Below are 72,089 nucleotides of genomic sequence, written 5' to 3' on the forward strand. Positions count from 1 at the left end.
GATAAAGAATAGCCATCCGTGTCAGGTACAACAGCAGGTGCCATCTCCATTGAACTGGCTGCTGCCCTGATTACAATGAAGCTGCTTAGAGCACCTGGTGACCAGGACCGGTTTTTTCTTCTCTGTAGAAAAGAAACTCATTACTAAAAGTTTACTGAACAGAAACTAAGAAACTCACTAAAAATCATTAGCTGACAAGGTACTTGAGTGGAATCCAGTGATGACAGAGTAAGAGATCTAGTGATGGAAAGACTATGGCTTACAGGAGGCTACCAATATTGCACTTAGGGTGAAATTCCCATGTGCACCATTAGAAAAAGTCCTTACCACTTCTTTTAAATCAAATATTAAGGTCAGATAACCTGTAGCATATGGCAAATCTGCCATAAATACAGACTTGGTGAAAGTAGTCTATATTGAAGTGATTGAATTGGTGAAACTGTACAAAATGCAACGTCAGAAGTCATTTCTGAAAAACCAGACGTTGAGTCTATATAAGATGACAGGTTGCTTTTGAGGTCACTTGTCTGTATGGTTTCTGAATATATTTTTAAAGTAACATCTGGTTGGCTTTGTAAATTCGATTCAAAATCTAGAGAACTATAAGGTGCATGAAGTTTGAATGGCTTATCAGATTCTTTATATTCTTAACTGTCCAAAACACTGTCCTGATTCAGTACCTCAGTGAGGCCCAAATTGACACCATATTGTCCTATTTTCAATAGTTTAAAAATGTTTTCTGATACTGAAGAATCATCAGTAGTCAGTTCTGAAAAATCAGAATCCAACAGGTCTGAAGAGACAGTTTGTGAAGGGACAATTGATAAGTAGGTCTTATCCAAACATAAATTAACATCCAAATTACTTGATGGGGTAATGGAGCCTTCCAAGGATGAGTGCAAAATTGTTCTTTCTGCACTCTTTTTAGAAGGAAATAAAGATGACAGTTCTGTGAATGCCATTGATGGTGTTATTTCAGTAGCAGAAGAAAATGAATGCCCAGAAGTGATAGTTTGAGTTCCCATTAGTGCATACCAGCTGTCTAATATTGCTGAGTTCATCCAGAATGTCTCATAAAAGTGAGGCTGTTTGCTATGCAAAACTTGATCTGAGAATTCATGAGAGGATTTTATTTCAGCCATAGAACATGTTGCACATGTTTGGCTTAATTCACTTAAAGAATCAGCAGCCTGTGATTTGATGTTTGTGAGTCTCCAGTTGCTAGATGCTTCAGTAATAACTTGATATTCATTGGGAATGGAGGCTTGTGTACTGAATTGGTGCAGAGTTAATGAGTTTAAGATGGCTACCTGTTTGGATATAATTATCTTAGCAGGAGAAATGGGAGGCATTGAGGAGCTCAACACTCTCCAGTGCTCTCTTCTTGAAATTAAGGAAACAGCTGAATATTCTTCACTATCCTCTTGATCCCCTCTAGAGACAATTGGAGGTACACTTGTGGAGTCAATTGTGAGCAGAAATCCACAGGATAGTAATGAGTGCCTGCTTAACTCAATATCAGTCCTTGGAATGCCACTCATTGTGAACATTCCACTCATTACTGAACTCATTGTGGTGGAAGATAAGGCAATAGTCTCGTAGTTCTCATGTAATAAAGATTGTGTAGGAAAAATAAAATCTGTCATTAAAGAATAGCTGATAAAAGGAGTAATGTCTCCCTTATCAAGGGAAAGGAATGCTGGTGTGCCTGCTGAAGGTTGCATAAGCACAGTTGATAAGATGTTTTGCCCCAGATAATTGGTGCTAAGGCATGAACACCAAAATTCAGAAATTGATACAAGGAAGCATCTGTGGAAGAAGGTACACTGTGTTTTGCTGAATGTTTTCTAGTGGAAATCAGTTCTTTGATTAAATAGCTATCAAAGGATATGCCAGTATTTGATGCTGCCAAATCAGTGCTTAGGAGAACATCATGCTTGAAAATATCTGTCATTTTTAGACATTAAGAGAGGAAAAGACAGAAAAGAATTAGAAAAATGAATTAAAAATGAACAGTTTTAGCCTACGGCTGAATCTTCAGCAAATTGCACTGCCACCTCATACCCATTATATGCAGACAAATATAGCTCTGCAAATCATATTTCTAATAAAAGTGTGGTGACTTTACAAACTGCATACATGCAAAGACTCCTATTTTTCACACTCCACGGGTGGGCCAAAGGGAGAACAAATAGCATTGTGCATAAAAGACATATTCCAAACCAAATGACTCCTTCAAATTAACATAAAATTAACAAATTACAACACTTTGTCATTGATAGAACCAATGAATATTGAACCTATTTGATCATAAATGTTAGCAATATCATTTTATTGTCTAAACAGACAAAATGTTCTTTATATTAGTTAATATATTTCAACTTATTTCTTTAAAAGAACAAATTATATAGAAAAACATAGAGCTGATTACTTTTTTTGCTAAGAATATCCAATAGCCTCTAAAAATATTATTTTCTTGAATACCATGTTAAGGGCTATAGCTTTCACTCTTCTTATCCTGAGTGACATGTTAAGGGCTATAGCTTTCACTCTTTTTATCCAGAGTGACATTGAGTGTATGACGAGTATTTTGGAAATTAACATATGCTGTTCTAGTTCTGATAGTTACTGGATTTCATTTAGGTACTTTGACTATGCTGGAGAAATGAATTTCAAGAGCACATCTGGGTGGGTTAGGCTAGTAATTTATTCAGGTAGGGAGGGAAGAGAAATGGGAGAAAGTAACAGATCAGGGATCCCAGGCTGAGAGGAAGGCGGTGAAAACTGATAAAGAGGGGCTGATTTATAGGCTATGATTCTCCGGTATAGGTTTTATTTTTTAATTTTAATTTTTTGTTTGTATTTATTTTTTTAATATCACCTTAAAAAATATGAGGTCCCCATATACCCCCCCACCCCCCTCACCCCACTCCTCCCCCCATAACAACAATTTCCTCCATCATCATGAGACATTCATTGCATTTGGTGAATTCATCTCTGAGCACCGCTGTACCTCATGGTCAATGGCCCACATCATAGCCCACACTCTCCCACATTCCACCCAGTGGGCCATGGGAGGACATACAATGTCTGGTAACTGTCCCTGCAGCACCAGCCAGGACAACTCCAAGTCCCGAAAACGCCCCCACATCTCATCTTTTCCTCCCATTCCCTACCCCCAGCAGCCACCATGGCCACTTTCTCCACACCAATGCCACATGTTCTTCGATTACTAATCACAATAGTTCATGAATAGAATATCAGTAAGTCCACTCTAATCCATACTCTCTTCCTCCATCCTGTGGACCTTAGAAAGGTTGTGTCCACTCCACATCTATATCAAGAGGGGGCTTAGATTCCACATGGATGCTGGATGCAATTCTCCTGCTTTCAGTTGTAGGCCCTCTTGGCTCCCTGGTGTGGTGGTTGACCTTCTTCACCTCCATGTTAGCTGAGTAGGGTAAGTCCAATAAACTAGAGTGTAGGAGTTGCAAGTCTATTGAGGCTCAGGGCCTGGCTATCACATGGTCAGTCCAGAGATTCAGGTCCTGTGGGTATACACTAAACCCCAGCACCAAATACAGTTCTGGTAAAAGTAACAGGAGAGATTTGTGGACAAAGATCACATCTGAGTCCAGCTCCCTCACATAGAAACACAAACTCCAAAGTGGGGCCAACTGACATGGCACTGAACTCCATTTGCCATGAGCATAGAACCTGTGGATCTCTAGCCCTCAGAAGAACCAATACCTGGGGTTGTATCTACTTTATCTGTCTTTGGGACTCTGCTGAGGTGTGCATAAGGGCAACCCCTCTAATAACCTCCTGGCTCTTTTTGGAGACTCATAGCCATATAAACTCATTTGTCCTTTCCATTTCCCCCTTTTATTCAGGTCAAAAAGCCTTTTTAACTCCTGGTGTTATATATAAATTGAGATATTCTGCTGGTCTGAGTTGACCCTTTTATTCAAGGTCATTTTCTAGTTACATCATCAGCTGGTACTTGGTAGTAATACCTCGGCACCAGGGAAGCTCATCTCCGGGAGTCATGTCCCATGCTGGGGAGAAGGCAATGCATTTACATGCTGAGTTAATGCCCAGGTTTACTTGTGTAGTGATCCAAGTAGGGGAGAAGGCTGCTGGAGTCCAACATCCAGAGGCAAGAGAGCATGAGAGTGAACTCAGGTCCTGTGTCGCTTTTTAAACTGCTAATTATCCCTTTCCTTTCCTAATGGCAGGGGAGGAGTTCCAGCTGCTTACTGCTTTGATTGCTTATTTCACCCATCAATCTCCCAGGAGGGTCCAATGATAAAGTCCTTAGGAAATATCTGGGCTTCTCCTAGTTTCCAGAGGAAGTCTTCTGAGTGGCAAAATCTTGGGGGCAGTCTGCCAGCAGCTATCTTGCCAGGTTCCAGGTCTGTCTATTAATTCCCTATCTTACTAGCCTGCTTCATTATGACATCATTTGATTCTGTAAGTAAAATAATGTTAAATATGTAGCTTTTTGAAATACTTCAGAATAGGAAAACAAAAACATTTTATATCCAAGCAACTGTTTTTCAAATAAATTCATAAATATATAAGTGTATATATAATGATTCAGAGATCATTAAATAAAGATATAATGAAGGAAGTATTACCAGTCTCTTTCAAATAAGTTTTACTGGTAGTAAAACAAAATGAGCTGGGATTGAGGGCCAGTTATCTACCTAATTTTATATATCAGAATAAAACCAGTTGATGAACATGTTTTCTATTGATTCAGAAATAGTATTCATTAGTAAAGGACCTCAATCTTGTTAAAGCAAATCTTAAAACAGTATGCACAACCAGCAAGAATTCTCAATCTTACACTCCTGAGAAATAACGTATATTAAAAAAAATGGATTGAAATAACCCATAAAATTCAGTTTTCATTACACAACTTTTCCACCCTTGGACCTCACCATACCTTACTTTCATTTACTCACCTTGATCAACTGAATATGTATTCATTTTAGTCTATAATCTTGTGGCCATGCAGATGGAAGAATACTGACTAAAATCTCAGAAGTGAGCACTGCATACATTTCTGTGGAAACGTCATTTCTTTAAGGGATGGGAAGTAAACAGGTAACTGTGTTTGTTTAATCACTACAAAGAAGCCCAATGGACAAAGTCTGCATGAGACAATCACTGAAATGAAGCTCAGAGCTTCTTTGTCCTTCATTCTTAAGTCAGTTCTGAGGTTTGCATGAGTTTTCATAGTCACATTAGATAGCTCAAATAATAAAATTATTTTATTAAAAATGAAATCTCTTTATAGCAAATTTCTCAAATAGTTAAAAATATAATTCAGTCCTCTAAATTTTGTATAAGTTCAACTGAGGGCTTAAATTTATTCTTAATTCTTTTAGTTTTATGTCAAAATAATATTTTGCTTTGCTTTCAGATTATTTTTTCCAATGAAAAATTTGTACCTCATGGTAGTCATTATGGATCCAAAAGCTACATAATAAATTATAAATTTTTATGTCCTAAATGTCATATTTAGTTGGAAGCTAATATAAACTACAGTATGTAAAACTGATCATTTGAAAACATTTTAGCTTGTATTTGCTTATAGAAGCCATTTTCCTTATATGTTTTAGTTTGATATATACGTAGCCCATTTCTGCCATATTCTCATAAAATAATTTCCAAATTAAAAAATGTTTTTTAGCTCATGGAAAGAGCTAAAAGATGTATAAATAAATAAATAAGTGCAAAGCCACCAAAGAATTCTCTTTTAAATATAATGTTAAAAATTTGGTTACAATATTTTAAGCTCTTTGAACTTTGAGGTAATACAATTTAATATGATCTTAAAATCCTTTAGCATGTCTATTTCCTAACACTAAAAACATACTCAACAAATATTCCTGCTTTGCTGTTCTAATATTTATCTAAGATTTTGTCTAATTTTCAGAAAAATTAAGTCCTGATTTAAATATATTATTTTGTTTTATACTTACAAATCTGTACTCACTTTCAACTCATATGTGAAAGATTTTATGACTATTGCACAAGATAAGTATAGATTGGTCTTCATCGGAAATGGCAAGATATTGAGTAAATGCTGCATTCAATAGATATTTGGAAAGCAGAGCGTAAAATATATGCGGATGGGCTAGATGTATGAAGTGAGAAAAAATGTTGAATAAAAAGCTCCTAGATTTTTGTTCCTGTGAGGGGAGTGAGGAGTGGTGGCACTTATAAATTTGAGGAAAACTGATGGAGACCAATTAGAGTTCAGGGATACATCAAGATTTCTGGTTAAATATGTTAAATTTGAGATGTTTATCATCTCTCCAGATATGGACATAAAGTAAGAAGTTGGAAATATGAGTATCTTCTGTGGTCGAATTGTCTTTAAATCATTTCAACTAAATAAATTTGTTGTTTAAAGGAAATCAGTGTTAATCCATAGCACTTCTTTCCGATTTTCTCATTATAGAACTAGATCCAGAAAGAATAAGGCTTCATACCTAATAAGTAAGATTCCAGAGTTCACACTCACAACCACTTATATTTTTATTCCTTTAACCTCTTTCAGATTCACTGTAAACACTTCTGTCCTATAGCTGATTATTTTAGGTAATAAAATGAAAAAAAAAACTTCTTACCTAACAACCTGTTTAACAATGACTATCAATTACCTTTTCCCCCTCTTTCTTTTAAATGTTACATTAAAAAAATATGTGGTCCCCATATATCTCCCACCCCCCTCACCCCGCTCCTCCCACATCAATAACCTCTTTCATCACCATGAGATATTCATTGCAGTTGGTGAATATATTTTGGAGAACTGCTGCACCACATGGATAATGGTTTACATTGTAGTTTACACTTTACTGATTACCAACTATGTATTAATTGCTGGGCAAAAAATAATGCCTATTCTAAATATTTAATGTAGAAAAAACCCCACAATTTTTCAAAATCAGCTTCATATTTTTCTAATTCTATGATTTTATCTACTTTTCCCAGAAATTGTGGGTCATATTTACTCTGCAAAGTTTACTAGATTCAAATTACATAATCCAAGAAAATATATAATCCAATAATTAAACTAATTGAGAGTTGGCATTCTTCTGATTCTCAAAATAAGCGTTTTCAATGTATTTCATTGTTTGTATACAGAACTGTCAATATAATTTGTGGGATGAATGCAAAATTAAAATGTGTGCCTTGTTATAGATTGAATTATGTCCCTCAGAAAGACATGCTGAAGTCCTAACCCCTGGTCTTCTGTATGTGAACCCATCTGTAAATAGGATCTTTGGAGATGCTATTAATTAAGATGAGGTCAATTTAATACAGTTTTAAATCAGTATAACTAGAGACCTTGTAAGCAAGATAAATTGGAACACAACAAGAGGAGACAGATGGAGAGAGAGAGATGGTCATGCAATAGAGGCAGAGACTGAATTATGGATTGCCTGAAAGTACCACCGTAATGCTACAGACTTCAGAGAAAGCATGATCCTGCTGACGCTTTGAATTTGAACTTCTATCCTACAAAATTGCGAAAAAGTACATTCCTGTTGTTTAAGCCATCTAGTCTGTGGTACTTTTTTGTAGAAGACCTGAGAAACTAAAGAAGGTTTTTGGTGCCAAAAGGTGTGGTTCTTGAGAAACTGTTTTTAAGGATGAGTTTTCTGATTGGTTCTAGGAGTTTTGGAATTGTTTCTTTAATGTGATTAGATTTAAAGACTCTGATAATTATTTCCAGTGATAATAAAGCACTCAATGGCATGATAATCAGTGGCAATAAAGGTATGCAGAATATCCCCATTAGATATTCGTAAACAAATATCTATAAGAGCAAGATTCTGGGTGCACATGCATTTGACAGCTTAGAACATTTTTGTCAAGCTAACAATTATGATGCGGTGGACTGGTTGTTCCTAAATAAAGCAGATAAAGTGGGAAAGAAAAGGATTAGGCCAGTACTTTCAAATACCTAGCTCAAGAGCCACATAAATGACATGAAAGTTTCTATGTGGCCTTGAAAAAAATACATCTCTTATAGCCAGTGTTGAGATTTCTGAAAGCCAAAGAGTTGTATCATGTGAGTAACTGAATTACAATAAAAATTGAATTGTAAACCTTGCAAGGTGTCTGCTAATAAAATGAAGGCATTGATCGGTAGAAATGAGATCCTAAAAATTGTAATGGGGATTTATGGGCAGATCATGATGAATGTGGGGACATTGAATCCTTTAAAACTGGTAAGTCTTCTTTGTTGGATATATCTGCCATAGACTACCATGAGGAATCTCTGGCTGAAAGTTAACCCTGCTTTGCCAAAGGAACCTATAATGGAGTTTGCTGAGGTGATTGTCTTGCAAGACACTAAGTCTTTTCAGAATCCACCCCCAATACTCTTCTTTGCTTCTAGGCTTATATGTGAATTAAAGTTCTAACAGGTCTCAGAAGATGAGGTACAAAGCCTGACCCATAAAGAAATGCACTATACTCCAGAAGAACTATATGTTTTTTTCAATTTTTCAGACAGAAATCAGGTGAATATGTGTGGAAATTGATAGTAAATGTTTGGGATATTGGTAGAGGGAACATAAAATTGGATCAGGCTGTATTTATTTATGTGAAGCAAATAAGCAGAGATTCTGGATTCAGTGTTGAAGCTTGAGAAGAGATATGATGTGGGGGTATTTTCAGGACTTGGACTTGTTCTGGGTGGTACTGCAGGGACAGATGCTGGACAATGTATGTCCTGCCATGGCCCACTGGGTGGACTGGGGGAGAGTGTAAACTACAATGTAAACCACTATCCATGTGGTACAGCAGTGCTCCAAAATGTATTCACCAAATGCAATGAATGTGCCATGATGATGAAAGAGGTTGTTGATGTGGGAGGAGTGGAGTGAATGGGTTGGGGGGTATGTGGGTACCTCTTATATTTTTTGAATGTAGCATTTTAAAAAAATAAAGAGAGGGCAAAAAAAAAAAAAAAAGGAAAGGGCTCTAACAGTATATTTTGTTGACTAGCTGAAACATTTACCAAAAGGTGACCAAAACTAAATGAAGTTTAAAGGCTAGAATTGCCTTGGTAAAATGTAAAAAAAAAAAAAAAAAAAAGTTACTTCATTGTCTTTCTCATTAGCTCTAGCCACAACTTCCAGCCAGCCAGCTTCCCTTGTGTTATGTGGACTAAACACACCAAAATCATCTCTATCTTCACAATCCATACTTTCTAGCCCCCATGATCCCATGGACTAATTTCTTATAATAAATTCATTTTAAAATATCATGTATGTATTATGCTGGTTCTGTTTCTCTGAAGACCCCTGGACAGTAGGTCTTCAGATAATAGGATCTTTCTAAAAAGTTCTCTTTTTAGAAAATTATTCAAGTCCATGAAAACAGAGGATTAAACCATGTAGTGGAGCCTTTCTAAAACTGGTGTTTTTGTATAGACCTCTCCTGCCAAATACTATAATAAATGAATTTACTGCCTTGTGGCTTGACATTTTTTGAAAATTTACCCGTGTTGATATTTGTCATCTTGTTATGAATTTTTTTTTTCCATTTCTTTTTTTAGGAAGTACTGGGAATTGAACCCAGGACCTCATACATTTGAAGCAGGTGCTCAGCTACTAGGTTACACCCACTCCCCTGAAATATCTTTTTTTTGTTTTGTTTTGTTTTTAAAGATTTATTTTATTTATTTCTCTCCCTTCCCCCCCCCCCCATTATTCACTCTCTGTGTCCATTTGCTGTGTGTTCTTCTGTGTCTGCTTGCATTATCAGGCGACACTGGGAAACTGCGTCTCTTTTTTATTGTTGCATCTTCTTGATGTGTCAGTTCTCCATGTGTATGGCACCACTCTTGGGCAGACTGTGTTTTTTTCATGTGGGCCAGTTCTCCTTGCGGGGTGCACTCCTTGTGCATGGGGCACCCCTACACTCCTTGCGCATGGCAGCACTGCACGTGGGCCAGCTTACCACACAGATCTGAAGGCCTTGGATATTGAACCTTGGACCCTCTATATGGTAGGTGGATGCTCTATCAGTTGAGCCATTTCCACTTCCCTGAAATATATTTTTAATAATTAAAAGAAACAATTTGGATGACTGATATGCTAAATTAATGGCAGGATGCTCTTTGTAGAATTACACAAGAAAAATCAGGTAAGGGGACCAAGATAAGAGTAACTAAGCACATAAGTTTCTATATACACTTATTTACTTCATCAGTTAGAGCCGTAAGCCTCAGTGAGCTCTCTTCCCATGTTCTTAGACAAAATAATCATGCTTCATTAATAAGCTTTCACTAAACTGAATTTCTTTTTAAATAATATCTGCTTTTTGGCAAATTTCACATCATTTCTGATTATATTATATAGAAGTCTCAAGTTTCTAGTCCCTGTGACCAACCACCAATATTTTACATCTGGTTGGAAATCCCCTTTAATAATCTATTGGGTTAGATAGGGGGAAAAAAGAAATTACAATTTGAAATTTGATTTCTTCCTATTAGTGGTAGGCAGAATACTAAAATGGCTTTCAAGATTCCCTGTTCCCCTGATATACAAATACTGCAAAATTGAAAATACTGGAAATATGATTTATATTATCTTTGCAGTTAGGTTATGTTATATATCAGAATTGATTTTAAGAAAGGGAGATTATCAGCTTGGGTTTGATATAATTATATGAACCTATTAAAATTAGAGATTTTTCCCTGGCTGATCACAGAAAAGGAATTCAGAAACCTGAAGCTCAAGGATTTAAAGCCCATTGCTATTTTAAATAAGGTGGGAACCACATATGACAAAAAATGTGGGTGTCCTCCAGCTGCTGAGAGTAGCCCAGCTGACAACTAATAACTCAACATGGAGTTCAGGCCTTCAAACTGAAAGAACTGAATTCTTCCAACTACAAGAATGATTTGAAATTGGATTTTTCCCAAAAGACTCCATATGAGAACTTAGCCCAATTAACACATTTCAGCCTCTTGGTACACTTAGTAAAGAACCCATGCATGCCACAGACTCTCACCTACAGAGTTGTAAGTGAATAATTGGATGCCATTTTAAGTTGATATATCCATGGTTATTTTTAATGCAGTAATATAAAACTAATACATTATCTGTCAGTCTTCTGAATTCCAACAGACTGAATACTATGCAGGACTATAGACAGTCTTACTGAAGCAAGGCAGTCTATGATGAATCTTACCCCAAGAGATACTGGGGTCTGTAATTTTTTTTCAGACTGACCTGGGCTTGTTTATTCTACCCTCAAATTCATTCCTCAGTCTTCCCCTGCTCTGTATTGCATCACATTGGGTATGACCTGTCCCATGCAGATTATATCCCCTACTTCCTTTATAGCTAGCTTCTGCCAGTGAGAGGCATTAGTGACACAGTGGACAGTGGGAGGAAAGGAGAAGCCAAAATATATTTGCCCTCCTTTCTTTGCATGGGCAATGTCTCAGACAGTGTCTAGGTTCCTCTTTTGCAACTCCTACATTTTTAGGTGATTCGTAACAGGGACATTCCTCTTCCCTTTGCCTTCCTAACCACCCTATGGTGAATTATGGCTGTTGCTTATCTCTGGTGACTTCACTATCTCCTGGTTGTATGTAAGCCTTTCCTTCACCTCTGTAACCAATTTCATCTATTACAAATGCTAAAAATGTTTTACGTTTCCTGTTAAACAGCAACTGACTCAGCTGTTGCTGTCCTATAAAGAATATTTGACAGATTTCTGTGGCAGTTGTCCAATTTGTTTGGAAGATGAAAAGCAAAACAATTATCAACCTGAGGATGGGAATATAATCTTCTCAAGATTGATATGCATTCAAACATAATAATTAAAAAAGAAATAACCTACATTAATGCTCAAAGATGAAATGGTAAGGATATTTTCATATGAAGTATGGAGATAACTTTGTCCTCTACAACTGGGCTGGAGAAATATTTTCATTTCTAGTTGTTCTAGGATTTCCCAAACAAAATTCATATAAGGGATTCCTTGCAGTAATTACAAATTTCAATTGGAATAGGAATTTGTCAGCCAACTTGATTTATATGTCTTTATCAGCAGACTGATAGTACCCTTAAGGAGATGACTATATTTTTTCCACTCTTCATTGAATGGCCAGATCTAATATAATGTCTGGAATATAGCTGGCAAATCAATAAACATTTGTCAAATAAAAAATAAAAGATAGGTAGCAGGTGAAGTTCAGTGGTTTGAATACCTGCTTCCCATGTAAGAGGTCCCTAGTTCAATTCCCAGAACCTCCTAAAAAATGCAGATTCCTGGGCTGTATCCTACACTTACTACACCAATGTGCATTGAATTAAAAAATAAAAAATAAAAAACAAAAGATAATATTTGTAATGGTTAGACTCATGTGTCAACTTGGCTAGACAATGGTGCCCAGTCAAGCAAGCATTGGACTAATTGTTACTGTGAGGACATTTTGTGGACTCATAGCATTAATAAAAGGAAAAGTGATGATTTCAGCAGTCAGAAGGGAGAATTTCCATCTCCACTTCAGCCAACCAGCTTCTCCTGGGGAATTCATCAAAAAACTTCATTTTAAGTTCCAGCTTGCAGCTTGCCCTATGGAATTTGGACTTGTTTACCCCCATAGTTGTGTGAGACAATTTTATAAAATCCACAATATTTACAAATATCTCCTGTCCATTCTGTTTCCCTAGAGAACCCTGACTAATACACTGACCATAACATTATTTCTTTGAAAACCCATTTTTATTTAGCTATTTTCTCATAACTCTTTCCTTCTTATAGCCAAACATTTTGAAAAAGATATTTATGGAATCTTCCACACCTTCCATTCTTTCCTCAAACCATTGTAATTCATATTTTATGCCATCACTTCACTAAAATCATCCTTGTAAATTTCCAGAAATACTACCACAGTTGTCAGTCTTTGGTTATCCAAATTCTGAGTGATAGTCAACAGAATCAACCACTACCCCCTAAAACATTCTTCTCATTTGCTTTCTCTCTTGTCTCCTATCTCTCTCATTCTTCCTTATTAGTCTCCTTTCTTGTCTCTTACTTCTCTTTCTGACCTCCAATTTTAGAATTCCTTAGGGTTTGATTGGCAACCTCTTCTTTCTTTATACTTTAGTCCCCAAAATGTTGTCAGTTGTTCCAAAGGCCTTAAATAGATCTATATTTAGATAAGTCCTAAAGTAATATCTATAGTTATCCTCTCTGAAGTATATTCTTATATATCAACTCCGTATTCAGCATCACTAAATATCTCATGAATACCTTTAACAGATCATCTACAAGATTGAGCTGGTGATTCAGTCTCTCCATTCCAACATGGTTCTCTAGCCATCTATCCTATCTCAGGAAATGTACTACCATCACTCTTTTGTTCAAGTCATCTTTTAATTTCTTTCACTCTAAAATCTCACATGTTCACTCAATATCATGTCTTGCTAATTCTTATTCCATAGTCTATTTTAATTTGGGCCTTTTCTCCCAATTCTAGATCAAACCACATTTACCTTTCACATAATAGTTGCAATATTCTGTCTGGTTTCTTCACTCTTACTTCTGATCTCCTTCCAGATCCTTCTTTACACATGATCAGAAATGATATTTAAAACATCTAAATAAGATCATATTACTCCTCTATTGAGTAACTTTTAAAAAATATCCATTTCATTTGGATAAAATCCAAACTCTTTTTTATTCTTTAAGACTCCATATATAATCTGACTCTGCTTAATTCTCCAAACACATCTGCTTCCTTGCTCCAACCTTGTTTACTGTGCTCCACTCACATTGTTCATCCTTTACTATCCCAAACAGGAAAAGATCTTTTCCAGTTCATTGCATACATTGATACCTCTGATAGCATGCCCTAAACCTCACCCTTCCCTTGGGTTATTTCTTCTCATCCCACAGGTCTTAACTTACATGTCCTCTCCTTAGAGAGAACCTCCTTCTTAACATTAGTTTTTTCTTTTCCTGCAAACTGTAAGTACAATTCGAATTATATTTTTGCTCATCAACAACCTGATTTATATACTTTTCCTAGTCTATATAAGCACTGCTAGTCAGAAATCTATGTCTGGTTCATTCTGCATTGTACTCAGCACACTATTGTGGTGCTGTATTCCAATTAATATCTCTTGAAGGAATATAAAAATAATGTTTATAGAATTGCCTCTATAAATTAGATAAAGTACTGAGTTTAACAAAAATTAAGTATTTCCAATCAGAGCTTGTCTAATTGATATTTGAAACCCAAAACGACCCTTCAGATGACTTTATATTACCAAAAAATCAACTAATCAAATGTGAGAGTTCAAAAGATGCCAGTCTTAACTTAAAGGGGTCCACTCCAGTTTGAGACATAAGGCCCCAAATCATCCAACTTTTGCTATTCTTTAAGACTCCATACATAATCTGACTCTACTTAATTCTCCAAACATATCTGTGAATCATGTGAATAGTCTATCTTGAGACCGGGGATAATCAATGAAGGGCAGATGCAAATAGTATTATTAAACATTTCCTTTGTGTCCTCTACACTCAACTAATGGGATTTCTCTCTTTTCCAGGGTCTGATTAGTGCTTAATGATGCTAAACTAAGATGGTGAGCCAGTAAGAATGGGTAAATGAGCTCGAAGACATTTGACAATATCCCGTTTAGATATATCTGAGTTAATTTCTGGGTTTTCATCAACTTATAAAAGGGATTGGTTTTACTAGTTGCTTAGCAAATTACTTGAGGTGGACTTCAAGCTTCTGGAAGAAGAGATCCCATTACCTCTTGTGTTTGATGACATCCCTGGTGATAACCAGCTGCTTCAGGCTAGAGAGGCCAGATATGTGATATAATGGATACTAGTCTCCTGTACGATGATAACTGCAGGCTTGAAACAGAGCTCTGAATGATAGTTCTGGCCTTGGACAGGATAACTCTTCAAAGCTAGGGAAGTTTTATGGGAAATATACTTATAGAGACAAAAGTGCTCCATTCCATATTCTTTCCTTTCCTTTATATTCTTTTCTTCTTTTTTGTTTTTCAAGTGTATAAGTGCACAGAGATTTCTCTGTGATACACAATGAGCTGGCTCGGGAAAGGCAAGATTAGATATGAAGAACTCTAAGCTCCTGGAAGACTTCTGCATTAGGACAAATGCACATGAAAAATCCTCCTTTCCAGAAAATTCCATCCAGGGGACATCAGTCAGGATATTGGAGCATGAGTCTGGCGAAATATCCCTTAGATTCCCAAACCCTTCATGCAGGTGATAGTTTAGATGAGCACAATCTAACTCATCATCTTATCACAGGAATCATGTGATCTGAACAAGATGTGGCCTAAATATTCAACCTCCACTAATGAAAGTTCTCTCATTTAGTATTCTATATGTGATAGAGTCCTCAGGAACAGAAGATAACCATCAAACTGCTTGGTCCTGAAGAGGGAAGGCCATTGATCAGACCTGCAGATACAAGTCTTATCTATGCATATTCTCAGTAGTAAAAGTCCATCTTAACATGTTTATTTATTTATTTGTTTATTTATTTATTTATTTATTTATAAAGTTCTACAGATGACAAAGATTACCCCTTTCCTAAACTGTAATGTGGGACTAAAGACAAATGGATACCCCACTGAAGTATCAACCGAAAAGGTGGCCAGTCACTCAAGAATACAAATAGTACTGCATTCTTTTTATTCCCTCATGACAACGTGAAGAAAGAAATAGAAGCGCCCATTCCTCCAATCTGCATTTGTTTCTTGTCTTCCTTCTTTTGAGCAAAAATGTGTGTGGATAGCTAGACATCCCCTGAACTTGATGCATGCTTTTAGTCTCTCTCCCTCCCTCTCTCTCTCTGTGCCATAGAAGTTTATACTAATTCATCTAGAAATGCCTTGAGATTCCTTCCTGAAATTCTGCAATGTTACACTACTTTATATTAAATCTTACATTATCCACAGTATCTTGTCATGAAAATTTGAAATATCCCTTCCTAGGGAGAGGACGTTAATTATGAGCTTGGAAACATGATCGTGTGTGGCCAAACACCTTTCAAAATCCTTTTAACTAGATTAGTCAATTTCTGATTCCAGACAGTTATTTTTCCCTCTCCCTCAAATAAGCATAAAGATGAGAAATAAAATCCTAAACCATGAACAAAGGCAGTCTTTACACTTCCATGAAGATGTATAAAGTTTGAAATATATTGCCAATTTGTGAACATTTCCTCCAGGTAGAAAGAAGCACAGCAGCACCTCTAAGTTTTATAGGGTGAGACTTATACCTGAGAGATAAGCACTTTTCCCTGGTATCTGCTAATTGGCTGTAAGATCTCTATTTACTTGGAAGATAACTTTCTTTACCATCATTGACTTTGGATACCAGATCTTCAGGGAATTTCCTGCAGCAAAGGTGCCCATGAAAGCACTGCTTCATTGCTTTGCTGTACAATTCTAATCTATAGGGACTAGAGACTGAGTCAGCCTTTTATTTCTGGTATGGTCAGGGGAAGATGCAAAAAGAAGGGCAAGTGGAAAACATAGCTCAGGGGAGAAACCAAGGTTAATGCCAGAGACAGAAGCTCAGTCAACAGATAATTTTACAGAAAGTTGATGAGGCAATAGGTCAAGAGACATTGATTTAGAGGTGAGATCTTAAAGGCATATTTGTTAAATATAGAGTATGCACCAGAGTTTCCTTTAAAATAAAACTCTGACTAGATCATGCCTCAATTTAAAACTCTTCTGTGGCTTACTATTGTTTTTAGGAAAAAATTCAAAATTCTTTAGCCTAGTACATGAAGCCACTAGCTACTTCTTAAAATTCATTTCTTACCACTTATTTTTTTAAAGATTTATTTATTTATTTATTTATTTATTTCTCTCCCCTTCCTCACCCCACCCCCACCCCGGTTGTCTGTTCTCTGTGTCTTTGTCCACTTCTTTTCTTGTCAGCGGCATGGGAATCTATTTCTTTTTGTTGCGTCATCTTGTTGTGTAAGCTCTCCGTGTGTGCGGCACCATTCCTGGGCAGGCTGCACTTTCTTTCGTGCTGGGCAGCTCTCCTTATGGGGTGCACTCCTTGCATGTGGGGCTCCCCTACGCGGGGGACACCACTGCATGGCACAACACTCCTTGTGCGCATCAGCACTGCGCATGGGCCAGCTCCATACGGGTCAAGGAGGCCTGGGATTTGAACCATGGACCTCCCATGTCTTACCACTTATTTTAAGGTAACTCATTCTTCACCTATACTGCTTCCTTTCTTGACATTCTCCTACAACCACCTATTTCCTACTCTGAGCTTAGGTAATGTTACTCAACTTTTATGACTCACTCAATCTGTTCTTAGAAATCTTGTATGATTCCTATATTTTTAATGCTTTCCACTGTGCTTTCATAGAATATTGTACAGACCTTAATTGTAGTTGTTATCTATCATATTGTGATTGCTGTTTTACATAGTTTGCTCTTACAGTAGTCTATAAACTTTTTAACAGCAGAAATAGTCCTTAAATGTCTAGCTCAGTGTGTGAGACCATAGGTTAATAAAGGATACTTTGGGGGAGTTTGTAGCCTCTGGCTATGTAAGCCTTCTTTATATTTGGGAGAGGAGGGTGATAAATTTAAATGAATTGAAGACCTAAGAACCTTTGTTCTAGGCAACCCAACTTGATTAGAAATGGCAAACTGGAGTTTTGGGGCAAGATCTTCATACCTTTGGTTTCCACAGAAATTCACAGGTGATTATGAAACAATCATTGGGAGTACAAGGGGCCTATCAGTTTAGAATTAAATTTTAATTACTAAATGAAAGTTACAATCTGATAAATAAACTATACATTTAAAATGTGAATCGTACATACTAGATATTCAGAACCACTTACATCATATTTCCTTATTTAATTTTTGTTAGAAATATTTCAGTTTTTCTTTTTCCTTCTTTTATACTGGGACATTCACTTCTGCATAGGGAACACATTACATTATTTTAATTTTAAGACTTATAGATGATAGGTTGAATTAAAACTTCCTCAGAAAAGAAATTGCTCTAAATGATTTTCCACTCTTTTTACTTAAAAAATAATAAGAAAGTACAGTAATATTTAGAAATAAAACAATCACTATAGCAATAAACATATTATACTTTGACAGAAAATATAGATGGATATTGTGACAGTTTGAAGCTTGGTGGATTCCAGAAAATCCTGTTCTTAAAGCTAATCCATTCCTGTGCAATATTTTAGAAGAGACCTTTCATTAGATTCAGTTAAGGGATCTTTCTGTTGATTAGATCACTTCAATAGGACATGACCCAGGGTGGGTCTTAATCCTTTTACTGGAGTCCTCTGTAAATGGAAGAATAAAAAGCCCACATACAGAAAAAAAAAAAAAAAAAAGCCTCAGAGACAGAGAGAAGTCTGTGGAAGTTGATGAATCTGGGAGAGAGAAATCCACAAAAGGAGCAACCTGAAGCTGAAGAATGAAGCCCAAAGGAGATGGAAGACATGTGTGGGCACTGCCATGTGCCTGATTGCTCACAGCTTAGCTTAGGGACAAAGTGAGTCTGGAGAAGAAGGCAGAGACCAGCAGACCTACTATTTTGCCTTGCCATGCAGCAGGAGTCCAGGACCACCATTACCTGAGCTTTGAAGAAAGAGCTTTGCCTGATGCCTTGATTTGGACATTTTCAGAATTGTAAGCTTATAAATTAATAAATCCTATTGTAGAAGATAACTCATTTCTGGTATATTGCACTGACAGACTTTAGCAAACTAAAACAGATATGATATCTCTAAAATTTAACTGGATGGGATTTTATCAGTTTTGCACAGTGCTTAAGTACGGATCCTTGTCAATTGTTTTTGTTTCCTGTGATCCTAATAAAAGGGTGCTAGTGGTCTCCTTATATACTAACCATTCTTATAGATATTGGGATTTGAAAGCACAAGTAGTTTAAATTTTAAACTTATATACTTGGCAATGCCACAGTTCATATTGTAAATATCTTTGTATTTACTTTATACAAATTTAATTTAATTTAAAGCAATATAACATTGAGAACCTATTCTATGCCAGGCACAATATCAGAGTAATTTAATGACTATGAAAAGGACTACAAGTGCAAATTGTCAGTGTGATTGATATAACTAAATCTTTGAGGTTCTAATGCCAATAGTGTACTCTAAATTGCAGTTTCTAAGTTCCCCCACATGGAAGTCATATATATTAAAGATGTCCCTGATACCATTGTCTTAATAACTCTCTAGATCTAAAATCAAATATCCAGTGCAGATCCCTAGAGTTTGGACAAGTAAGAGGGCCACCAAAACATCTCAGAAATCATATAATCAGGGCTCATCTACTATTTCAGGAAGAAGAGATGAAAAATAGAACATGCTAAAGATACAGCAGAGGTTCAAATGTGAACATTTCCCTAATTGTCATTGAGATATGATAAGTAGAAAGTTAAAATTTCCTCTTTTCTTACCACCTATAACTAAACCATTTATTGTACCTCTACTAATTCATGGAATGTTCAATTTATGATCATGAAGGGAAAAAAAAAACACTTATTTTATGAATTATTTCCAAATTCTTGCAAATGGGAATAATGTCTTCAATGTATGCATCCTGTAATTCTTATTTGTTACATCTTATTCCCCTTATCTCTTTATACTCTATGTTATAGCTGTTTCAACTCTTGTTTTATCTCCCCATGGTGGTTTGGAGCTATCTACACCAGAAAAACATGTCCTTAAACTTAACCTATTCATTTGGGTTTGAACCCATTGTAAATAAGACCTTCTGATGAGGTTACATCAGTTAAGGTCTGGCCCAACTGAATCGGCATAGATATTAATCCTATTACTTAAGTAGGGAAGGCTACAGACAGAGGAAGACACAGGAAGCAGCCAGCAGCTGAAGGTCAATGGAACCAAGAAGCTTCCATGTACACTGCCAAGTGATGGAAAAGCCAAGGACCAGGATCACCAGCAGCCTTCCCCAGAATGCCCGTCTTCCAGGAGAAAGCATCCCCTTGATGACAACTTTATTTTGAACTTCTCAAAATTGTGGTCCAATAAATTTCCATGGTTACTACCACCCCATTGCATGTTATTTGGTTTAGAAGTCAGGAAAACAAAACACTCCGTTTTAAATGTTGAACTCCTTAAGATAAAAAACCATAACTCACATTATTCTGGTAATTCAAGACCAATGATATGTATATACTAAATGCTAAAAACTCTACCTAATGAAAGAAAACTTGCTTTTAAAAATATAACACACTTTCACAATCTTTCCATTTTCTTTCTTTGAAAAATCTTATAAACCTCCCTACCTCTCCTTTCAGGGAAACTTCTACATTTTATGATCATATTTGTCACATCCTGTTTAGGCTTTCTCTCCTCTTGGAATTTTTCCCTGACTCAATTTAAGTGAATCAAGTGGGGCTTTGTACCATTATTTTGAACATAGAATATCTTGTTTATATAGCACTCTCAAAACACATCACTTGCGATATTCTATGATTTATTTGTGCATCTCTAACATTGACCTACTCTTTGTTTTAATAACTAAAACAGCATGCATGACCCACACCAAGGATTAGCAATACACTAATCATTTACTCTTTTCATTAGCCAATATATCACTTAAAGTATAAAGGTAGAGTGCTCATTTTAAAACAACAGAGTGGTTTCTGAACACTACCAACCTTACCTCATTTTATATATCATTCTGTGGCAATGTATTTAATCATTCTCTCTTCAGATTAGAAGTGTGTTAGGCTTACAGTTAGGATGGCTGAGAAGATGATCTTCAAACTTTAGGAATATGTGCACAATTTTTCCTTTACTCGGGAAATGCAAGACAGAAACAAATCAAGCCCAATGGTAGAAGGACACAAACATCCAAGATAAATAAAATGTAGCAAGCAAAATATCCTATGCTGGATATCAGGGCCCCTTAGCTACATGGGGAGGGATGAGCAACAGGGTTTATTCTTCCCTATGGATTGACTCTTTCCCTAGTTTCATTTATTTTTAATTAAGAAAAAAAAATCCTCAACCAGGTGCAAGGCGCATTGTATATGAATATAAAAAGACTCCTAGGTCACAAGGGAAGCACTAAAATCTTACTGTTTCTCAGTGGCAATGCTAAAAAAAGGCAGGAAAACAGAGATTGGTTTTTATCATAAAAGGAAGGCAGTAGATGAGAGTTACCACATTTCCTCCTGCTGCCTAGGCTGCATTTAATTATTTATAGAATAAACTGGCAGATGTAAAATGCACAGCTCTATCTGTTATAAGAACAATGTGAACTAAGAAATTTTGGTATAAAAATATAAGAGAATTTTTTAGGAACCATAGGAGTTAAACTGTTTAATGTAGACTGCATTTGCCAAGAGAAATTTGAGCATACCTAAGAATGAAAATATGCAGAATTATAGTTGAATGCATTACAAAACCTTTCCAACCTACAGAAACTAGTGAATTAAAATACTGTACTAGATGTAATCCTATACCAGATCATAATGGTTCAAATCATTCATATCACTAAATTAAAAATGATTTTATGTCACAAGTTTGTTTTGAGCATTGTATGAGTTAATGCATCCAAAAAACTTAGCTTGACAAACAGTTAATACTTCACAAATGATAACTAATTTTAAAGAAGCTATGGCTCAGGTGATATTTTAAATCACTCTAATTATTATAGAAACAAATTGATTATTTTCTTAATGGTCTGTGACATTCATTGCATCCAATAGTCTCTGTATTGCAAATTCCTTATGCTCTTGTACAATTAACACCAAAGCATTTACAGTCCCATTCGTGCTCTTGTTCATTTAATAACTGAAGTTGTATTTAGAATCTACTATGCAGCATACACTAAGCTTGATACTGGTGAATTAAAGGCAAGCAAGAATTGTTCAGTTTTCATTCTCAATGGAATTTATTGGAGAAGAAAGGAGAGAAGAGGAGAGAGGTGAGGAGCAGAGAGATGCATTTAAGAACAAATTAAGGTCTGAGTGAGTGCACCTCATAATCTCTCCTGCAAAGAAGCGGCTGAGTAGGGTTGGAATCCTGCTGGACCTGGCTGTTTTGGGTGTTTGCAGGGCAGGAGGTATCAGGATGTCAGTTTGGTGGGACGGTGACAGAGGAGATTCTTGCAAGAGGTGGAATTTTGGGTCTCTTGTATGGAGGTTTGAGGTTGTGAGTGGGACACTTCCCCCGGGGGCTGGCAGCCTGGCTGAGGTGATTCCTATAGGCTTTGTTGTGCTGGGGTGTTCCCAAGCCCTGAGCGGGCTGTTTCAGGGACTTGCAGGGCAGGAAGTGTCTGGATGTTTATTTGGTGAGACAGTGACAGAAGAGATTCTTGCAAGAAGTAGAATTTTGGGTTTCTGACATGGAGGTCAGAAGTTGTGGGCAGGACCCCTCCCCCTAGAGCTGGTGGCCCAACCACTCTAATCCTTGGGGGCTTTGTTGTGCTGTGGTGTTCCCAGGCCCCTTGTTGGCCGGATGCGTGGTTCCTAGGTCTGTGTCCCCTACACCCTTGTGGCCCACGCACCTTGAGTCTGCAGTATCATGGACTTCCCATCCCTGAATCCACCGTGCCCTGAGGTCCATCTGAGGTCCTTGATTATCCTAGCCTTCTGCGTTTTGTGTTGTTTTTTTTCCCCTCTCTCTCTCCTTGCACTTGGAGGAGTGTACCAGCTGATTTGGGGAGAGTGTGGGAAGAAAGGAGAGGCAAATCTGCTGAGAAAGCCCAAATTACCTAAACATCCTGGGATAGGAAACTTGGTCTGGGAGAAGGTGGAGTCAGAAAATTAATTAGACCTCCCCCAGCACACCTAAGGGGGAGGACTGTAGGAGGTGCTACCTGAGCTTCCAATAGCATATTTGGGGTCTCTGGTGAAATAAAGAGAAATAGTATTCTGTGTTGAGTTGGTTCAACAAGGACCTACTTGAATCTCCTACCAGACCTCTAAAGCAGCTTTTCTGCTGCCCTGGGAGAGAGAGAAGTGAGGAAGGGAAAAAGGGGAAGGTCAGATCCCTAAGTGTGTTATTTAACTGCAAAGAGAATTCCTAGCTTGAAACGTTGGTTCTTTTTCTTTTTACTTTTTTGTCGTGGTTGCTAATTTTGCATTGTCTCCTGATCTTTTCTCCCATTTTCTCCCCCAAGGTCCTTTTTCATTTATTTAGCTTTTTTTCTCTTTTACTTTTTCTTGCTTGTTTCCCCTCCTTTTCTTTGCCCCCCCCTTTTTCCTCTTCACTTTTTTTTCTTTACTCTCTTTTTCTTCTTTCTTAAATTTTATTTTCTTTATATAATAGGTGCTGCAGGGAGCGCTTCACACTTGCTGTGTTTCCTCGTCCTTCATTCCCTCTTTTCTGTGTGTATTGATTTCGGTCACCTACACAATCCCCATTCCCCCACATCTTTCTATCCTGCATCATCTACTGTTTCTCTTACATTCCACTTCCCTTTCTTTGGCCCCCAAATTGTCTGACTTTTTATTTCTAATACATTTGTTCTGTTTTCTGTCTTTTATCCACTCTTGATATTATCGTCTTTCTTTTCTCTTTCCCTCTCTCATGAAAACACTGGCCTTTTAATTCATATTATAAATTCATATTATATTCCTCCCCCTATTCAGTTGACTGTCTCATTATAGGTACTCTACTTACTGCTATAACTCTACACAACTTACAGGAGTCTAATATCCATTCTCCTAGATCTCACATTGTTTCTCTGTTAACATTTATTACCATTACCATCTTATACATTTTCTTTTCTTACTCATTTTGCTTTCCCTGGCCCAAATATTTTACTTCAAAGTGAACTTAGCCAGCAACAAGAAAATAGAATAAGAAGAACAAAGTGACAAAGAGAAGACATAACCCTTACGCACGAACAACAAATAATTAATCCCCAAGACTAGACAAAGAAGTTAAGGAACTGAGTAAACCCCTCAAGATAAAATGATGACCAGACAGCAACAAAAAACTACAAATCAAACCAATAATCAGGAAAATATGGCCAAATCCAATGAACAAACTAAAAACCAGGAAGGGGAGCAGAACATTGGACAAGTAACTAAAGATCTCAAAACATATATTAGAGACCAACTTAATGAAGTAAAGGAAGAGATTAACAATATGAAGAAAACACTTGGAGAGGAAATTGCAGACATACAAAAATGATAACAGATATGGTGGTGATGAACACCATAGTTCAAGAAATCAAAAATACACTCTCAGCAAATAGCAGCAGATTAGAAGAGGCAGAGGAGAGAATTAGCGTCATGGAAGACAATACATTTGAAATCAAACAGATAGTAGAACTGATAGATAAAAAGATAGAAAAAATCAAGCTGGGACTTAGGGACTTGAATGACAATGCAAAACACTCTAACATACATATGATAGGCATCCCAGAAGGAGAAGAGAAGGGAAAGGGGTGTTGGAGGAAATAATGGCTGAAAACTTCCCAAATATACTGAGGGAGATGGATGTACATGTCCAGGAAGCACAATGCACCTGAAACACCATAAATCCCAAAAGCCCCTCCCCCCAAGACATATACTTGTCAAATTTTCCAATGATCAAGACAAAGAGAAAATTCTAAAAGCAGCAAGAGAAAAGAGAACCATCACATATAAGGGAGGTTCCATAAGATTAAGTGCTGATTTCTCATCTGAAACCATGGAGGCAAGAAGGCAGTGGTATGATATAGTCAAGGTACTAAAAGAAAAAAATTTCCAACCAAGAATACTCTACCCAGCTAAGCTAGCATTCAAAAATGATGGAGAGTTCCAATTATTCACAGATAAACAGAAATTAAAGGAGTATGCCCACAAGAACCCTGCCCTTCAAGAAATACTAAAGGGAGTTCTGTAGGAAGAAAGAAAAAAACGGGAGAGGCAGAATTGTAGGAGAGTGTAAGAGCAACAAAAAAGACAAAAAGAGAAGAAAAAAAAACCCAACAAAATATGAAAACACAAGTCCAAAGAAAATATGGCTGTCATAAATAATTCCTTGAAAGTAATAACACTGAATGTCAATGGATTAAACTCACCTGTCAAAAGATTCAGAATGGAAGATTGGATAAGGAAATATGACCCATCTGTATGCTGTCTACAAGAAACACATCTTAGACACAGGGATTTAAGGAGATTGAAAGTGAATGGCTGGAAAACAATCTTACAAGCAAACAATAACCAAAAAAAAGGCAGGAGTAGCTATATTAATAACAGACAAAATAGACTTTAAATGTAAAACAATTGTGAGAGACAAAGATGGATACTAGATATTAGTGAAAGTGATAATCTTTCAAGAAGAAGGAACAATCATAAATATTTATGCTCCTAACAAGGGCACCTCCAAATATGTGAGGCAAATACTGGAAAAAAATAAGTGAAAGAATAGATGCCTCTACAATTATAGTGAGGTACTTTAATACACCACTACAACTTTGGACATAACATCTCAAAAGAGAACCACTAAAGAAACAAAAACTTTGAACAGTATATTAGAGGAGCTGGATCTAATAAATATATACAGATCATTACACCCAAATATAGCAGGATAAACATTTTTCTCAAGTGTGCATGGATCATTCTCCAAGATAGACCATATGCTAGGCCACAAAGAAAGCCTCAATGAATTCAGAAAGATCAAAATCATACAAAATAATATCTGTGACCACAGTGGAGTGAAGCTGGAAATCTGCAAGGGCCAGAGGCCCAGACTTCACACCAAGATATGGAAATTAAACAGCACACTATTAGAAAAACAGTGTTTTCGGAACATGGAATTGTCCTGGATGGTGCTTCACGGTCAATTACGGGACATTGTAGATCCCCCCAGGGCCCACTGGATGGAACATGGGAGAGTGTGGGCTATGATGTGGACCATTGACTATGGGGTGCAGTGATGCTCAGAGATGTACTTACCAGGTGCAATGGATGTGTCTTGATGATGGGAGAGATGTTGCTGTGGGGGGAGTGGGGGGTGGGGGCGATGGGGTTGAATGGGACCTCATATTTTTTGAATGTAACATTTAAAAGAAAATAAGGAAGAAAAAAAGAAAAACAGTGGGTCAAAGAGGAAATCTCAAAAGAAATTAATAACTACCTTGAAACTAATGAAAATGATAACACAACATACCAAAACTTATGGGATGCAGCAAAAGCAGTACTGAGAGGGAAATTTATAGCCATAAATTCATGCATCAAAAAAGAAGAAAGAGCAAAAATTGAAGAACTAACTGCACATTTGGAGGAATTAGTAAAAAAACAACAAAGTAACCCCACAGGAAGAAGAAAGAAAGAAAGAAAGAACAAAGATAAAAGCAGAATTAAATGAAATAGAAAAGAAGAAAGCACTTGAAAAGATAAACAAAACCAAGAACTCGTTCTTTGAGAAGATCAATAAAATTGATAAACCCTTAGCTAGACTAAAAAGAAGAAAAGAGAGAAGATGCAAATATACAAAATAAGAAAGGAGAAAGGAGATATCACCACTGACCCCACAGAAGTAAAGACTATAATAAGAGGATACTTTGAAAAACTATATTCCAACAAAAATCGCAATTCAGAGGAAATGGACAAATTCCTGGAAACACATAACCAGCCTAATTGATGAAAAAAGAAATTGATGATCTCAACAAACCAATCACAAATAAAGAGATAGAATCAGTCATTAAAAATCTCCCAACTAAGAAGAGCCCTGGACCAGACAGCTTCACAGGTGAATTCTGCAAAACATTCCGGAAAGCACTAATGCCAATCTTGCTGAAACTCTTCCAAAAAATTGAAACAGAAGGAACATTACCTAAATCATTCTATGATGCCAACATTACCCTAGTACCAAAGCCAAACAAACACACCACAAGAAAGGAAAATTATAGACCAATTTCTCTAATGAACCTAGACGCAAAAATTCTCAACAAAATACTTGCTAACTGCATTCAACAACACATTAAATGAATTAAACACCATGACCAATTGGGATTCATTCCAGCTATGCAAGGATGATTCAACATAAGAAAATCAATCAATGTAATACACCATATAAACAGATTGAAGGAAAAAAAAATCACGATTCTATCTATAGATGCAGAAAAAGCATTTGACAAAATTCAGCACCCTTTCTTGATAAAAACACTGCAAAAGATTGGAATACAAGGAAATTTTCTGAACATGATGAAGAGTATATATGAAAAACCCACAGCCAACATTGTTTACAAGAGTGAAATCCTAAAATCTTTCCCTCTAAGATCAGGAACAAGACAAGGATGTCCATTATCACCTCTTCTATTTAACATTGCCTTAGAAGTACTGACCATGAGTTGCAGCAGTGCTCTGAGATGTATTCACCAAATGCAATGAATGTGTCATTATGGTGGAGGAGATTGTTGTTATGGGGGGAGGAGTAGGGTAAGGGGGGTGGGGGGTATATGGGGACCTCATATTTTTTTAATGTAATATTAAAAAATAAATAGACAAAAAAGAAAAACAAAAAAAGAAGTACTTGCTTGAGCACTGAGCAAGAACCAGATATAAAAGGCATTCGAACTGGAAAGGAAGAGGTCAAACTTTCATTATTTGCAGATGACATGATCCTATAGATAGAAAACCCTGAGAGGTCTACAATAAAGCTTCTAGAACTCATAAATGAGTTTAGTAAAGTTGCAGATTATAAGATCAATGCACAAAAATCAGTAGCATTTCTGTACACCAATAATGAGCAAACTCCGCAGGAAATCAAGAAATAAATACCATTTACAATAGTAAATTAAAAATTCAAATACCTAGGAATAAATTTAACTAAAGATGTAAAAAACTTATACACAGAGAACTACACAACACTGTTCAAGGAAATCAAAGAAGACATAAATAAATGAAAGAATATTCCCTGTTCATGGATAGGAAGACTAAATATTTTTAAGATGCCTATACTACCAAAACTGATCTACACATTCAATGCAATCCAATAAAAATCAACACAGCATTCTTTAAGGAACTAGAAAAACTAGCTATGAAATTTATCTGGAAAGTAAAGAGCCCTCGAATAGCCAAAGACATTGAAAAAGAAAAACAAAATTGGAGGAATCACACTACCTGACTTCAAAACATACTATAAAGCTACAGAGGTGAAAATAGCATGGTATTGGCGCAAGGAGAGACACACAGACCAATGGAACCGAACTGAGAGTTCTGATATAGATCCTCATATATATAGTCATATAATGTTCGATAAAGCCACCAAACCCTCTCAATTGGGAGAGAAAGGCCTATTCAACAAATGGTGCCTGGAGAACTGGATATCCATATGTAAAAGAATGAAAGAGGATTACCACCTCACACCTTATAGAAAAATCAACTCAAGATGGATCAAAGACCTAAATATAAGAGCCGAGACCATAAAGGCCTTGGAAAGCAATGTAGGGAAGCATTTACAAGACCTTGTAATAGGAAATGGCTTCATGAACTTCACACCAAAAGCACGAGCAGCAAAAGAACAAATAGATAAATGGGAATTCCTCAAAATTAAAGCCTCTGCACCTCAAAGAAGATTGTCAAGAAAGTGAAAAGGGAGCCTACACAATGGGAGACTTATAACCTGCATATATAAAGAACTCCTATATCTTGAAAATAAAGACAAACAACCCATTTAAAAAATGGGAAAAAGCTTTAAATAGACACTTCTCCAAAGAAGAAATACAAATGGCTAAAAAGCACATCAAAAAAATGCTCCAAATCTCTAGCTATCAGGGAAATGCAAAACAAAACTGCAATGAGATACCATCTTACTCCCATAAGATTGGCAGCTATGAAAAAAACAGAAGAACACAAATGCTGGAGAGGATGTGGAGGAATGGGAACACTCATCCACTGCTGGTGAGAATGCAGAAGGATCCAGCCATTCTGGAGGACAGTCTGGCAGTTTCTCAAAAAACTAGCTATAGATTTGCCATATGATCCAGCAATTCCACTGCTGGGTATATACCCAGTAGAACTGAAAACAAGGACACAAACCGATATATGCACACCAGTGTTCATAGCAGCATTGTTCACTATTGCCAAAAGTTGGAATCAACCCAAATGCCCATCAATAGATGCACAAATAAATAAAAAGTGTTATATACATGCAATGGAATACTACTCAGCTTTAAGAATGAATACACTACAAACACACGTGATAACATGGATGAATCTTGAGAACCTTATGTTGAGTGAAGCAACCCAGGCATTGAAGGACAAATACTACATGACCTCAATGATATGAAATAAGTAAACCAAGCTGCCTCAGAGAGCTAGAGACTGGATGATAGGCTTAGAGGAAATTGGGGGGTAGAGGAAGGATGTAAGCTGACACCTACATGGGTGAAATCTCTGATAAGCTGGAGGTAAGTATGTGTATAAGGAAGGGATAAAATGGGGGAATAGAGTTACCTTTAAGTGGGGCTTTCTGGGATTGAGAGGGGCTAGGGATAGGAGGATGGGTAATATTGCCCAAGAAATTGGGGGGAGGGTGGGGCAACATACGAACGTAGGAGATTGTCAGGTATTTGGTTGAGAGTATAATGTTGAGAAAACCTTTTCAAAAATATAATAAGAAAAGTTACCTCTTTAAGATGCTTAAAGGGGATAATCTGACACAGGACAGGCTCCTAGGGAGCATGTGGATGCTCATTTTGCCATAGTAGGTTATATCATCGGATAGAGACCCATATAAGGTATACCCACATCCTGGGGAGGACTGATGCCATCAAATAGAGGGAACTGTATCTCTCAAGAGAAATGGTGGCTCCCAGGGCATTAGTGCAGTTGAGCGTGTCAAACCCTCAACACTGTTGCAAGTATCTCTGAACATGGCCCTTCAAGCAATGAAGATTGACTGTCACTGTGGGCCCTAAGGGGAGGGGCAAAGAGGTATTGAATAGATGGAACCAATGTAACTGTGTGGGCAATAGAACTGTTCCACAGATTACGCAAGGATGGATATAAGACATCTTAAATTACACCGAAAATATATAGGGGCTGATAGGGTAAAATGTAAATCATAATGTAAAACATAAGATAACTAAAAATTTAGAAAATTGTATAGTCTAAAATATAAACCACAATGTAAACCCAAATATTACTGTGTTTGAAAGCTATTGTCTCAATATCTGTACATCAGTTTCAGTAAATATAGTATGAATTTGTAAAAAGATTATTGCTGTGGAAGGGAAAGGGTTTAACGTTGGATATGTGGGAGTACTGTATATTGTATACATGAATTACTGTGATCTAAAACTTTTGTGAAGATAAGCTTAATAATTAGGAAAAAGAAAGAAAAAAACAGAAAGATGTAGACACTGAGGAAAAGACAGAAGTAGTTGCCTTGCCAATTTGCATACAGGGCAACACTTATTACAGTGATGGAAGGCAAAACATCAAACATAAAGCTTTTGCATTTTTTAACTTTTTGATACCCCAATTTATTTTTACCTTAATTTTTCTGAATTAATATGTATTCTATATCTAACCTTTAAAATCATCACTATATTCCATTTTACTATTAATGGAACCTGGCAATATATTGGGCTTCACTTTTGAAGAAGTTTTGGATCACGGAGAGGTTCAACAATGGCAGGGGAGGAATACTGGTGTGGAATGTTATTGACAGGGGACACACGGTTGGCAGGGAGTTCTACAGGGCCTATATCCATGGTACATAAAAATGTTTGGATATTTTCATAGTGGTTACAGTTGAAAACAACAACTGAGAGAGTACTGAGTTCCTAGTCAGGGGAGCTCTATCACAGTCCCAAAAGGAACAGCAACAATCCCCCAAGTGCAACAGCAAAGATCAAAAAAGAAGGAAGGTCCAACAATGAGCCCTTGATACTAATGGTTATGCTTGTGAGCCTGTGCACCTGAAATAAGAACAAGGCCTAGAGCTGCAGGGTGCCTAAGTTTTTCCTCCTGAGAGCCTACATGTTGCTCAAATGTGGCCAGTCTCGAAGCCACATGTAAATGTGTTGCCTTTTCCCCAGCGTTGGACATGACTCCTGGGAATGAGCCTGCCTGGTGCCGAGGGATTACTACCAAGTACCAGCTGATGATATAACTAGAAAATGACCTTGAATAAAAGTGTCAACTCAGACCAGCAGAATATCTCAGTCTACATATAATACCAGGAGTTAAAAATGCTTTTTGGCCTGAATAAAAGGAGAAAATGGAAAAGGCAAATGAGTTTATATGGCTATGAGTCTCCAAAAAGAGCCAGGAGGTTATCAGAGGGGTTGCCCTTATGCACACCTCAGCAGAGTCCCAGAGACAGATAAAGTAGATACAACCCCAGGTATTGGTTCTTCTGAGGGCTACAGAGACCCACAGGTTCTATGGACATGGCAGATGGAGTTCAGTGCCATGTCAGTTGGCCCCACTTTGGAGTTTGTGTTTCTGTGTGATGGAGCTGGACTCAGATGTGATCTTTGTCCACAAATCTCTCCTGTTACTTTTACCAGAACTTAGTTGGTGCTGGGGTTTAGGGTAAACCCACAGGAACTGAATCTCTGAACTGACCATGTGATAGCCAGTCCCTGAACCTCAACAGACTTGCAACTCCTACACTCTGGTTTATTGGACTTACCCTACTCAGCTAACATGGAGGTGAAGAAGGTCAACCACCACACCAGGGAGCCAAGAGGGCCTACAACTGAAAGCAGGAGAATTGCATCCAGCATCCATGTGGAATCTAAGCCCCCTCTTGATATAGATGTGGAGTGGACACAACCATTCTAAGGTCCACAGGATGGAGGAATAGAGTATGGATTAGAGTGGATTTATGATAGTCTATTCATGAACTATTGTGATTAGTAATCGAAGAACATGTGGCATTGATATGGAGAAAGTGGGCATGGTGGCTGCTGTGGGTAGGGAGTGGGAGGAAGAGATGTGATGTGGGGGCATTTTCGGGACTTGGAGTTGTCCTGGGTGGTGCTGCAGGGGCAGTTACCAGACATTGTTTGTCTTCCGATGGCCCACTGGGTGGACTGTGGGAGAGTGTGGGCTATGACGTGGACCATTGACCATGAGGTGCGGTGGTGCTCAGAGATGTATTCACCAAATGCAATGAATGTCTCAAGATGATGGAGGAGGTTGTTGTTATGGGGGGAGGAGTGGGTTGAGGTGGGTGGGGAGTATATGGGGACCCTGTATTTTTTAATGTAACATTAAAGAAATAAAAATAAAAAAGAACAAATTAAAAATATAGTCACTCCAAAAATTACTATATTTCCCTGAAAAGGATAAATATAGTTAGATAGATAAATAGATAGATAGATAGATAGATAGATAGATAGATAGATAGATAGATCTATGTATATATAGTTTCAAATATATATATCAAAATCTGAGCAATGGCTTTAAGAATTGGGAGTGTGGACAAGAAGGGACTGGGGAATATTCCAGATGAAAGGAAAGTATGTACAGGTGGAGGATTTGACATGGTACATTTGAGCATCTGATCTGAAACAGCCTAACGGGTTGCATTATAGAGAGGCAAGAAGAGACCAGCAGGAGATAAGGCAAGGAGGCAATCAGGAAGAAGCCAAATTGTGCAAGGCCTTGTAGACCACCATAAGGTTGTGAATCTTTGAGTTGTATGTTGTAATCCAGCCTACAGTTGTTCTAAAGTGTTGTCTAATAACAGTTCTACCTATATCCCCACAAATATCACATATAGGTATCCATCTTAATAATAAATGAGCAAGGAGAGACATAATGCAGAAGAAACAATGCTGATCTCAAGGTCTGGACATTTTAAATTCTGTGCTCAACTCGCCAGTAGATTAACAATGTTATCACAGTTATGGTTTAGCAGTTAATTTATCCATACCCTCAATTAATAGATGAGAAAGACGAGGCTCAGATATCTTGTCATCTTATTGAGGTCTGAAATGTTAAGCCTATTTTCTAAAAGAAAAAATGCATTTTTATCTTATTCTTAAATAGCCACATTTCATGTTCCAAATTAATTTTCACGTATACTTTTTTTTATCTCAGTCAAGATTTATAAATACTTGATGGCAACTGTAGGAAGGCAGCACAATATACATTAACACTGTGACCCACCTTTGTTAGTAATTTGCATAGTATCAAATAGATGTTTTGCATCACTGTGCTTTCCTGAAAATAGAAAAATATCCCACTGTACCCCTGTGAATTTGTTACATTACCCTCGGGTACTTTAGTGCACAGTTTGGGAACTGAAGGTCTAAGCATTTGTATAAACACCTGGTTGAGAGTCTTGAATTCTGGATAGCATAATTAAAAACCTGAACATTTCAGAGAGCAGATCTCTTTTTAGGTAGTTCCCCAGTTTGTATGAGACAGATTTATGTTGTTTTACTGGGAAGGGCTCACTATATTTTACATCTAAATTTAAATTTTACTCTCTGAATAGGAGCAAAATAACAAGTGTATTGATGTCAAATCTTCATTCCTCCAGCTTTTGCATGGAATATGTTCTAGGGCCTTACCAAACCCAACAAAAGCTATGCTTAAACAAAAAACACTACATCAAGCTGAGAGGTGAGCAACCATTACCCATAATATCTAAATAGGGCAATGAAGTAGTCATAATTCTACCACACTCCATTTACCAATAAACAATACTGCTATAAGATATTTAGATTGTGCATAATAGCTGTGCCATATGTCAGTTATATAAAATAGAAGTAATTTTCAAAATTCTTCTTCTATAAACATTTCCCCATTATGAATTGCATTTACTGAATACAATGCTCCTTTGCATTGTTAAACTATATGTTTTCATTCAAATTACAACTTTTCTCCATCTCCAACCCCATCACATCCCTTGGTTTAAAAATGTTAAATAACTGTGCTGCTTAGAAATGCTTAGAATACACATCCTTACTGTTTATGGTGAAACTAGTCCTGAGAAGCAGATTGAACCTTTTTTCTAACTGGCTATTGGATATTTAGCACCCTCCCCCCCACACACACACACACATTTAGCAATGCTGAGCAATGTGAGCAATCTTCCAGGAAGGGCTTCCAGTGTGAGATAAAGATTAAATTTTCACACTTTTAGAGATACTTTCTAACCCTTAGAAGGAAGCCATAATAATTTGTCCCTGAGAAGATTTTTCTAATAACTACTTTACTCAGGGTTTGCCAATTGCTTTATTTTTTAAAATATTAGTATACTACATATAGTGCCTTAGTATGTGTCTTCATTTACTTTAGCATACAGTTGTCTGCATCTTGAGCTCATTCCTGAGTCCTTAGTATGTCATACATATTTGTCTCCTTCACTTTATTGAAAGCTCTCTTTGGAAGAGAAATTGAGTCTAATTTTTAATATTAATATTTTATTTTTATTCTGAGGATCTGACATAGTCCTCTGCACACAGTATATACTCAAAATTTGTTAAAGAAATACATCAAATTTCATCTGAAGAGGAGCATTGCTGCTGGGATTTTTTTAATGCATTTAAACATCTACATGTGGATCTGTCCTCTTTTTCTTAACCTGAATGTAAGAACAGTGTGTGTTTATGTACTTCTTTTATAAAATTCCCAAGGACTTTGTTATGGTGAGTGTCCTGAGGCTGTATTTTGACTGGTCTAAATATCAATAGCCTGAGTTCAAATATGAACATATGACAAAAGTAAAAAAGCACCTAATTTTTTAAAAGAGGAAGTATTATGAATTTGTGTGTGAATTTCACCTTTGTTATATGCTTCCTATATGAAAACAAGACACTTAAAGTATTTATTAGGATGAGTCATGGCATTTTTAACATAGCAAATACTTAATAAATACATATTTTACTTAATCATCACTGTATATCATAAGATAATAAACACTAGAATCATAGACAAACATCAAGACAAATGGTCTTCTTGCTATCCAGTGTCTCACTTTTTAGGTTTATTTGGAAAGTGACATTTAGAAACCAGGTATTGAAAATATACTGTAAAGCTGTAGAACTCAAAGCATTTTTTTTCTCACTCAGAAATAGTTTTTCTTTTTTTTTTTCATTTTGTTTAGTACAAATACAGCTTCCGCACTTCTTAAAGATCTGTACTGTAATTATAAAGAATGCAAATCACACATTTTTGACTGCTACCATTTGCAAAACACAATACGCATGGCCCATTGACAGTCATCTGTTAATGTATGGATCAATCTTGTTTGGAAGAAATTCATTTACTGAGGAAGAAATGAGCAGTGCTGATCAAATTTTTAAAAAGGAGATCATTTACCATGAATTTTTTAGCAAGTCTAGGACATTCACTAAATTGTGGTCTGTTACTAAAATTCTTTTATAGAGCACTTTAATTTCAGAATAATGTAGGCACTTCAATGTTGTTTTGATTCACTTTTGCAATTGGTTCTGCTGAAAAGAATCATCTACACTAATTATCAGCTTGTCAGAGAATATCACAGCTCTAAACATTAAGGAAAACCTGAGAGTTCAGAACTTTAATATTATCTACCAAAATTAATTCTCAGAAAGAAAGAAAATATAGTATTCCTTCCCCTTTCTACTGGGACAGTTTTCTTCCCATGTTACTTGTCAGTATCAAAAAAAGAATAATTGTAGTAATATTAATCTTCTCTAATCCCATAAATTTGCAACTGAGTTAACATTTTTACATGACAATCTAATTAGTGAAAGCTTTTAAAATAGCTTAAATAAAAGGAATATGGAAAAAATGTGGCATTTTTCTGAAGAAGAAGGCTTTTGGAGGGATATTAGGCTGAAATTAATAGGCTTTAATGTGTAGAGAGTTGTCACAAATTATTTCAGATAAAAGGCTTAATGGTTTGTATTAATGGTTAGCTTCAAGTTGTAATCAGAAATCCAATGTTTGCATATTCTCAATAATTTGAAATATTTTTAATGTCCCTTAAGCCAGCTGGCATTTAGTTTTGCATCAGATGGTATAATTGAAGTATATGAGAAGAGAAAATTCATAATTTTCTCTTTTCTCAATATTGATGGAGAATATCTCCACCCTCCAAATTATTGTTTTATAAACAACCCACGAGGGCCTGTAACACATTTGCAAATTACAACAAATTACAATAAAAACACATGTATTCTATTCTGTGCTCTTCAGAATCTTTAAGTATATCTTGTTTAAAATGCCTGTATACTGCTGTAACATTGATATGTATGACATTTCTATTTAAATTTTTTTTCAAATAAACACTTTACCTATTCTTAAGAACATTAACGCTCCCAAAATTGCCAACCAGCCAGAAGTTACAGTCCCAGGAGGAAGTCTAGTCTCTGAAACCCTAAGCCAATAAATTCCTAATGTTAAGTAAAATAAAAATAAAGAACATTAATGCATTTGCAAAAAGTTGAATCCCCCTTATCTTTTCTGTAGCTTTTAACCCAGACACTATCTTTTACTATATTAAGTTTTCAAATTTCATATTAGCTTTCAAGTACCTGTGAGACTAGATATAACAAAATCCATTTGACATTAATTTAGTAAATCCCTTATTAAGTTATGGATATATTATATTTCCTTCTATTTAGTAGACTAGTTGTTTTATAAAACTACAAACGTATCAATATTTTCCATTTTTTTACATTTCAACATATACTGATGTATCTGTCTTCTAGATCTAGTTTTCATTAAAAGAGGATAAGTGTAATTGATTAATATCAAATGTGAAGGAAAAACACCAGGATTAACTATTTGGCGCTGGGGTTTAGTGTATACTCAGGAGACCTGAATCTCTTGACTATCTGTGTAATAGTCAGGCCCTGAGCCTCAACAGACTTGCAACTCCTACACTCTGGTTTATTGGACTTACCCCAGGCAGCTAACAGGGAAGTGAGGAAGATCAACCACCACACCAGGGAGCCAAGGGTGCCTACAACTGCAAGCAGGAGAATTGCATCCATCATCCATGTGGAATCAAAGCCCCCTCTCAATATAGAGGTGGAGTGGACATAACCATCCCAAGGCCCACAGAATGGAGGAATAGAGTATGGATTAGAGAGGACTTACTGAAATTCTATTCTGGAACTACTGTGATTAGTAATGGAAGTAAATGTAGCATTGATGTGGAGAAAGTGGCCATGGTAGCTGCTGAGGGTAGGGAGTGGGAAGAGGAGATGTGATGTGGGGGCATTTTCAGGACTTGAAGTTGTCCTGGGTGGTGCTGCAGGGACAGTTACTGGACATTGTATGTCCTCCCATGTCCCACTGGGTGGACTGGGGGACAGTGTAAACTATAGTGTGGACATTGACCCTGTGGTGCAGCAGTGCTCAGAGATGTATTCACCAAGTGCAATGAATGTCCCTTGATGATGCAGGAGGTTGTTGTGAGAGGAGTGGGGTGAAGGGGGTAGGGACTCAAATTTTTTTAATGTAACATTAAAATAAAGACAAAAATAAATAAAGGAATTTTATGGATATCTGATAGTGAATTCTTTGTTTAATAAAAGCATAAAATCAGTAAAATGGGTGTTTATTTTCTAAGATTTTAACGAGTTAAGATTTTCGTATTTCAGGATGCACTAGCTAGAGAATAAACTTAAATAAATGATATATCTCTGTCTTCTTGTTTTTATACTGACTCTTTAAAGGAAGCCATTATTAATTTCATAACACCAGATCCCACTTGCTGTTTGGCTTCAGAGTGCCCCAAACTCCTCAAAGATCCTTCTCTCTTGGATTACCAAGGGAAAATTCTTTCCCCAAGGAAACCCAAGATTAGAGGACCCTCACTGAAAGGTAGGTGTAGCCCTATTTTAGCTCACTAAATCCTTCCCAGACAGATAAGCCCTAAGAAGGCCCTCAGGAAGGCTGTCAGAGTAGGGTCACCTTCCAAAGAGAAGGCTATCTGACTTTAATCCGCACCCTTCCACGACTATTTTCTCAAATACTTTAGGTTTAACCACAGGTTAATGACCATTTTTCTGTTCAATTCCTTAACTTCCTCCTAAGTTTCCTGCTTCTGATCTTTCCTATCTTGTCTATCAACTCTGAGGAGTTCCCAGCTCCATTACCACAGGTGCATTTTCCCTAGGCACTGATTAGGCCTCATCTTCCATTGAAGTCACTGATTCCTTAATCGTGAACTTTATTACCTGACTGTCTCCCCTATCTCATTATTTAAACTTTATCTCAGTTAAGAGAGTTCCAACGATCAATGGTATTTATGAATATTCATTAAAATTTCTGATGGCACATTCTTGCGCATTGTGTTCTTACTATATTCATGTGCGTGGTCAGCTTTATAAAGGACTGTGGTCAAGTACTATCTTTTAGTAGAGAGATTTCTATCAAAAGGAAGTATGTTCTAGTATTAAGGGAGTTTGGACAGGTTTGAATTTGCTGAGAAAGCAAACTCATTCTACTTGGACATACAGTCCTCTGAGTTCAACCATGAAAGTAGTTTTATGTCCTTGGGCAAGAGAGAGACTCTGCCAATACCCTGACAGCATTAAGTAATTCCTCCACTGGCATCCTCCTTCCAAATGCATTAAAACATTAAAGGACAATACATTAAGGCACCTGCACCTTAGTGTGGATCAATTTATCAGAATGCTTTTCTCTTCCATAAGGAAGGGCTGAGGGAGCATGCAATAGTTGGAAAAGAGGGGGAAGGGAAAGCTAAGGAAAGCACAGTGAGTACAGACACAGAACAGAAAAGCACTGAAGATTAACTTCATTTTTTACTATATGTATATACAGAGAAAGAGACATACACACAAGCACATATAATATTCTATCATTTCCTATATTTCAAAGACAATGAAAAAAATGATCACAACAACCACTACTAATGATATTTACCACAAATTCTGGCAGGCATAAACAGGTTGAGCCAAAGTCGGGTTCGTTTTCTATGCATAATCTATGAGCACATGTGTTAGAATTTCACTCAAGTTCGATCTGAACAGTGACATTCTGATGATCTTGCAGAGAAAAATCACAAAGAAATATTCATTGTGTAATAATAATTATAGATACAACAATGATAATGATAACAATAATAGCTTATATTGTTTGGCTCTTACTATTTGTTATAATTGTGCTAGGTGGTTTATATAAATTATCTCAGGTTAACTTCATAATCTTTCTATTAGGGAGCTACTGCTGCCACCTCCATTTAATAGGTAAGAAAATTTAACTCAAAGAAGAAACATAATTTGCCCCCAAATCACACAGTTATGTTTTTACTGGATTTACTCTAGGTTCTTGTCTATGCTGCAGAAATGAATTTCAAGAGCACGTCAAGGGAGTTAGGCCACTAATTTATTTAGGGAGGGAGGGAAAAGAAATGGGAGAAAATAATAGACCATGGGTCCCTGGTAAAGAGGAAGGGACTGAAAAGTGATAAAGAGAGCTGATTTACTGACTACAATTTCCTGTTATAGATTATAAATCCCCAGGTTTTACTTATGTGGTGACCATAGCTGGGGAAAAAAGGCAAGAACAGGGTACAGAGGGCAGGAACAGTCATATGGACTTGCGCTGGGATAGGCACTGGGACAGGGTGAAGGCAAGAGTGCAAAAGAGCTTGGTGCTTGCTTTGTAAACCATTAATTATTCCACCCCTTTGCTAACGGCAGGGGAGAATTCCAGTTGTTTGCTGTTTTGATTGATTACCCCACCCATCAATCTGCTGGAAAGCACCAGTGATAAAGCCCTTGGGTAATATCCAGGGCTTCTCCTGGATATTTTTCTGAATGGCAGAATTTTGATGGCAGGAGACTTCCAGCATCCATCTTGACGTTTTTAATGTCCACGTGGACTCTGCCAGGTTCTAGATCTGTCCATTGATTCCCTGTTTTATTAGCCTGCTTCTTTCCTCCCTCAGAGAGTTCACACCTTTATTCTTGAAGGGGTGCTGAAGGGATATGGTCATTCTTCTGTAATTACTTCCTGCTGTTTAGGGGCAATAGGCCCTACCCAACAAGGTGTAAAACCCTCCAGCTATTCTGTCTTGGTTGGGGGAAGACAGACCTGGCATCCTGGGCTAAGCTGGATGAAGCCCCATATGGCTAATTAGATGTTGATTCTGCAAGAACTAAACTTGATTAGATTTTTAAGACTATATGGTCCCACTAAGAGGATACTGGACCACAAAAGTAGAAAAGGTCATGTGCCTATAAAGTCTGCATTTTCCCAAAATTGATGAGAAAGTTATTTTATGTTATTGGCTAACTCAACAGAGAAAGTGCAATAGATAACAGGGCTTGGCATAAATTGCTAATCCTAGTTCCTATGATAGAGCAGATGAATGAGAAGAGGCTTTGCCCTTTTTAGTTAAGCTACAGGAGATGAAAACATACAAGATTTTTTAAAGGGCATCTGGTTTGCGCTTCCCCTAGCAATAAATATTTGGGCTAGAGTTAGAGGGAACAGCTGACATTGACACAGATGTTACTTAGCTTTTTTCTTGAAGAGGGATTTTAGGCCATCCAATGATTGGCATCTGTGCATCCCATCAGGTGCTTCTGGTGAACTGGCACTTTCTGTGGTAGCTGGCTTCACTCAGAGTTGGTGCACCAAGCTGGAAATTCCTTTAACTTTAACAGCTGTGGGAGTGATCAGAACTACAAAGTCAATTTCCTTCCATTTTGGCTCTAATTGAGAATGAGGCTTGTTTTCTAGTCAAGTTTTGATTAGAAACTGGTTTCCAGGTCTTGGGTGAAGAAAGATTGCACATAGACCATCACAAAGGGGGTTAGCTAAAGAGTGTCCTAAGCACTTAACTTACCTATTCCTTTCTTATGGGAAATGGTTAGTCCTGGTAGGATTGCATGAGAATCTGGCAGTCCTCTCCAGGGTGTGAGTAGAGCAGGTTTTGGAATAAGGGATAGGCAGGAGACCTAGGCTAAGCATGTCTTCCTCCTGGCATGGCGTGAAGATTGAGGGATTGCTCCCATGTTAATTTGGTGGCTTTTTTAATTAAAAAGGCTGCTGCCCCAATGATCTTTGGCAAGGTGGCTATTCCTTTATCTTATAGGCATGTTCATTAACTACTTAGAAAATGAAGTTTACCAGGACTTTTAACATGTTCAATGTTTCTCTGCATATGATCTAGCATAGAAAAGCTATCGCCATAATCATCAGGCATTTATCCAGAAGAGGATACAGGTAGAGTACTTAATACTGATTAATGTATTATCCAGTGCATAAGTTTCTCTTTGAGCTGCAATTAATAGATTCAATTTCCAGGTTTGCAATACCTTGTATGTTATCTTTCCATGGAAGTAGGCCATAATGCCAATTGTGTTTAAATTCTATTCACAGTATTCTAGTGATCACGCTCCACTTGGTATACTCTTCACACAGACAGCATGCTGCAGCACCATTGACCCTGGAGAGAGTTAGGAAGCTAGGCTCCAGAATTCTACCAGACTGGAATACCAGTCTGGAGGTGGTTTTCATTGTACATTTGGCTATATCAAACCCCCATTGGCTCATGCAGGAGTTTGAAACTGCAATGTAGTTGTGCCTATAAAAGGTGTGAATGGAGACCAAGATCCAGGTCAGTTACTAAACCTCTCCTGGACAATAAGAAATCTCATATGTTATCAATTAAAATAAAAAAATTCCTAGAAATGCTGAGTATAAAATTCTCTCTTCTGTTTTAATCTTTGCTTAACTTTGTGTTCAACTTTGAAATCTGTGTTTAACTTTGCCAGTTTGCTAACACCTAGCAAATCAGACTTGGGGTTCACCTGTTATTATTGGATAATAGTGAAAGGTAACCTAAAAATTAGTCTTTAAATGTCAATACTGTCTTGCAAGTGAATTTAATATACACATCACAAGTAGAATTAATTCAACTGTTAGAAAAACAGAAAAACTTCACAAAGTTGTTACTAATAAAATTCTTGTGTTTTAGTTAATAAAGATACCAAATTTGTCTTAAAGTAAAAACTTACTAGAAAGTGTAATGAAGAGTTAAGGCCATTTATAAATGTCTTTATACTATAAAATAGCAGAAGGATAATAACTGAAAATATAACTGTTATAATTGTAAATTCTAAACTGAACTTACATTTGTTTGTGGTCACTTCAAGCCTAGCCTCACCTCTTGCCTTTGCTTATGGCTGTTTCATAATGGCTTCTGCCCCTGTGGTTCAGGGGAAAGCAAACTTGAGACATCCCTGTCTCCTGTCTTACTGATATTAGTGACCCTGCTTTTTCTTGTGGCTCCAAGCCAATTGCTTCCTGGTGGAATTCTCAGCCCTCAGGATTGAATATCTACTATTCCTGTCCAGCAGCTGCCAGAGTCCTGTTTTCTCTGAGGATTGGAATGTGAAGGATGCCTCCTGCCTTGACTGTTGGGTTTCCTAAAAGTGGCAATTCATGAGTGAACCCAGTTTCCCTGAGGCTTTGATAGCCCCAGTGAGTATACCTAGAATTCATTTGCTCATCCAAGGCCTGCTAAAGTCAAAGTGAAAAACAAATGAAGTTCTGAAGCAAAGGAAAATTGTATTAAAGTACTGGGGACATTTCGGTTATAAGCCAATAATTAAGGAAATAAATTATTGAACAAAACTGCATGGTCAGTGGCTAGTTCCAAGAAGCCATTATTAACTAAAAACCTAAATTGATATTAATGGCAAAAAGTAACTTCATGACAGAGATTGGGCAAGATGGTGGCTGCGTGAACTTGCCTGGTAGTGTCTCTGCAGGGGGCGGCTGGGCAGCGTTGAAGGCTCTTTAGGACTGCGCTGTTTCGGGGATTTTTGCTGGTTGGAAGGTGTCTGGACGTCAATTCAGTGGGAAGGTAACAGAGAGGATACGTCTATAATATATAAACGGAGATCCCAGCTGGGCGCGGGAAGTTCCCTCCTTGGGTGGGCGGAGCCGTGGTAGCGGGCGCTCTTGCAGCTCTGGAGCCGCGGTGGCCAGGGTTTTTGTTTTTTTTTTTTTCCTTTTTCTAGAGGCTTTGCGGTGCTGAGAAATTCGCGGATACTGTGCTGGCTGGTGGGGGATTGTTGGGACAAGACTCCTTGGCGGATTGATTTGGGGAGACAGACGGTGTTTTCTTGTGAAGCGGGGGACGTTTTAGTCGCCGGACAGGGGGGGAAGCGCTTCCGCCTGGAGCCCCATCCCCACAGGTCCGGCTGCCGATCTGCAACGGAATTTGATTTTGAGCAATAAGGGGACACAATTGGGAGACTGTTGTAGGGTGCAGTGAGGGAGGAGGACACGTCTGGAAGCTGATTGGGGAATATTTTGCGAAGCTTGGGATTTCGGATCTTAGAGTCTGTTTTCCGCGTTTCCAGCTGAAGCCCACCCCACCCGGTGGGGCTTGGGATCTGGGTCATTGAACTGGCCATGGTGTAGAGGCGCCCTCAAGTGGCCGTTGCGTGGGAGCACAGGGAGCGAGCTGTCCAAAGGCTGATACCCTGAGGAGTAGGTGAATTTCAGGGATTAGACATTCAATATAAAATTCGCGGATCTGGCTTCCCCCACGGGGCTGGCACCCAGCTACGGGGATCCCTGAGGGCTGTGTTGCACTGCGGGGCTCCTAAGCTTTCCGTAGACCAGATTTGAGGTTCCCAGGTCTGGGTCCCCTGGACTCTGGCGGTCCACACCCCAGACTCACACCTCTTGAGTCTTCAGTGTCTCAGACTTTCCACCCCTGAATCCACCACGCTCTGGGGTCTACCTGGGATCCTTGAGTGCTTTGGACCTTAACGTTTGTGTTTTATCTATATTGGTTCATATTGTTTTGTTTTTATTTTCACTTTATCTTATTTTTTACTCTTTTTGATGCCCTGATTGCTAATATTGCATTATCCCCTAGTCTTTTCTCCTAGCGAGTCCCCCAAAGTCCTTTTTTTTTTTATATACAGTTATTTAGGGGTTTTTTTGGTTGTTGTTTTAGATAGTGTTGCAATTGTGACACGTGTATACCTGTATCACTCTTCCCCCTATCTGTTCCCCACCGTTTGCTTATCCTCTTTTTCTTTCTTCCTTTCTTCTTGTCTTTCTTTTTTTCTTTATTATAATTAGGTTTTTTTTCGGTTTTCTCTTTCCCTCTTGTCCCTCATTTTCCACTTATTTTATTTTAATTCAAGTACACAATAGGTGCTACAGGGAACACCTCACATTTGCTGGGTTTTCCCATCCTCCAATGCCTCATTTCTGTGTGAACTGATTTAGGTTACCTGCACTATCCCCCTTCCCCTGCATCTTGATATCCACTATCATCTACTGTCTCTACTATATTCCACCCCCCACCTCCCATTCTTTGATACACAAAGTGTCTAACTCTTAATTTCTAATACCTTTGTTCTGTTTTCTGTCTGTTATCCACTCTTGAAACTATTACCTTTCTTTTCTTTTTCCCTCTCTCATGAAAACAATAGCTTTGTAGTTCATACCATATTCCGCCCATATTCAGTCATCTACTTCATAAAAGGTACTCTACCTACAGCTATAACTCTGTACAATCTACATGAATCTAACCTCCATCCTCCTAGATCTCATATTCTTGCTTTGTTAACATACATTACTAATACTACTTTACACTTTTCCCTTGCTGACACAATTGCCTTTCCCCAACACTAATACTTTCTTCTAAAGTGAACTTAACCAACAACAAGTAACTTGAATAAGAAGAAAAAAGTGACAAAGAGAAGATATAACACCTATGCAAAAATAACAACTAATTAACCTCCAAAAGCAGACAAAGAAGCTAAGGAACTGATTAAATTCATCAAAATAAAGAGATGACCAGAAAGCAACAAAAATCTACAAACCAAACCAATAATCAGGAAAACATGACTGAATCCAATCAACAAACCAATAATCACGAAGGGGAGCAAAACTTGGCACAAGCAATGAAAGAACTCAGAACATTTATCACCGACAAATTTGATGCAGTAATGAAAGAGGTTAACAACATGAAGACATCACTTGGAGGGGAAATTGCAGACATACGCAAAAACATAACAGATATGATGGGAATGAACACCACAGTTCAAGAAATCAAAAATACACTTGCAGCAAATATCAGCAGACTAGAAGAGACAGAGCAGAGAATTAGTGATGTGGAAGACAGTACATCAGAAATCAAACAGATAGTAGAAGGGGTCAATAAGAAGATAGAAAAAATCCAAATAGGATTTAGGGACCTGAATGACAATGCAAAACGCTCAAACATACGTATTATAGGCATTCCAGAAGGTGAAGAGAAGGGAAAGGGGTCAGAAGGAGTGTTACAGGAAATAATGGCTGAAAACTTCCCAAATCTACTGAAAGAGACAGATGTACATATCCAAGAAGCACAGCGCACTCCACAAGTCATAAACCCCAACAGGCCCACCCCAAGACATATACTTATCAAATTATCCAAAGCTCAAGACAAAGAAAAAATCCTAAAAGCAGCAAGAGAAAAGAAAACCATCACATACAAGGGAAGCTCAATTAGATTAAGTGCTGATTTCTCTTCTGAAACCATGGAGGCAAGAAGACAGTGGTATGATATAGTCAAGGTACTAAAGGAAAAAAACTTCCAACCAAGAATACTCTATCCAGCTAAACTAGCATTCAAACATGAAGGAGAGTTCAAAATATTCACAGACAAACAGAAACTGAAAGAGTATACCAACAAGAAACCTCCCCTTCAAGAAATTCTAAAGGGAGTTCTGCAGGAAGAAAGGAAAAAACAGGAAAGGCAAAGTTGGAGAAGAGTATAAGACCAACAACAACAACAAAAAAGACAAAAAAAATATATACAAACAAAATATGACAAACACAAATCCAATCAAAATATGGCTAACACAAATAATTCCTTGATAGTAATAACACTGAATGTCAACGGATTAAACTCACCTATCAAAAGATTCAGACTGGGACATTGGATAAGGAAATATGACCCATCCATATGCTGTCTACAAGAGACACATCTTAGACCCAGAGACGCATGGAGATTGAAAGTGAATGGCTGGAAAACAATCATACAAGCTAACAATAACCAAAAAAAGGCAGGAGTAGCTATATTAATATCAGACAAAATAGACTTTAAATGTGAAACAATTGTGAGAGACAAAGAAGGATACTGCATTTTAGTGAAAGGGAAAATCTGTCAAGAAGATCGAACAATCATAAATATCTATACCCCTAACAAGGGTGCCTCTAAATACGTCAGGCAAACACTGGAAAAACTAAGTGAAAGAATAGATACATCTACACTTATAGTGGGGGATTTTAATACACCACTATCAACTCTGGACAGAACATCTCAAAAGAGAATCACCAAAGAAACAAAACATCTGAATAGTATATTAGAGGAGCTCGATCTAATAGACATATATAGATTGCTACACCCAAACACAGCAGGATATACATTTTTCTCAAGCGCACATGGATCATTATCCAAGATAGATCATATGCTAGGCCACAAAGAAAGGCTGAATGAATTCAGAAAGATTGAAATCATACAAAACATTATCTCTGACCACAGGGGAGTCAAGCTGGAGATTTGCAAGGGACAGAAGCCCAGATTTCACACCACGATTTGGAAATTAAACAGCACACTCTTAGAAAAACAGTGGGTCAAAGAGGAAATCTCAAAAGAAATCAATGACTACCTTGAAACAAATGATAATGATAACACAACATACCAAAATTTATGGGATGCAGCAAAAGCATTACTGAGAGTGAAGTTTATAGCCATAAATTCATATATCAAAAAAGAAGAAAGAGCAAAAATTGAAGAACTAACTGCACATTTGAAGGAATTAGAAAAACAACAACAAAGTAGCCCAACAGGAAGAAGAAGGAAGGAAATAACAAAGATAAGAGCAGAACTAAATGAAATAGAAAATAAGAAAGCACTTGAACAGATAAACAAGACCAAGAGCTGGTTTTTTGAGAAGATTAACAAAATTGACAAACCTTTAGCAACACTAACAAAGAAAAAAAGAGAGAAGATGCAAATACACAAAATAAGAAATGAGAAAGGCGGTATCACCACTGACCCCACAGAAATAAAGACTATCATAAGAGGATATTTTGAAAAACTATATTCCAACAAAAATGACAATCTAGAGGAAATGGACAAATTCCTAGAAACACATAAGCAGCCCATATTGACGAAAGAAGAAATTGATGATCTTAACAAACCAATCACAAGCAGAGAGATAGAATTGGTTATCAAAAATCTCCCAACTAAGAAGAGCCCAGGGCCAGATGGCTTCACAGGTGAATTCTACAAAACATTCCAGAAAGAACTGACACCAATCCTGCTGAAACTATTCCAAAACATTGAAACGGAAAGAACATTACCCAATTCCTTCTATGATGCCAACATTACCCTAGTACCAAAGCCAAACAAAGACATCACAAGAAAGGAAAATTACAGACCAATTTCTCTAATGAACCTAGATGCAAAAATACTTAACAAAATACTTGTTAATCGTATTCAACAACACATTAAACGTATTTTACACCACGACCAAGTGGGATTCATCCCAGGTATGCAAGGATGGTTCAACATAAGAAAATCAATCAACGTAATACACCATATAAACAGATTGAAGGAAAAAAATCACATGATTATATCTATAGATGCAGAAAAAGCATTTGACAAAATACAGCACCCTTTCTTGATAAAAACACTCCAAAAGATTGGAATACAAGGGAATTTTTTGAACATGATAAAGAGTATATATGAAAAACCTAAAGCCAATATTGTTTACAATGGAGAAATCCTAGACTCCTTCCCTCTAAACTCAGGAACAAGACAAGGATGCCCACTGTCTCCGCTTCTATTTAATATTGTCTTAGAAGTACTTGCACGAGCACTGAGGCAAGAACCAGAAATAAAAGGCATTCAAATTGGAAAGGAAGAAGTCAAAATTTCATTATTTGCAGATGACATGATCCTATACATAGAAAACCCTGAGAGATCTACAACGAAGATTCTAGAACTCATAAATGAGTTTAGTAAAGTCGCAGGATATAAGATCAATGCGCAAAAATCAGTAGCATTTCTGTACACCAATAATGAGCAAGATCAGGAGGAAATCAAGAAACAAATACCATTCACAATAGTAAATAAAAAAATCAAATACTTAGGAATAAATTTAACTAAAGAGGTAAAGAACTTATACAACGAGAATTATACAAGATTGTTCAAGGAAATCAAAGAAGACCTAAATAAATGGAAGACTATTCCTTGTTCATGGATAGGAAGACTGAACATTATTAAGATGTCTATCCTACCAAAACTGATCTACACATTCAATGCAATCCCAATAAAAATCAACGCAGCCTTCTTTAAGGAACTAGAAAAACTAACTATGAAATTTATTTGGAAAGGAAAGAGACCCCGAATAGCCAAAGACATACTGAAAAAGAAAAACGAAATTGGAGGAATCACACTACCTGACTTCAAAACATACTATAAAGCTACGGTGGTGAAAACAGCATGGTATTGGCATAAGGAGAGACACATAGACCAATGGAATCAAATTGAAAGCTCTGATATAGAACCTCACATATACAGCCACATAATATTCGATAAAGCCACCAAATCCTCTCAATTGGGAGAGAGTGGCCTATTCAACAAATGGTGTCTGGAGAACTGGATAGCCATATGTAGAAGAATGAAAGAAGATTACCATCTCACACCTTATACAAAGATCAACTCAAGATGGATCAAAGACCTAAATATAAGAGCCAAGACCATTAAAACCTTAGAAAGCAGTGTAGGGAAACATCTACAGGACCTTGTAATAGGAAATGGATTTATGAATATCTCACCAAAAGCACGAGCAGCAAAAGAACTAATAGATAAATGGGACTTCCTCAAAATTAAAGCCTTCTGCACCTCAAAGGAGTTTGTCAAGAAAGTAAAAAGGGAGCCCACACAGTGGGAGAAAATATTTGGCAATCATATATCTGATAAGAAACTTATAACTTGCATATATAAAGAACTCCTATATCTTGAAAATAAAAAGATAAACAACCCATTTAAAAAATGGGAAAAAGACTTAAACAGACACTTCTCCGAAGAAGAAATACAAATGGCAAGAAAGCACATGAAAAAATGTTCCAAATCTCTAGCTATCAGGGAAATGCAAATCAAAACTACAATGAGATACCATCTTACACCCATAAGATTGGCAGCTATGAAAAAAACAGAAGAATACAAGTGCTGGAGAGGATGTGAAGGAAGGGGAACACTCATCCACTGCTGGTGGGAATGCGGAAGGATCCAACCATTCTGGAGGACAGTATGGCGGTTTCTCAAAAAACTAGCCATAGATTTGCCATATGACCCAGCAATACCACTGCTGGGTATATACCCAGCAGAACTGAAAACAAGGACACAAACCGATATATGTACACCAATGTTCATGGCAGCGTTGTTCACTATTGCCAGGGGTTGGAATCAACCCAAATGCCCATCAACAGATGAGTGGATCAATAAGGTGTGGTATATACACACAATGGAATACTACTCGGCTGTAAGAACAAACACACTACAAACACATGTGATAACATGGATGAATCTTGAGAACCTTATGTTGAGTGAAGCAACCTAGACATTGAAGGACAAATACTACATGACCTCAATGATATGAAATAAACAAGCTTCCCTAGATAGCAAGAGACTGAATGATAGGCTTACAGGAAATCGGAGGGTGGAGGAAGGATATGAGCCGATGTCTGCAGGGGTGGAATTTAAGACGAGATGGTGGTAAGTATGAACACAAAGAAGAGATAAAAGGGGGGCAAGGGGTTGCCTTTGGTTGGGGCTTTGCGGGTTTGAGGGTGGCTGGGGAGGGACGGATGGGTAACGTTGCCCAAAAGTGGGGGGAGGGAGGGGTAGCATACAAACACAGGAGAGGGTCAGGTGTTGGTGGAGAGTAAAATGCCGAGAAAATCATATCAAAATATAATAAAGAGGGTTACCTGTTTAGAATGCTCGGAGGGGAGGGTCTGATGCAGGACGGGCTCCTGGGGAATGCCTAAATGCTCATTCTGCCAGAGTGGGTGACACCATGGGGTAAAATCCCAAGTAGTGAGAGTGGGGGTGGACCCACATCCTGGGGAGGACTAATGCCACCAAATAGAGGGAACTGTATCCCTCGAGAGAAAGGGTGGCTCCCAGGGCATTGGGGGCAGTTGAGCAAGTTAGGCCCTGAACACTATTCCATCTATTTCTGGAAGTGGCTCCTCAGGAAACGAAGGTTGGCTGTCACTGTGGGCACCAAGGTGGAAGGGAAAATGGACGTTAAATGTGTGGAACCAAAGTAAAAGGGGGGCAAGAGAGGAGTTTTTTTGAGAGTACACAAGGATGGATATAAAACATGTAATATTACACCATAACATATAGGAGATGACAGACTGATAATGTAAACCATAATGTAAAACATAGGATAACTAAAAATGTAAAGAACTGTGTATCCTAAAGTATGCACCATAATGTAAGCACAGATATTACCTTGTTAGAAACCTAATATCTCAGACTCTGTACATCACCTTAAGTAAATATGATGTGAAAAGGGTGTAAGAGTATCGCTGTGGAAGGAAAAAGGTTTTGTGGTGGATGTATGGGAGTGCTGTATATTATATATATGCATTGCTGTGGTCTAGGACTCCTGTGAAGAAATGCTGAATTATTAGGGGGGGGGAAAAAAAAAAAAAAAAAAAAAAGAAAAAGGATAGGATGGGAATTTTTTCAAGTCAACATTCTTTATCTAAGTTCTTTATCTAACTTTATCCAAGTTCTTTATCTATCCTTTAAACCCATCGCTATATACCATTCCCTAGTAAGGGACCATGACATTATATTGGGCTTCAAATTTCGGGGAGTTCTGGACCACAGAGTGTTTCAACAATGGCAATGGAGGGATACTGGTATGGGATACCAATGACAGGTGATATATGGCTGACAGGGAGCTGTACAGAATATATGTCCAGGGGGCATGGTAATGATTGGATATACTCATAGTGGCAACAATTAAAAACCACAGCAGGGGGGTACTGGGTTCCTGGCCAGTGGTGCTCTGCCGCAGTCCCTAGGGGAGCAGCGACAGTCTCCCAGGTACAGCGGCGGGGACCTGGAGGGAGTGAGGGTTCAACAGTGAGCCCCTGATGCTAATGACTATGCTTGTGAGCTGATAAACCTAAAATAAGAACAAGGCCTAGAGCAACATTGTGCCTGGGAATTTCCTCCTGTCAGCCTTCATGTTACTCAAATGTGGCCAGTCTCGAAGCCAAACTCAGCATGTAAATGCAATGCCTTCCCTCCAGCGTGGGACATGACACCCGGGGACGAGCCTCCCTGGCAACGAGGGACCACTATCAAATACCAACTGATGATGCAACTGGAAAAGGACCTTATACGGAAGGTTCAATGCGGATCAGCGGAATATCCATGTCTACATAAAATAACATGACTTTAAAATGCTGTTTGACCTAAAGTAAGGGGGAAATGGAAAGGAGAAATGAGTTTATATGGCTACGAGTTTCTAAAAAAGAGTCTGGAGGCTGGCAGAAGGATTGCCCTCATGCACAACTGAGCAGAGTCAGAGAGACAGATAAAGCAGATACAACCCCCAGATATTGGTTCCTTTGAAGGCTAAAGAGACCCATGAGAGTTATGGCCATGGCCGATGGGGTTAACTACCAGGGCAGATGGCCTCTCTTTGGAAATGGTGTTTATGTGTGATGAATCTGGACTCAGATGGGATCTCCCTTCATAAGACTTTCATGCTAATGTGCTGGAGGTGCAGTTAACGTTGGGATTTAAGATATATTTAGGGGATTTGAATCTCTGGACTGACAATGTGATAGCCAGGTCCTGAGCCTCAACAGACTCCAGCACCTACAATCTGATTTATTGGACTTACCACACTCAGCTAAGATGGAGTTGAAGAAGGACAATCACCACACCATGGAGCCTAGAGTGATTACAACTGAAAATGGGAGGATTGCATCCAGCATCCATGTGGAATTTGAGCCTCCTCTTGACATAGAGGTGCAATGGACACAACCAATCCAATGTCCACATAGAAGAGGTGGTATTGGATTGAGAAAAGTGGACATGGTGGACGATGGGTATGGGGAAAGGCAGGAAGAGATGAGAGGTGGAGGTGTCTTTTGGACATGGAGCTGCCCTGGATGGTGCTTCAGTGGCAATCACCGGACATTGTAAATCCTCACAGGGCCCACTGGATGGAATGGAGGAGAGAATGGGCCATGATGTGGACCATTGACTATGAGGTGCAGAGGTGCCCAAAGATGTACTTACCAAATCCAATGGATGTGTCATGATGATGGGAACGAGTGTTGTTGGGGGGGGAGAGGGGGGGTGGGGGAGCGGGGTTGAATGGGACCTCACATATATATTTTTGATGTAATATTATTACAAAGTCAATAAAAAAAAAATAAAAAAAAAAAAACATTTGTTACAATTGGTCGAGTAAGTTTTTATAATTGTACTATTAACTATAGTCCATGATTTAAATTAGGACTCACTGTGTAGAGTAGTTTGGTGGAACTTTTTTTTTAGTTTTTTAATTCTGTTACCATATATACAATCTAACATTTCACGATACATCAGTTATATACGTCAGTTTTGTTAATTACATTCTCAGTGCTGTGCTACTATCACTGCAATCATTACCAAAATATTTCCATCATTCCAAATAGGAACCCTGTACATTTTGAGCCTTAATTTCCCATTCCCTATCCCCACCCTGTCCTCTAATAATTTGAATTCTAGATTCTGACTCTGTAAATTTGGTTATTCCAAATGTTCATATCAGTGAGATCTCACAATATTTTTCCTTTTATGTCTGACTAATTTCATTCAGCATGATGTCTTCAAGGTTTATTCATATTGTGGCATGAATTAGGGTTTCATTCCTTTTGACTGTTGGGTGATATTTCATTGTGTGTATATATGGCATTTTATTTATCAACTAATCACTAGATGGCATTTGGGTTGCTTCCATCTTTTGGCGGTTGTGAATAATGCTGCTATGATTTTTTAAGGTGTTACCTCATTAAAATAAAGAAAACAGAAAAAAAAAAAAAAAGGAACTTCATAACAGCGAAACTTGTCTGGAACTGACCTCAATCTGCATAGTTAAGTGGTGGCAATAAAAAATTATTTTGATTCCATTGGAAATCTTCCGTTTTCATTTTTTTTAAAAAATGGAAGAAGTAGTTTTTCTCTACTCCTAAAGTAAAATACCTACTAATTAATGTCTTCATGGTAAAAGTGTAGAAGTAAGAAGCAAAGTAAAAAGTTCATTTGATATGTTACGCATTGCATTGGAAGTGTTTAAAAAGTGTATAAAAATCAAGAGATAAGCCTTAGCATTGTCAAACTCACTTGTGCATTCAAACCAGGCCTTCAATACACTACAGGTTGCCTCTCCATTTGAGTTATTGACTAAGTTGGTCACTGATCCTTTAAACAATACAGGTAAAACTACATCTCTGGTTGTGCTCCTGATGTTGATGCAGACTACATTACAGTTTCAAACTCCTGAAGCAGCTGACAATGGCTCAATATAGTCAAATGTATAATGGATATTGCCTCCAGACTGGCACTGTTTCATAGTGCTGAGGGGCATTATGCATCAGGCCAGTGGACTACTGGAAATTACCTTCCTAGTTTCTCTCTAGGGTCAATGGTGCTGCAGTTTGCTGGCTCTATGAAGGACATTCCAAGTGGAGCAATGATCACCAGAGTACTTAAGCACACTTGGCTTTATAGCCCATTCCCACGGAGAGATACATATAAGGTGTTGCAAACCTGGAACTTAAAACTATTGCAGCTCAAAGAGAAACTTATGCATTGAGTAGTATACTAATTAGTGTTAATTACTATACCTATATCCTATTGTAGATATATGCCTGATGATTATAGTGATAACTTTTCTACTCTAGACCATGTGCAGAGAAATACTAAACATGTTAAAATCCTGGTAAACTTCATTTTCTAAGTAGTTAATGAATATGCTTATAAGGTAAAGGAATAGCAGCATTGCCAAAGATCACTGGGGCAGCAGCCTTTTTAATTAAAAAAGCCACCAAATTAACATGGGGGCAACCCCTCAATCTTTACTGCATGCCAGGTGGAAGACATGCTTAGCCCAGGTCTCCCACCTATCCCTTATTCCAAAACCTGCTCTACTCACACCCTGGAGAGGACTGCCAGATTCACATGCAATCCTACCAGGGCTAACCATTTCCCATAAGAAGGAAAATGGTAAGTTAGGTGCCTAAGACCCACTTTAGCTAACCCCCTTTGTGATGGTCCATGGGCAATCTCTCCTCACCCAGGACTTGGAAACCAGGTTCTAATCAAATTTTGTCAAGAAACAAGCCTCATTCTCAATTAGAGCCAAAATGGAAGGAAATTGACTTTGTAGTTCTGATCACTCCCACAGCTGTTAAAGTTAAAGGAATTTCCAGCTTGGTGCACCAACCCTGAGTGAAGTCAGCTGCTCCAGAAAGTGCCAGTTCACCAGAAGCACCTGAAGGGATGCACGAATCTCAGTCATTGGATGGCCTAAAATCCCTTTTCAAAGGAAAAGCTAAGTAGTTTCTGTGTCAAAGACAGCTGTTCCTTCTAACTCTAACTCAAATATATATTGCTAGGGGGCAGGCAACCCAGACATCCCTTAAGACACCTTGTTTGTTTTCTTCTGTAGCTTAACTAAAAGGGCAATACCTCTTCTCATTTCTCTCCCCTACCATAAAACTGGGATTGGTAATTCATACCTAACCCCGTTGCCAATTGCAATCACTCCTTAGAGTTAACCAACAGCATAAAATAATTCATGGAAAAATACTGTTTCCCACCAACTTTGGGAAAATGCAAACTTTGTAGGCACCCAGCCTTTTCTACTTTTGTGGTCTAGTGTCCTCTTGATGTGACCATATATTCTCAAAATTCTAATTAAACCCATCTTGTTAGTCATATAGGTACTTCTTCCAGCTTTGCCCAAGATGCTAGAGCCATCTTAATCCAAATGAGATAGAATAGCAGGAGAATTTTACAGCTTGCCAGGTAGGGCCTACTGCCTATAACCAGCAGGAAGTAGCTTCAGAAGAATGATTATCCCCCTTTAGCACCCCTTTAAAAATAAAGGTGTAAACTTTCTGAGTGAGGAATGAAACCAGCTAGTAAGATAAGAAATCAATAGATGGATCTGGAACCTGGCAAAGAGTCCACATGGACATCAATATTTCCAATATGGCTTCTAAAAGACCCCCCAACACACACAAAATTCTGCCACTCAACAAGATTTCCTCCAGAAGCCAGGAGAAGAGCCACATATTCCCCAAGGACTTTATAATTGGATCCTCCTGGGAAATTGATTGGTGGGTAATCAATCAAAACACAGTAAACAACTGGAACTTCTCCTATCCATTAGGAAAGGGGTGGAATAATTAAGAGTTCAAAAAGCAGGTGTAAAGCCTGAATACCCTCTTACCTTTGCTTGTCTCAGTGCCAGTCCACGGGCTTTTTTCTGCACTCTTTGCCCTGCTCTTGCTGTGTCCCCTGCATGGATCAATACACATGTAAAACCTGGGGATTTATAATCTATAATAGGAAATTGTAGCTTGTGATTCAGGCCATTTTATCACTTTTCAGGCCCTTCCTCTTTACCTGGGATCCATGATCTGTTATTTTCTCTCATTTCACCTCCCTCCCTACCTGAATAAATTACTGGCCTAACTCACCTGACGTGCTCTTGAAATTCATTTCTGCAGCATAGTCAAGAACCTAGACAAAATCCAATAACAGTATCAGAATAAAAAATCACAGAAGAAGTAAAAAATTATAGTTCCAACTAGTAAGTTTTATGTTTTTGTATTTCTGTTTCTGTGTTTTTGTGTCTTACTCACAGCTAAGAATTTTTAATTGATGCTTTCTACCTGGGTCTACTGATTGTTTAATATATATTTTCCTACCTCTGAATAATAATACCAAATTAAGACATTTTAAAAAATCTGTTCAATTGCTTAAAGGTAAATGCTTACATACATAATGCATATACAATATATACATGTATATATATAAATTAATATCCCTGAAGTCTAAGAAATTAAAGAAGCTGGACTTCTAATACTCTGAAAACTCCTTGTGTCTTCCTCTTTCATGCCTTAGCTTAGCCTAACTGCCCCTCTCTATTGATAAGATTTCCCAAATCCTAGTGAAAACTCAGTGAATATTGTGAAAGAATTCAATTCAATCTTAAAATTCAGATTTATGAGTCTGAATACTCAGTCCTTTACCAATTCTTCCCAAGCTAAAACAGCTGTCAAATAAGCCCCAATGAACCCTCTAAGCTTACTAGGATTTAGGACACTGGTATTTGTAATTACAGTAAACAACCTGGACATTAGAAAAGAAACTGCCTAAAACATCTGGAAAACAGCAGCACGGTTCCCTAATGATCTTTGCCCTACAAGAAAGCAAAATACCTTTTAATGGAACTGTTAAGGCTGTCTTTGGAAAAAGCAGAAACTTTTCCAATTTTCCATGTCACATCTTTAGGCAAAATAGATCTTATAGTTGGAAACAATTAAAAACAAGGTCATAAAAGCTCTAATAAAGTGTAAATACACCCTCTTTTAAATCATATTCCAACACTTTTAGCTACACTCTGTCTCACCTATCCCTGCCTTTAGAACCTATCCTAGACCTTGGCCAAATCCAAAACATTCTCAATTTCCCTCCTCCCAAGACTTAAATTGTCAGAAAAAGAAGAAAGTAAAGAAATAAATTAAGGTTGTGACAATAAACCAGCTGGGGAAGCTATGGGGTAAAGGGCTCCCCCATGCAGGTAGATGGGGGAGATGTAAGTTTGGTTTAGTTTGCTTTCTACTGGGCCTGGAAATTAGGTGTGATAGGCACAGGGGATGTTTTCTATAGTTTATCCTATAATGTATGTTCCTCAGTTGCTGTGGAGTTCTGAGGGAATTCCCCAATAAAATTTTTTTCTAGTAAAACCTTGAGGCGGTAGCTACAGAAAACAAATCATTATGAAAATGCATTTATAGTATTGGGTTGAGAGTAATTAAATAAAATTCAACTGCCAAATTTCAAGAAGTCCAATAAAGAAAAATAAAAGGAAAATGTTCTTGAAAGCTGTGAAAAAGTTTTTCTGGAAGAGGACAAATTAAACAATTATAGCTATATTTTCCATAATCTAATATTATGCTTTTATTGTTGTTCATAATTTTGATATATTATGAAAAAAAAAGTTTTTAGCCTTCAATGAAACAAAAATTTTAAAAATGGAAAAATGCTGGCTGCTTCTATAAGCACATTTTAAATTTAAACCAGTCCTCCTAATTTGCCTCCAGGACCTCTTTCCAGAATTATTCATAATATATCTTCCTGAAATACTGATAAAATTGTAAACTGAGGAAAGGAGTATTTCTAGAAACCATTCCCTAAAATAGCTATATCCTCTGAGCTATTATTGTTAAGTACAATACAAGCATACAATTTTATTCTACTTGTGTATGTCCTCTCTAAATCTGTACAGTTTTACTGATGATATAAGGTAGTATTTTATCTATCAAATCTTTATGATGACAAAAATTATATATTTGCATTTAACAAAATAATTATTTTGACAATATTCATTTTTAAAATAATTGTGTTTTGTAAGATGTTTAAAGACAGTTTCAAAGATCTTTTTGGTACCTTAAGGTATGCAGGTATACAAAGTATACATGATGTATTTGTTAAAGAAAAAGGACTATAGCTTTGTCCTAAAGTAAAATGACCGATTTTCCCACATTAAAAAGCCGAAATGTGTAGGACAAAGCCTAAAGGGATAGAGAAAGTTACAGAAGTTGGTGGGAATGATTTTTTATTGTTGTAATCATTGCTAACTAAGATTTAATAAGCTTATTTATAATACTTTTATAAGTTTCCATATCAAACAATATATTCATGGAAAACTAGAATTTGGTTTTCTCTCATTAAATTTAAAAAGTTTTCTTGAATTGTTGGTGTTTTAGTTTGCTAGGCTGCCAAAATGAAATGTGGCTTTCAATGTGGATTTCAGAAAATCATGTTCTTAGGGTTAATCCATTCCTGTAGGTGTGAATCTATTGTGGGTGGGATCTTTGTTCCTCTGCTGTTTACAAGTTTATTTCTGAGTTTCAAAGATTATTTTCCCTTCCCCATATTTTCAGAATTTCCTGTATTCCCCCATTCCATCTTGGCTGCCACAACCAGAATTACAGAAACTACAAGGACCTTCTTTTTCTTGCATCTGCCGTGGAAACCTTAGCAGCAGATGTGAACTGCTCCAGGGCTGTCAGAGACCCATTGGGACCTTCCTTTGATTAGGTTACTTCAGTATGAGCCAGGGTTGGCCTTAATCCTCTAACTAGCATCCTTTACAAATGGGGTGAATACAGACAGAGATAGAAAAAAATCCACAGGAGCAGAGAGAGAAATCCATGAGAGCTGAAATCAGTGGAACCCAGGAGAGAGGAAGCCAGAAGTTGAAGCAATGAAACCAGGAAGAGATCAGCAGGTGCCTCCATGTGCTGATTTTCAGGGCAAGAGCATCATCTGATGATGCCTTGATCTGCACTTTCATGGCCTCAAAAATGTAAACTTGCATGCCAATAATCTCTCTACTGTAAAAGCCAACTTATTTCTGTTATATTGCTTTCTCCCTGCTCCTGTGGGTTTTCCTCTGTGCCCTTATCTGTATCTATCCTGTTTATAAAAGACTTCAGTAAGGAGAATAAGACCACCCTATGTCATGCCCTCCTGAAGTAACCTAATCAGAAGGTTCCACTTACAATAGGTTTACACCCACAGGAATGTTCTAAGTATATGATTTTCATAAAAGCCTCAAACTACTACAATGGGACTGTTCTTAGTTAGAGGTTATAAAAAGTTTTCCTTAACCAGCTGAGAGTTCTGCCTAAAAGACAAACATTCCATGTTATATCAGAATAATATCCTCATTAAGGTTTATGTCAACACCTTATCATTCTTTGTTTTAGAAGATGAGTCTTCTCACTTTTAAAGGAACTAAGTTTTTTTCTTATAATCATATTAACTCAATTATCTTTTATTTTCACTTTGTTTGAGTAGAGAACCAAATATTGTTTCACAGTGATCCATTTTTGCATTTAACATAATTTTCAAACCTGACAACTTTTGACACTATGCCTTCCCATAACCCTGGTAAAAGGGTAAAGGTAAGACAAGGTCAGGTGACAAAGCTGATAGAGCCATTTTGACATCTTCAAATGGTCTTTGTACAGCTGCATACTTCTATGAGACATAAATATGTCCTTATTGTTATATATCTGTTTCTTGGATGAATAGAGACTTTTCCTTGTCACGAGGCTACTGTCCTCACAGTCACCAAAATTATTAAACTTCCCCACCTGGGGAATTTCTGCTATTCTCTGAAGCAAAAAGGCCTCCCAATTTATTGAAACTGTAATCAAAGAACTGGGAAAGTTCTAAGTCTAAAATCTACTCCTTTTAGGAAACACAATTATCAGGGAGACATATAGAAATAAACTCTAAAACATATGATCCTTGCCTCCTAAAAGAAAATATGTTAATAAGTCAAGCCCTCAATCTTAAAGCTTGTCCTTAGGAAAATTATTCCTGTAATAAAGAAACAAGGCCTAATTACAATTAATGCCTAAGAATCACCTCCTGTAGACCTCCTTGTTGCTAAAATGTGGTCTTTCTCTCTCACTCTAAGCCAAACTCTGCAAAAACACTCACTGTTTTCCCTCCTATGTGCGTCATGACTCCCAGGGATGGGCCTCCCTGGCACTGAAGTATTAATCCCAAATACTAAATAGTGTTGCTTTCAGAAAAAAATCTTGATCTAAAAGGGGAAATGTTAGAAGAAATGAAAGAAAACACAGTTTCTATGGCTATGAGATTTTAAATGGAGTATGGAATTCATTCAGGAGGTTACTCTTATGCAGATCTCAGCCAGCTATCAAGAATTGCCACAATATGCAAAGTCATAAGCAACAATGTTACTAAAAACTTTATAACATCTGGACACCATGGACAAGCCACATGGCTACACTGAATCAACACTCCCTTGTCAGACTCTATAAAAATTATCTCCCCAACAAGACTTGGTTATATTCACTATAAATTCCCTAATCATGGTCCTTCTACATCTTCTATTTAAACCTACAGTTTTTAATTTACTTGTTAATTTTATTTCTCAGAAACTTAGAATCTCTAGACTTTTCCTATGCTGATTAAGCCCTGAAACACAGACGTACCAGTCCCTCCAAGAGTGACAACCAGGAACTCGTGAGTCCTTTCAGCTCTAAGCCACGCAATTCTATTCCTTACAGCCTAATCTACACTCTTAATCAGCAAGAAGCAGCCAAGGTTATTATCATCCCATGTCTCTCAAGACATGGAAACTCACTTCCCTTCTCTACCCTTACCACAAACTGCTCAAACTTCCCTTTTCTATCCTTACTATAAAACTATCTGATATGGGCAGAAACTGGCCTAGAACAGCCTGCAAAAATTTCTCAAATATATGCACACACTTGCTGCCATGTATAACATAAAGTAACCTAATAACATCTACCCTGTTAAATCTCTACTCACTTACCATACTAAAGACGTCATTTTCTGATCTAGAGATGTATAATTTGGCATGATGTCTATGGCAGTTTGATATTATTTATGAATTCCAAAAAAGATAATTATCTTTGTAAACTGCTTTGTTCCTCTGGGCATGATACCCTTTAACTGTTTTGAATTCAGAGGTTTCACTTTTTTTATTAAATCAAGATTGGGGTTTTGATTCAACCACATCATTAGGGCATACAGGGTTGAATCCCTGCACCATTGGGAAACTGATAAAACAGGATCTTACACAGAAGTAGACATACAAAGAAGGAGATCACGAAAAAGACATGACAGAGGAGAGAACTTGGTTTTGACATTGGAGCCCTGGGGAGAGTTGAGCCATTTGCCTGATAGTCTACAGCTGACCTTGTGAAGAGACCAGAACAGCTGAGCCTGGAGAAAAATGAGGCCCTAGAAGATAAATGAGCATTATGGCAGTCTACAGCTGAGAAGGGAAGGAGCTGGGACCAGGAAGCCTTAAGAGGAAAGAGGAAGGCTGAACCCTTGCAGACATTGCCTACCATCTTGCTTCAGCACATGGCAAATGACTTTGGGTTGAGAAACCAATCTTGAGTTTGATTCTTTAGGTAGGGCCTTGTAACTGCAAGATTTTACCCTAAATAAATATCCTTTATACAGCCAACAGATTTCTGGTACTTTGTATTAGTCAACCCCCTTTGAATGACTAATACAATCTCTATCTGAGCATGCTCCCCTTATCTTCTTTCTCACCTTGCCTATATTATTCAGTCCTTTAACCCAACCCCCTGCAAGAACACCATAAAACCCTAAACTTCCTCAGTTTGGGTATTGATAATGAAGAAATCAGGGTATTGTGCATCGAGCAACAAACTCCCTGTTCTGAACAACATATTTTTGTATAAAACTTATATTGCATTTCAGTTATTAGTTCTTAATATGTAGTTCCACAGAACATAATATCTCACATTTATGTTCAGCTGACCATTGGCTGTAAGAGTTCTCCTTAAACGTAATGTTCTAATTCTCCACAATAAAACACTATTTGCATGTGAAGTATGTACTCTAATTATTTCAAGTCAGTAAAATCATATAATATTTGAACTTTTGTGTCTGGCTTATTTTAGTTAACATGATATCTTCAAGGTTCATCCATATGGTCATATGTATCAGGACTTCATTTCTTTTTAGGACTGAATAGTATTCCATTATATATATCACATTTTATTTATCCTTCATCAGTTGATGGACACATGGATTGCTTCCTTTTTTTGGCAATTGTGAATAACGCCTTTATGAATATCAGTTTGAAGATATCTGTTCAAATCCCTGTTGTCAATTCTTTTGAGTATATATCTAGCAGTAGAATTGCCAACTGGTATTGTAGTTCTATACTTCGCTTTCTGAGGAACCATCTTTCACAGTGGTGGTATCATTTTACATTGCCATCAGCAGTAAGTGTTCCTATTTCCTCTCTAACACTTGTAATTTCTGTTTTGTAAATAACAGCCATTCTAATAGGTATGAAATGGACCTCACTGAGGTTTTGATTTACAATTCCCTGAAGACTCATAATGTTGAGCATCTTTTTATGTGCTCTTTGGCCATTTGTATATCTTCTTTGCAGAGATGTCTATTCAAGTCTTGCCCACTCTTTAATTGGTTTCTTTGTCTTTTTGTTGTTAAGTTTAAGGATGTCTTTATCTATTATGGATATTAAGCCTTTACTGGAAAGGTAGTTTTCAATTATTTTCCCCCATTATTCTATTTCTTCCCTTCCAATTTGGATGTCTTTTATTTCTTTTTCTTTAATTTTTCTGGCAAGAACTTCCCATACAATATTGAATAACAGCAGAGACAGTTGACATCACATTGTTGTTATTGATCTTAAAGCACTGGTTCTTAACAAAAGGTCCATGAGCTTGAGTTGAAATTCAAAACACATTATTCCTGTGGGGACGTGTTGGAGCAGGTGTGATATATTTATTAAATAATACACAATATAGTGTGGACTTAATAAAGGGTCTGTGGTTTTCACCTGACTGGAAAGGTGGTCCTTGGAACAAAAAAGGTTAGGGACCCCTGTCTTAAAAAGAAAGACTTTAGACTTTCACCCTTAGGTAGGATGTTAGCTGTGAGCTTTTGATATATACCCTTTATCATGTTGAGGAAGTTTCCTTCTATTCCTAGTGTTCTAAATATTTCAGAAGGAATGCTGGATTTTGTCAAATACCTTTCTGCAACAATTGAGATGGTCATGTAGTATTTTTTCCTTTATTGTCTAAATGTGGTGTATTATATTAATGGATTTTCTTATGATGAATCAACTTTGCATACCAGGGATAACTCACACTTTATCACGTTGTATAATTCTTTTAATATGCTGTTTGATTCCGTTTGTTCCTTTTGTTGAGGATTTTTTTCATTTATAGTCATAAAAAATACTGGTCTATAGTTTTCTTTCCTTGTGATATCTTTCTCTGGTTTTGGTATGAAGGTGATATTGGCCTCATGGAACAAGTTAGAGTGTTCTCTTCAATTTTTTTGGAAGAGTTTGAGCATAATTGGAGTTGTTTTCTTGGAATGTTTGGTAAAATTCCCCTCTGAAGCCATCTTGTCCTAGGTTTTTCTTTGTTGGATTTTTAAAATTACTCATTCAGGTCTTTATTAATAATTGGTTTGTTGAGATCTCCTATTTCTTTTTGAGTCAAAATAGGTAGTTTATGAGGTTCTAAGAAGTTGTCCATTCTTAGAGGTTTGCAATAAATAACAAGCTGTAGCTCAGTTTCCCCTGATCTGCACTGGGAAAAAGGCAAACCCACTCTTCCGTGTCTGAGGGCATTTTCCCACAGGTTAAAGAAATTTGGTAGAGACAGATGTAAAGGGAAATAGAGATCTTCACTATCACATGTCAAAGGGAGATGGAGACCTTTACTACTTCTACCTGCGTATCAGAGGGAGATGGAAACCTTCAGTATTTACATATTGAAGGGAGGTAAAGAAACCCTTTAATCCCTACAGATAAACAATGAACTCCCTGACCCACTAATCTCTAATCATTATCAGGGAAAATTTTCACCTCTAGGACTTCCTATTGGTCCCTGCACCTCACTGGGACCCTCAACCCCCTCCCAGCAGCTATCATTTCCCTGCCTAGGAAAGTTCTGTATAAATTCAAGTCCCCTCCTTCCAGGAGTGGGCTGAAGTCTCTCTTCAGGTGTGGGGGTGCTGAAGTCTGTTCTTCAGACCCCCTCCATTGGGAGAGCTTCTCAATAAATTCTTTTTCTGCCTGTGGTCATCAGTCTCCGTGTCCCAGTGAATATACTGTTTTTCTCCAACATCCATTTCATCTAGTTACCAACTACCTCATTGGCATCCAGTTTTTCATAATATCCTCTTACATTCCTTTTTATCTCAGCAGTGTTGGTAATGATGCCCCCCTCTTCATTTCTGATTTTCATTATTTGTATCCTCTCTCTTTATTTCTTTGTCAGTCTAGTTACAGTTTTGCCAAATTTATTGATCATTTTGAAGAACCAACTTTTGCTTTTCTCGATTCTCTCTATCTGTTTTTTCTATTTCATTTATCTCTGCTCTAGTCTTTTTTATTTCCTTCCTTCTGTTTACTGTGAGTTTAGTTTGCACTTGTTTTTCTAGATATTTTGCAGTTCCCTTATTTACATTTGTTTTGTTCTCCTCTCTGTTTCCCAGGAGGTGGACTGGGACATGCCTTTGTCCAAGACTGTTTCCAGGTATTGTTTCTTAAGCTCCTTTTGTTGTCTTCCCCTGACTTTAGCTAGAGTCATGTTCTGGGAAGAGGGGCACACTGGAGAGGACTTTCCAAGTCTGTCTTGCCCAGGGCCAAGGACTCATGAAAGTGCTGCACGCTAGCTCCAAAGTGCTCTGGAGGAGGATCAGGAGCAGCACCAAAAGCTGTTTCCATGGCTCCTCAAAGCTGAGCTTTCTTGGCCTGGCCATCAAATGCAGCCCTTAAACTACTGGTCCCTCACAGGCTTGAGGAAGCATAGTGTCTTTAAGTCTCCTTCACAGTAGCCTTTGTCTGGGGCAGGTTGACACATTGCTAACTTCAGAGTCAGAACCCCAGTGATCTGAAATTCCCTAATCAAAAGCCATATTCAGTGAACAACCATACCTGTCCCTGGTCATGGAGAAGGGGATTTTTATGTGCCTTTTTATCACCAGCAAGCTAACTAGGGGCTGGACCCCATGGGCTCCTGTTGTGAGAGTGAAGGATGGGTGCTGGAAGCCCCTGTGCAGAGAAAGAATTTACTGTTCTTTACTGCAGTTTATCAGCCTCCACCTCCTGTTCTTCCCTGGATGCTGTACAGGGTTGATTTGGCCTCTAGAGTTTCAAAATAGTTGTTTCAAACAGTTCCTGTCTCTTTAATAGTTGTTTTGGTGGAAGGACTGAGTCCCGAAGGCTCCTATTCTGCTATCTACCCACAATCCTCTCATTTACCTTTATTTTTGTATATATGATACAGCATCATTTAATCTGAACTCAGGCTATCAGATACTAAAATGTCTTAAATCTGGTTCCAGCTTAAATTGAATTCTCATTGCTCTTCCATAATAAATTATAAAAGAACAATTATATAAGTGTTTGGAGGTGCTGTGAAATCATTTAATGCAATAGTGTTTATAAGAAGAAATAAGAGCACCACAGAAGTTTAAAAGAGATGACAGAGTCACACACACATATATATACATATGTTTGCAATGCTTATAAAAAGCTTCTACAAGCAGCCATTCTCGTGGCTGAATCTCACAAATGTTGTACATAAAAGCATACTCCATAAAAATTACTTACAACCTGATAACTGTTCTTATAAATGTTATATACATACAAAACTTTATAAGGTTGTTTGGAGATACATACATATATAATAAAACTCTAATACCCACCAAAAGAATGTTGAAGATAAAATTCAGAATAGCTACCACAGGGTTGGGGGATTTTACTATGCTCAGGAGGGCTATAGAGAAGACTGGAATTATTGCTAAAATTCTATTTATTCCTTTAAGAAAATGGTGGGTACACAAATGTTTATTATATTGTCTTTATATAATAAATATACACTGGATGTACATTCTTTTGATTGATTTAAAAGTTTCATAATACATTTTAAAGAATTAAAAGTGTTTTCATCTTGATTCTAAAACTATAAAGGACATTTCAAAGTTTTAACGTATAAGATGGAAAAAAACTAGGTCAGAAAATAAGTTAATCAAGGTTGAGCAAAGGAAGCAGAATAGCTTTGGTATTTAAGTAAGAAAGGCTTAATAACAGGGAACTGAATGTTTAGAAAATTATTACAAAGAAATGCTGTTGTAATAACTCCAAGAATCAGAGATATGACTTGCTGTGAGATGCCCCTTCAGACAAGTTCAGAGGATTTAGAATCATAGAAATCACCATCAGGAGTATGGGGTTCAAGAATCCATTGCCCTATTTCAGGGTTCAGGAAGCTGCCATGACAACCCCACTCTAGCTGCCTCTCCTCACCCCAAAACTAGTGATTGAAAACTGGATTGCAGAGTCTGTCACTCTTGTTGGTACTACTATTTCATACACACAGCTAGTGACTCAAAAGTGAAACCTTGCTGTAGAGAAACCCATATCCCATGAACTTGTTTACCAGATGAAGCTGCTGACAGCTGCAAATGGCCTTCAAAAGACCCTCCAGATTTCAGGTATGTTTATTTTGGGTGACAGTGAATTCATATTCAGAAATCCAGCTACAAGGAAATCTAGAAATTATAGTTTTTAATTTTTCTTGCCTCTGCAGTAGAAGAAACCATGAATGATAGAATGAATGCTGAGTGTCAATCATATCTATCAAAAATAAATAATTACATCAATCAATCCATAAATGAACAAATAGTTCTTTTACTGGTGTGGGTAAAGAGAGTATAAGAAATGGGAACAGGATAAGGAAATACAAGCAAAGCAAATGAAAATCCAGTTGATGAAATTTATGAAGGAAAAATTAAGAAGATGAGATGATGCAATACATTATCCTTTGAATCCCATGTAGGTTGAATACATATTTGTAAAAAAGTAATAAAATTGCGCTCGCCCCTCGGGCTGAAGTGTGGTTTGCTGGCCTGGCGGGGGGCGGCGGCCACGGTAGGCCTATTCCAAACCGCTGCCCCTGTAATAGGGTGGCTGGTCGGGCCCACCACCACCCCTGAAGGAAGCTCGGCATGGGCGCAGAGTGCCCTCGGGTCTACCCTTCTCGGCAGCCATGCTTCTGTGGCCACCCCTCCTCCCAGATAGTGCCGCACGATGCCTTCTTTCTCCCTGCGCAGGCGCAGGGCGGAAAATTCCAGTCTGCCCTCTTCCCTCCCCCCAACAGCAGCAACAGCCAGGCGTGGGCAGGAAACTCAACCCTGCCCTCTACCCCAGCAACAGCAGCCACCAATCCCTAAACCCTGCCACTTCCCCCAGCAACAGCAACAGCCAATCCTTAACCACCACCTCTCCCCCTTCCAGTACCTCCCACAGAACTTTCTCCGGCAACCAATCAGAACAGGGTGTGGCTTCGACCAATCAGCCTTCCCCAGCCCCTATAAAACTATTGCCTCTCCCTCAATAAAGTTGGACTTGTGTGTTTACCTTGTCTCCGCAGTAGTTCTTCTGCCGTGCGCCCTCCAGTCCTGAGAGCCCCCGACAAGGGCCTGGCCTCCCTTGTCCCCAGTTCATCGCCTGCTTCTCCGGGCGACCCCCTCGTCGCTGGCTTCGCCGGGCGACCCCGTCAGCCGAACCGCGCAACCCCTGTGAGACCGACCCCTCGTCTGCTGCTGGACGGACCCCTCGTCCCAAGTGGGACCGACCCCTCGTCCTAAGCTGGACCGACCCCTCGTCCGCAGCCTGACCCCACCTCTACCGACCGAGCAAGCCGCCGCATAAAATGTTCAAAAATTAAATGTTCGTAAATTAAATTAAATTTAAAAAATTTAACTGACAATTAAAAACAAGAAAACAAACTTTCTCTTTAGCAATAAAAAAGTGATCAAATCATTATGGTATTAAATTCATAATACCAATCTAATTTTGACACATGTAAGAAAATAAGTGCTTTTGGAACATGGTGTTAAATGATACAGGTGCAAAATAAAGAATTCTTTAATTGGTACATTTTAATAAAAATAAGAACAAGTGGAATAATTTTTAAAATGAAGAAAATAAAATTTTAAAATACATCAACACACACGACTGGAGACATTGACCACTCTTAACACTAGCTTCTATGCTATAACAAAAAATAATTTTAGTTTCTTAAAGAAAATAAAAGTCACTATTTCAAAGATTTATATATCTTACTTTCATTTTCCTTTGAGTTGAAAGTGATTTGCATCTAATCTGAGAAAAAGAAAATAAAATCCAACCTAAACTAATTCTGTTTTCCTAGTTAATATATTATGTAGCAACTGGATAACATAAATTAAAATTATCTTCTTAGTATAGCTCTAGAATAGGTAGAACTGAGTTTCACATTTAAATCTTCATGAAAAAATAATAATATACTGTCTTTTTATATCATATTAAAGATTTTACTTTTCCTGGATCTTGATTGAAAGGAAAGATTAATTTGTAGCTCTGTTCTAAAAACAAACATTCCACTGCCTTAAAGGTGAACACTCCTGGCAAATATTGTCTGTGCTTGTTTCTTTGTTTCTTTGCTCTAAGGACAATGCAGCATTTCTGTTTCAAAAGGAATAATGCTATTGTAAGAGCAAAATATTTATCTGCAGCTTGCATCATCACTTATATAAATACTGTTGCATCCTTCCTGGAAATAAAAAGTGTCTGGTACAGTGACTGCTCAAGGGATTGAGAGCAACCTTGAGTGAAACATTTGCAATATGAGCCTCCTCCCTTCAATATTCCTTTGGGATGTCTGTGATTTCACTTACTGAGTGTTAAACATTTTAATATGACACTATAGAAGAGTAAATGGGCTGGATCAAATCTTAGTGTATCAGTATTTGTGTAAAAATTCTGAATACTTCTATGGTACTCCATTACATAGGCATGAAAGTCATTACTTGGTAAGACATTACCAAGTCATGGCATAGGCACAATGTTCCAACTGCTGTTGAGATTGTAGAGTGCACAAAGACCTCAGGCTGAGAAGAAGACTGGGATCTGAAGTCCAACCGGAGCTCCACGGGCCAAAGTTTGCACCTGCTGACCTGGAGGAAGGAACATAAAAATCTAATTCAACTACTTAGGGGAGGGCCTTTGTTTGCATAGAGGCTTCTTTATGCTAACTAGGGCTCTATGACTACACAACATCGGCCAGCATCATGAATGGATTTTTCTTCTTCTTTTTTTTTTTTAAAGAAGTTTCATATTATATAAAATTCACATTGAAAATATAGGAGATTCCCACACATCTCACCCTTTTCCCCTCTCACACTTTCCCCTATCAACATCTTTTCTTAGTGTGGTACACTTGTCACAATCGATGAACAAATATTGAAACATTGCTACTAACCACTGTCTGTGGCTTACATTATGATTTACCCTCTGTACTGCACAAATTTATAGGTTTTGACAAAATGTATTATGACCCATATCCAACATTGCAATATTATGCAGAACAATTCCAATGTTCCAAAAACGCCCCATATTATACCTATTCTTCCCTCTCCCTCCCCTCAGAACCTCTGTCTTTATATCACTGACCACTGTCTTTATATCAGAGTTACAAGTTCTTCCATTACTAGAATAATAGTAAGTCTACCTTGGTGCACAGTAACATTCCCCAATTACGTTTGTTTATTTTTCAATTTAAGGGTTTTGGGATGCTGGTACCCACTCTGCTTCTGACTGAGAAGTTGTTTAGCTCCCACGGGGCAAATGGATCAAACCATCTTGCTTGCAGTTATAGATATTTCCTGTTCTTTTGGATAAGCATTGTCCATTATCATCATTTTGTTAGTTGTCCTGGGTAAATGTAATGAACCAGAGAATTGGTGTTGACTGCAATTTGCTGAGAGTGAGGGCTCAACTACCATATGAACAGACTGAAGAGTTAAGTCTCTGGGACACATATTTAATGGGTATAGTGTTAATTATAGGTTCAAATAAAAGGAATAGAAGAACCTTGTGTAGGAAACTCATAAATGAGTCTAGCTGTTACATTGGAGAGGTAAGTCATATATTCCAAGGTAAGACCATCTGATGGGTTACCAATTTCCTGGGGTTGTCTGACCTGCCTATAATGTCCAGATATCTTCAAATCTCTCAGGAGCACCCCTGATTGAGGCATTATTTACTGTGGCAGTCTGTGAGATCCTCCTGTGATGTGCATAAGGGTCACCTCTGGGATGAAGCCCTGACTCAGGAAGGTCCATCCCTGGGAGTCATGTCCCATACTGGCGGGAAGGCAGGGAGCTTATAAGCTGACTTTGGTTTAGGGAGAGGCCACACTTGAGTAACAAGGAGGTTTTCAGTAGGTAACTCTTAGGCAATATATAATACAGGGCTAAGTTTCAATTTTACAAGGATAAGGTTCATATGTACAAGCATTAGTATCTGACCTCTTTCTCAAGTCACTGCCTATGTACTCTAGAGATTCTTGCCACTCTATTATAGAATGTAGCAGGACTCCTCAGTATGGGAATTAAATATTTTTTTGGTTATTGTGTTGGTCTCCACCCATTGAGATAATACCCCATGACCACATGAACATATTCATATTCCAAAGAGGCATGCCCAGTGTACACTCCTCCCCACACATCCCCCCATCACTGATAGCTTGCAACAGTGAACCTCCCCTGCCATAGTTGTAACCTTTCTGTGGTCCAAGACCTTCTCCAAAAACAAAGCCAATTTTTTTTTTTTTTTGCATTGTGCCGTTCATCACCATAGGATCTCTTTTATGCATACTTACAATTTATTCTGTATGTTCTCCCAGTGATTTTTTTTTCACTTTATTTTCAAAGAAGTTTTAGGTTACAGAAAAATCACATGTCAATTGAAAGAAAGCTAGAGAATAATCTAGGGACTGGTAAACCCAGAGGTGAATGAGAATTGTGGTTGACAGATGCAGGAGTATCCTTTGTGAGCTAGAGCAGATGTATGTCCCTATTGCAGGGTGGTGGGAATGTGGGAGAAGCAAGGGAAAAAGACAGCTGGAGTGATCTTAACTGTGGTTAAGAGCAATACTGTAATATTTGTGCATCTATGCCAAAGATGTACTGTGTTGATAATGGGGGTGTATGGAAAAAGTGTGCCAAAGGTACACTATGGATTACGATTAATGGTAATAGTCTGATGACATTATCTCACAATCTGTAACAAGTGTGTCACCATGGTGTGGTGTGTTGATAGAGGGATATTGTATGGGAATTCTGCACAAGTGCATGATTATTTTGTAAGTTCACAACCTCTGTAATAAAATATATATTTTTTTAAAAATCAGGGTGTGTTGGGGAAAAATATATCAAATGTTAGGTATAGACTGTAGTTAATAGTAAGATTTTGACAATGTTCTTTCATAATTTGTAACAAATATCTCACAACAATGCAAGGTATTGGTGATGGGTTATGTACGGTTCCCCTGTATGATATTATACACATTTCCTTTATAAATTCACAATGTTTACTATGCTCTTCTTGTTTATGTATGCTCATGTATGAATGATATTTAAAAATAATAATAATAGGGAGGGTTGGGGGAAAATACACCAAATGTAAGATATTTTGGTTGATAGTATTATTTTGAGGATGCTCTTTCATCCCTTGTTAAAAATGTTTCACAACAATGCAAGGTATTGGTAGTAGAATGAGGTATGTGAGTCCTGTATGATGTTATGTTTGTTTATTTTGTGAGCACACAACTTTAATTACATACTTATTGTTTATGTATGTTTATGTATGAGTGATAAATTTCAATAAATTTTTTAATGAAAAAAAAATAGAAGGGAGGGGAGTGAGTATACCTCAGTGGTTTGAGCACCTGCTTCCCATGGATGAGGTCCCGGGTTCAAAAATATATATAAATATATGTATATCTATATATGGAATTCCCATATACCCCACCCTCTCCAACTCTGTTTCCCCTATTAATAACATCTTTCATGAGTATGTTCATTTGTTACAATTGATAAACAAATATTGGTGTATTTTTATTAACCATAGTCAATGGTTTACATTATGGTTCATACTTTGCACTATACACTTTTATAGATTTTGACAAAATGTATAATGGCCTGTATGCATCAGTATAAAGTCATCAGAACAATTCCAATGCCTTACAAATGCCTTATATTTCACCTATTTTCTCCTGCTCCTCCCTCAGAACCTATGGTAACCACTAAGTTTTAATTTTTCAAGAATAAGCTTCATAGTTACATG

Source organism: Dasypus novemcinctus, chromosome 11 (assembly GCF_030445035.2).
Source record: "Dasypus novemcinctus isolate mDasNov1 chromosome 11, mDasNov1.1.hap2, whole genome shotgun sequence".
Taxonomy (NCBI): Eukaryota; Metazoa; Chordata; class Mammalia; order Cingulata; family Dasypodidae; genus Dasypus; species Dasypus novemcinctus.